Source organism: Lolium perenne, chromosome 6 (assembly GCF_019359855.2).
Source record: "Lolium perenne isolate Kyuss_39 chromosome 6, Kyuss_2.0, whole genome shotgun sequence".
In the NCBI taxonomy this organism is placed as follows: Eukaryota; Viridiplantae; Streptophyta; class Magnoliopsida; order Poales; family Poaceae; genus Lolium; species Lolium perenne.
The window spans coordinates 121,569,049-121,634,075 of record NC_067249.2 but is presented as its reverse complement, the minus strand read 5'-3'; the positions used below and the strand labels follow the sequence as shown (position 1 = coordinate 121,634,075).

At 47.9% G+C, this 65,027-nt stretch overlaps 1 protein-coding gene across 1 annotated transcript; it reads left to right on the top strand.

Moving 5' to 3' along the window:
- The first annotated feature begins 5,546 nt into the window (after positions 1-5,546).
- Positions 5,547-18,066, top strand: LOC139832485 (uncharacterized). Its single transcript, XM_071822261.1, has 3 exons — positions 5,547-6,666; positions 7,265-7,966; positions 17,486-18,066. Exons 1-3 carry the CDS (start codon positions 5,547-5,549, stop codon positions 18,064-18,066), a joined length of 2,403 nt encoding a protein of 800 aa, XP_071678362.1.
- Positions 18,067-65,027: the final 46,961 nt, after the last annotated feature.

Genomic DNA, 65,027 nt, shown 5'->3' with positions numbered 1-65,027 from the left:
CCCTAACCCTGGGGTGGTAAGCATCACCCTTGGATGGGAGGACCATCCACACCACCACCAATTCACCTAGGGTTGCACCATCCACACCATCATCACCTTTTTATTGTCATTTTGTGTTTTCACAATTGTGCACTTGATTCCTTGTCTCTCTTGGGCACATGCACTTGGCATGGTCTCTCTCTTTTTCACCCCTGCCCCTTTCTCTCTTTCTTTTTCTCTCTAGGGTTTTGGCCGAGAGATAAGAGGGGAAGCCTCCCCCTCTCTTTTTTTCCTCCCCTCTCTTTTCTTCTCAGGATTGGGCTGTGGCCAACGCCACCACTCCCTCTCTCTCTACCCTGGCCCAACCCTGGCCCTCTCTCTTTCTCCCTTCTCTGGCCCAAGGCCACCAGCACCCCCTCTCCCGCGCCCAACCCTACCCCTAATACGCACGCGTGCGACGCGACGGGTCAGAGGGCATGATGGCGCCCCTCGATCGAAACGCCATCAGCCTCGCCTGCCGCGCGCCTCCTCGTTTCCCTCCCCTCGCTGACGGCTCAGGGCGACGTCACACTGGGCCCAACCAGTGACGCCAGCCCTCGCGCGCCCGTTGGCCGACGCCACCGCCCACGCCTCTACCGCTCCCTCCCCTGCCTATAAAACCCCCGTCCGCCACTCCTCTCACTTCAGCTCCCCCTCACACTACGCCGTTAGGCTGCCCCGCTACTCCTTCGGCTGCTCGAGCGGCAGCCGAGCCCCTGCTGAGACGCGCCGAGGCGCGCACCACGGTCACCGCGTGGGTGACGTGCAGGTGGTCACCGCCACGACGCCGTCGACGCCTCCCTCTTCTCTCCCTCGACATCAGCACCACCTCTCGCCTCTCCTAACCCCTCTCCGTTGCCCCTGCCTCGCAGATCCGCAGCGGAGCAACGGCACCGACGACGCACCGGCGACGCTCGTGACGCCAAAGCCGCCAAGCCAGGCGACGTCGACGCGTCCGAGCTTCGCCAGGACGTCCCCGAGCCGCACACCCACGCCGCCAACCCGCCTGCGTCAAGCCTCGCCATCGCCAGCCTCTGGTAAGCTGTCGCGCCGCCCCTTTCTCCCTCTGCGCCGGCGAGCGCCCGGACGTCGATCGCCTGCGCCAGATCTGGGCCGTCGGATCCAGATCTGACGGGCGCATGGCGCATGCACGGCCACGTCGGCGTGCATGGCCACGTCGGCCTGCCTGGCCCGCCATGGGCCCCGGCCTTTTTCTCTTTTTATTTTTTTTCTAGCCACCGGAGAGCCCCACTGGGCCGGCCCATCTGCGCAGCACTGCACGGCCCAGGGCGTTCCCGCCCTTTTCTTTAATTTGAAAATATGTTAATTAGAAATTAAAATTTGCAAACTGACCAGTGTACTGTTTTGCTTATCAAATAAAATTGTAACTCGGATTGAGTTGATTCCAATTGCTTTAGAACCGGCATGAAATTACCTTTCAGATGCCACTGGCCTTGTATTTTTAGGATTTTTGTGCGATTTTTAATAAATGAAACAAGATCTCTGTTTCTGGTTAGTATTTTGGACTTTAAAAATTATAAAATTAATATTTTTGAATGATTCCAATTGGGTTAGTCTTGTTTTGTTACTATGCATGCAGGAAAAATACCATTAGTCTCTGTTAGTGATTTTTCATCTCTGGTTATAAGTGCATGTGTGTTGCATGAAATGCTAGGGTTATTGTTTGATGTTTATAATTAAACCTTGTTGCTTCTTGTTTATAAAAATGGCCTAATCATGTTTTGTTACTGTCAAACAACTCCCCTGCATATTTTCCTTTTTCATTTATTTGTTCTTGTTTCTTGAACTATGTGTTGATTGTATGCATCGTTTACTTTTGCGACGCTAGATACAAATGAAGGAGAAGTGGAAGGGGAGGACTTTGGTGAAGAACTTGAGGAGGACCAGGGACAAGCCAACCAAGGCAAGCCATCTTTGAACTCTGAATGATGTGGGTTGGATGTCATATGTTGATGTCCCTAAGCATCTTATCTATTCTATGTGATGATCTCTCTATGTTGGTCTATGTATGGTTGTAATAGGAATAGTTCCTTGTGGTGGTTCTTCATCTTGGTTCACACGTTGGAGAGATGCACGGTGTCACTGCCGTGCTTCTCCCTTGGGTCTTATGTATGCTCAACCGGAGCATGTATCGTTCCAAATTGGAGTTTTACACCACACCCCCACTTTGTCGAGTATAGAGTTATCAAAGTATCAATGCTTGGTGTAATTCTCACATTGAGAGAGCTATGCCGTGTGCCCTCTTGACTTGATGTTTGGGTAACACACCTACACCACCCAAGTTGTAGAGTAGCACCACCAATCTGAAAGTTTGATCCACCCTAGGTTTTATTCTTACATGCTTACCCTAAGCAAGTAGGATTTTTCTTTATGCCACTCACATATGCTCTCATGGCATGATGATCTTCATCTCGGCCATGGTGTCATAGTAGTTCCTTCTCATGAAACTATAGGTTGGGAACCCCTCAAGGTTTACCTTGTTGTAAATGTTTACGAAAACCTTGGGTGAGTTAGCCCAAGCGTATGATTTATAAAGGCAAATGATCTTGATAAAAATGTTTGGGATAGATGTGCATGAAGGTGGGTTGAGCAACCGTGGTGTTGTGGGAAGCTGGAAAAGGGTTTGTAAAAAAAAGGAGCACTGCGTATAAGTGTTCGCCGTCCCAACTTTTAATCGCGCAACCACATTATCCAAAGTGGGCACGGGCTTAGTCCGTAGTTTGTTGAAGTTGGCATGAGCACCCTTCACAACTTTCTAGGGAGGGTCACGATGACCTCCGACGCCGGGTTGCGCTCTGAAGGAGGCAATACACTGTAGTTGTCTATAGCCGGACGATTACTGAGGGTCTTCTGTCGTGGCGCCGGAGATACGCTCAAAAGGAGGTATGCTGCCGGGGTGCCGGGAAGGGGTAAGCCCGCAAGGAAGGACTTGTGCCAATGGAGACGGGCGAAAGACTATGACTGGTTATCCGAGTCTCGCATACTTTTGTATGACGATCCGGGGATGATCCCGGCGGATTTATCAGTTCTTGTGGGGAAAGTGCGCAAACTCTGCAGAGTCAAATCTATTCGAATAGCCGCGTCCGCGGTCATGGACAAGTTGAAATGGCCATACTTAACCGGGGCTTGCATTTTGTTTTGACAAATGTTTTGCAAAGGAAATGTGTGTTTTTGTGGACCGGAAAGGTACGGAAAAAGGGCGTGTGTTAACCATATGGAGATGGTCGAGGAAATAATGAGGCTATGTGTGGAACTCTTTCCTAAATGTTTCTTGAAGAGGAACTCTTCTTTAACAAAGATATAGAGATGTCATAGGATTTTCCCTCGCATATTCATCACTTGAGATGAAAGAATGCAACTCTTCTTTAACAAAGATATAGAGATGTCATAGGATTTTCCCTCGCATATTCATCACTTGAGATGAAAGAATGCAACTCTTCTCTAACAAAGATATAGAGATGTCATAGAACAATCCTAGTGTTCCCTTCACTTGAGGAGTCGGGATGCTATGTAAACATTTGTTGTTGGTACATTCTATATCCACGAGAAAAACTATTTCTCTTTCACATACTATATCCACAAGAGAAACTAGTCGTACTCTCTTGTCTCCTTTAGTTAGATTGTGTTGCATCCCTCTTATGATGGTTTGCAAGTACAATTCCAAATGTACTTGCGGCTTTGTCCCTGGCTATTAACTTGGCCAGACTATGAGGAGGACTATGAAGACGATGGAGGATATCACGACGACTATGCGACCTAGGACGCTCTCCAAGTCAGTCGCCTGTAGGTCTAAGGCATGACTTGGGCCCGACGATGTTGATGTGTATCCGCTGCTGTGCTTTGTGAACTTGCCCGTCGAGGCATTTATGTAAGCTCGGGTCATGTGACACCGCTTTGTAAGACTTATTTATTCGGTACTATAATGGATGATGTAATTCTGGATATTCAGTTCGGTTATGTGCTCACGGTGCAATGATCATGGGATCGTGAGTTGAATGCATAACAGGGTATTTCAGACAGCTAGTCCGGGGTCCCCACAGAGCTGGTATCAGAGCCATCCTGACCTTAGGAAGCCCTAGTTAGCATGGACGCGAAGTTAGAACCAAACTATTTTCTATATCTAAAACGAGATGACTATTTGCTGAAATAATGCCTAGTCTCTCCCCTATTTTCTTTTAGATTAAGTTTTACTTGCATTAATCTTTAATGTTTACATTACGCACGTAAAATTTTGCACACCTTGATCATGATGCTAATTGAACTTAAAAATTTTGTGTAGATGGATCCACCGATGTTCACTGAGAGTATCCAGCTTGGCTTCAAGAAGCCCCCCTACCTGTTTGAGACCGCCCTCGTCGAGGTGTCACAGGCCGTTGGACGCCTGGCACCCGAAGTGAAGGGTGGACAGATGGAGAGCACCAAGGACGGCGAGATGTCCTGGATGGTGGTATGCGCACTTCGCGGCTCTCACGTGAAGCAACTTGAGGAGATTGAGGTCCAGGTCTTTGACCGCACGTGGGAGGATGGACTTGTGAGGGTGCTTTAAGCAGCCCTCTCCCGCCTTGTCTTCCACCACCGTGTCGAGTTGGAGGCCATGGGACTTCCTCACGCCTTCTTGGGACGCCGCAATGAGGAAGGGGTTCCCACTATGATCCCCTACTATTGTCCCCTTGGGCGCCAAGTGTGCCAGTTGGAGAACTTGTTGTTCAAGACTCAGCTCAGCCTTGACTCCAACAGGATGGAGAACGAGGTGTTGAAGCATGAGATGGAGGGGCTCAAGATGGATTTGAAGTTGGCCAAGCTCAAGCATCGCCGCCAACAGAAGAAGACCCTTCGTACCCGCGAGTCCAACTACATGCTTAAGGTCAAGGTTATGCACCTCAAGGCTGCCCTCCGCGAAGCCGAGGAGAAGCTCGAGGAAACTCAGGACGACGGCGAAGATATCCGCAAGGAGCACACCGCTCTTATTAGCGACGATGAGGATTACATGGAGGAGGAAGGACTTGATGGGCTTGACGACGAGGATGAAGATGACCGCGCCTTCATCAATGACGCAGCCGAAGAACCCGCACCTCTTCGCACCGTGGAGGCTACTACTGAGGATGAGGATGATCCCGAGGAGCCTCCGTTTGATGGCCCTTCCGCACCACTTGATGACTTCTAGGCGTGCACTCGCGACTTGTTTATGATAGGATGCCCCTTATGTATGGCGTACTTTGAATTGGTCCATATGTGACCTTTATGGATGTGAACTTGATGCTTTTGGGTAGAACCAACGATGGTGTTTGATGTTGCTATTCGTGTTGTTATGTTTTGTTACTCTTTTTCTAAATTTCTTTTTTTATGCATGCATGATCCTTCCCCTTGGCAAAGTACTTGAACTTCGAACATCCCTCTTTCCCGTCGTCTCATGACCATGGCTATCCTTTGTACCTCCTCAGATGGTTGAAACTCGCCATGGAGGTTCCACTTCCGGAAACACACCACCACCACCGCCGGATCCCAACATGGCTCAGATCCTACGCCTCTTGATGGAGGATCGCCAGCGTGCCCGCCAGGAGAGTGAAGCTAACATTGCCGCACTTCGGCAAATCGCTCAAGCCGCCGCGGGAAACCGCAACAATGAAGAAGGAGAAGGACACGGCGAAGAAGCGCCAAGATCACGCCTTCGGGATTTTCAGAACACCAACCCACCCGTGTTCTCCAAGTGTGCCGCTCCCCTCGACGCAGACGATTGGCTCCGCACCATTGAAAACAATTTGGAAGTCGCTGCTGTAGGAGACAATGAGAAAGTTCTCCTCGCCACTCACTTCCTCGCTGGACCGGCACGAGCATGGTGGGAGAACGTCAAGGCCATGCAAGCTCCTGATCATGTCATTAACTGGGAAGAGTTCACTGCCAAGTTCCGCAAGGCTCACATTCCAACTGGGTTAATCAAGATGAAGAGGGATGAATTCTTCAACCTGAAGCAGAACAACTCCAATGTGGTGGACTACCTTGACAAGTTTAACACCTTAGCAAGGTACGCCCCTCAAGACACAGACACCGATGAGAAGAAGCGTGACCGTTTCATGAACGGCCTGCATGAGGAGATCCAGAGTATTCTTGTGGCTGTACCATACCCTGATCTGGAGGCGCTAGTGGATGCAGCCATTATGGTGGAATCTAAGCGCAAAGCTGCCATTGAGACCAGAAAGCGCAAGATGCTACAGCAACAGGGTGGACCCAGCAACCCCAAGTACCGCAATCCGCCCCCATCAAGACCCACCAACCCACCCCAGAGGAACACTTCGCCAGCACCAGCTTATCGCTCCAACAACTATGCCCCAAATCGTTCAGCTCCGCAGCCCCGTTCTGGAGGATTCAACACCAACCCCCGCCCCAATCCGCCAGCTCGCCCTCAAGGCAATGGGTGTTTTGCTTGTGGGAAGCCTGGACACTTCTCTCGTGAGTGTCCCACCAAGATGAGGACACCTCAACGCGCCAATGCCCCAAGGCCCCCTCAAGCTCAAGCTAGGACTGCGTCAGGAAAGAAGCCCGTGGTCAAGAAGCAGGCCAATGCCGCCCATGGACATCTGAACCATGCCAGCGCTGAAGAGGCGGAGGAAGCTCCGGATATCGTGATGGGTACGTTTCTAGTCAACTCCACTCCTGCCCGAGTCCTTTTTGATTCCGGCGCATCTCATTCTTTCGTTACCGAACCTTCGTTAAGAAAAGTGGGATGAAACCAACCGCCATGAGACGCCTCATGTTAGTTCAAATTCCGGGATCCACCGCTAAAGCCCGGATGTCTTGTCTAAACGTTCCCATAGTCATACAAGGAGTACCCTTCCTATCTGATCTTATTGTTTTAGGAGCTCAAGGGTTAGAAGTAATCCTTGGAATGAACTGGATGACCAAGTATAAGGGACACATTGACTGCGTCCAAAAATCTATTACCTTAACCAATGATCAAGGCCTACCAGTAAAATACACCGCTACTATACACTCATCCAAAGCCTTCTACAAGAAAAGTATCTCTGGACCCAACCTCGAACAAGTTCCTGTTGTCTGCGAATACCCCGATGTTTTCCCAGAAGAATTGCCCGGTATGCCCCCTGACCGAGACATTGAGTTCATCATAGAACTACTCCCAGGAACTGCCCCATAGCCCAGAGACCTTATCGTATGAACCCCCAAGAATTGATTGAGTTGAAGCGACAGTTGGATGATCTCTTGGCCAAAGGTCTGATCAGGCCAAGTGCATCACCATGGGGATCGCCTGTGATCTTCGTGGACAAGAGAGATGGAACCATTCGCTTGTGTGTGGACTATCGGAGACTTAATGAAGTAACCATGAAAAATAAGTACCCTCTGCCTAAGATCGATGATTTATTCGATCAGATGAACGGAGCAAAGGTTTTCTCCAAAATTGACCTTCGCACCGGGTACCAACAACTCAAAGTACGAGAATCCGACATTCCCAAGACTGCTTTCACCACCCGTTACGGATTGTATGAGTACACCGTAATGTCGTTTGGACTCACCAATGCCCCTGCCTACTTCATGAACCCCATGAACAAGGTCTTCATGGAATACCTAGACAAATTTGTGGTAGTGTTCATCGATGACATCTTGGTCTACTCAAAAACTGAGGAAGAACATGAGGAGCACCTGCGACTAGTCTTGGGTACCCTTCGGCAACACCAACTTTATGCAAAGTTTAGTAAATGTCAGTTTTGGCTCAAGGAAGTTGGATTTCTTGGACACGTCTTGTCTGCTGGAGGACTCTCTGTTGATCCCTCTCTGATCAAGTCTATTGTGGACCGACAACCACCTAAAAATGTTACGGAAGTGAGGTCTTTCCTCGGATTGGCGGGGTACTACCGCAAGTTCGTTGAAGGATTCTCAAGCATTGCCAAGCCAATGACCCTTCTGCTTAAAAAGGGTAAGAAGTTTGAATGGACGGAGAAATGTGAAGAAAGTTTTCAAGAACTAAAAAGGCGACTTGTATCATCCCCCATCTTGACCATGCCCGACGTCACCAAGGATTTTGTGATCTATTGTGATGCTTCCAAAATTGGTCTTGGAAGTGTCTTAATGCAAGAAGGAAAAGTAATCTCTTATCTCTCTCGACAGCTGAAACCACACGAAGCCAATTACCCCACCCATGACTTGGAATTAGCAGCCGTGGTTCACGCTCTCAAGACTTGGCGCCACTATCTCATAGGAAATAGGTGTGATATTTACACCGATCACAAAAGCCTTCAGTATATCTTCACCCAGAGAGAGTTGAACATGCGACAGAGGAGATGGATAGAGCTCATCAAGGATTATGACCTTAGTATCCATTACCACCCCGGAAAAGCTAATGTTGTTGCCGACGCCCTCAGCCGAGAACCATGTTCCCTTAACTCCCGTTTAAAAGTCGAGCAACCTATGCTGTATCAAGAATTCGAGGAATTCGGATTAGAATTGGTTAGCCATGGATTCCTTGCTGCCATGGAAGCCAAACCCACCCTTCGAGATCAGATCAAGGAAGCCCAAGTTGGGCATAAGAGTATCGAAGGGATCAAACGCCGCATGAGCAGGAAAAAGCTAGAAGGATTTTCGACAGACCCCAACGGGGTACTGTGGTACAATGGACGCCTTTGCGTACCCAATATCCCTGAATTGAAGAACCTTATAATGGAGGAGGCCCATAATACTCCTTACTCTATTCACCCTGGAGGATCTAAGATGTACCAAGATCTAAAAGACACTTTTTGGTGGCATGGGATGAAGCGGGATATTTCCTTCTTTATTGCTCGATGTGACGTCTGCCAGAAAGTTAAAGCTGAGCACCAACGCCCGGCTGGATTATTGCAACCCTTGAAGATACCCGTGTGGAAATGGGAAGAAGTGGGTATGGACTTTATCACCGGACTTCCCAGATCTAACCGAGGACATGATTCTATCTGGGTGATAGTGGATCGTCTCACCAAAGTTGCTCACTTCCTGCCTGTCAAGACCACCGATCACGGGAGAGCGTTAGCCGATCTCTACATCTCCCGTATAGTTAGCCTTCACGGTGTTCCCAAGGTTATCGTGTCAGATCGAGGCACCCAGTTCACATCTCGTTTCTGGCACAAGCTTCACGAGGCTTTGGGCACCAAATTATCGTTCAGTACCGCCTATCATCCCCAAACCGGAGGACAGACCGAGAGGGTAAATCAAATCCTCGAGGACATGCTCCGAGCCTGCGTTCTCGCTTACGGAACTGTTGCGGTCAGAAACCCACCGGCGAGCAGCGACGGGCAACACAGTAGAGCCGGGAGGCTCCCAGGACTGCGGCTGGCCCTGGTCCCTCCGAGCGACGGCCCGCAAAGACTCGGCACGCACGTCCGATGCTGGTGCAAGGGCGTGCCACCTGACCTATACCTGGTCAGGAAGGTGATGGAGATGCCTTGCTTAGTTTCCTGCATGGCATACACGTAAACATTAAATACGAGCCTCGATCGGCTCTCAGGTTGTCCTGTGAATCGGCTCAAAGAGCCGATCCACCCATGATTCGCACGAGGTGTACGAATATATGGTGGTCCTCTTGATCAAAATAAAGCTAAAACGATCTACTACGATTTAGGGTTTTCACCACATAATCGGAACATCCTACTCGTGATTGAGCCTCGCGGCCACGCACGGTGTTCGTAAACCGACCCTAGGCAAGGCCTAAAAACCAACACGAGGTTGATCCCCGGAACATCCTGTCTAGGGCTAGCAAACTACACCCTACGCGCCACTGGATCCTTCAACCCGTTTGTAAGGCCTAACTATGCAGATATTAAACTAATCCTTGAAGAACAAGGAGCAACCATAACGGATCGGATCTACTAAATAATGATCAAGCGGGGTGCCGCCCTTACACCTAAGATAGGCATAAGAGCGGCTAGATGTCTAAGGGTTGCACGACGATAGCATATGATACGATGAACAATGCTAACCCTAACACATCTAAGATAACTACGTTGCTCGCCATCAAAAAGGCTTCAGTACGAGCAACGCATGAACAGTGAATAAACTTGGACTGCCTAGATCGATGCGATCTAGGCAGCATGATGCTTACCCGGAAGAAACCCTCGAGACAAGGGAGTTGGAGATGCGCCTAGATTGGTTTGTGGTGAACGTGATTGTTGTTTATTTCATAAACCCTAGATACATATTTATAGTCCGTAGACTTTCTAACGTGGGAATAATCCCCACCGTGCACGAGCCAAACTCTAACTAACCGACACGTATCCTACTATATTACAGATACACGGGCAAACTAGCCCAAACTTTGCATATAAGGCCGATTCACGTATATTCTTCCATGTATATTCTTCAAGCCCATCTTGATCGCGGCCCACCTCTAACTCGGTCAAATTCTGGTGATAACACATGCCCCCCTGGTTTTGGAATTGATAATTCCAAAATCACTCTACTTTTTCTTCGTCGGGTCATGTCGTGGCAGAACCGTCGCAGCATCCTTCATCATGATGCCCTGCCTTCTCAACTTCTCCGCGTGACCTGGCAGTTTTTTTTTCTTGGGCACCACCTCCTCGGAAACTGCTGTGGCATTGAATCTCCACTATATCTCCTTTATTTAACTGCGCCGCATGGTTCGCCACTTCATCCCCTTGCTCTGTTCCGGCTATCGGCACCTAAAAAACCCTCTTCCCCTGCAGCAATGTCATCCTCTTCCTCCACCTCCTCAGGCCTCTCCCTCCAGTCTTCCTCCTCGAGCGAGCAGGAGTGGAACTTTGATCATGTGCCAGATGGCCCACCTGAAGCACTCGTCGGGTCAGATGGTGATTTACCTCTGACCGATGGGGAAGACGACCTCAAGTTCCTCATTGAAGGGGAGCTGAAGAGCGAAAGCGAAGACGACCTCCACCCCTGGGCGAAACCCACCTCCTCCGACGGGGAGGAGGAAGAAGAAGAAGTAGAGGAAGAAAAGAAAAAGGAGGAGGATAATTCCTCCTCCTCCGCTGGGTATCCGCCGGCAAAGCGATTCCGCGCTTGGGCGGACAGCGAGGACGATGATGATGACGAGGAAGAAGAGGAAAAGGAGGAGGATGATTCCTCCTCCTCCGCTGGGTATCCACCGGCAAAGCGCTTCCGCGCTTGGGCGGACAGCGAGGATGATGATGATGACGAGGAAGAAGAGGCTCCGGCCGAGGGCTGGGGTAGCAGCGACGAGGAACTCTCCAGAAGCAGCGCCGACGGCAGCAATGCCGACGACGAGGCCAGCGAGGACTAGTAAAGTAGGACTAGTAGCCCCTGAGCAATCGGCTCTTCTTTTGTTTTCCCTTTCTTGAGCAATCGGCTCTTCTTTTGTAAAAAACCCCTCTTATTATGAAGAAGAACTTCTCAGCTGATTCTGTCCTTTCACCAAATTTACCAATTGCTAAAATAAGTCAACAAATTATGAGCCGATGGCAGCGCACCGGTCCTTGCCATGAAAACGCGAGCAGAGCCAACTCTATTGTTTACCCAAATGGTAATCTGTGGTCTGTCCGCAAGGGCAAAACCCAATTCTCCAAAGCGCCACTTGAACAGATCCAACCCACGGCCATACGAACCTCAGATGTCGATCGCGCAGGTTCGCAACTGCAATGAATCCATGGGCAGCACCATCCAATGCCCACGCTATGGTTTCCAGCCTGAAGGTGATCCTTAACTATCCCTTACTGTCCGGACATAGTGCCTTGCTCTATCTTTTCGCAGAAACAGAAATGGTTCTGACCCTGTAGATGATGACGGCTTCTCTTTCAGCAGCTCCAGTAGTCATCTACTGCACTCACCGCTTTCGAAGAAGGTTATGATGCAGGATCAGCCGATGACACTCCAATCGGCTTCTAAAAACAGAGCATCTACCAGGCCAGCTGCCCCCCGAGCCTTAGTCAAGGCGAGAATAACGGTGAGGATGCACAGATCTGAACTCGGGTAATTCCGAGACAGCCACCATGCAGAGTCAGCCAAACTTGCCCCCATCGATCGTCTTTTCTTCCGTTGCAAGCCGATATTGTAGACGAAACACCAATGGCTTAAAGAACAGAAGGCTGCCTTGTATGCCAAAACTGACGCTTCTGACAGTACTGCTGAACTGGCGCAAAGGGTTGGAAGTCCTCGACGAGAAAGTTCAGGCACCAAAATCGGCTTATTACGGCTGAGGAAGCTCTCATTGTTCACTCCCTCGAGGAAGCAGAAGGCCTCACAGCTGAACTGGATTTGGTGAAAATCCGCGTCTTGAACACGCAGCAGGTAGATCCTGTGTAATTGTACTAGAGTCGATGGCTGTGCATCGGCTTTGTTTCTTAGCTCTAAAGTCGATGTCCTTGCATCGGCTGTATACCATGAGAATTTTTTTTTACTGGCCGATTTTCTATCGGCCCCCAATATTTCATTGCACATGTATCGCACATGTTCATCTGCACATGTTCATCTGATTAGGTGCCCCCCGAGCCGAATCTGCCAGGTAACTGCGGATATCGGCTCTGTAGTTAGCCAAGGCACTGTATTTGAACGTCGGCTCCGTTAGGACTAATGTTGACTCTCATCAGCCGACGTAAAACCGCTGCCCATTAGATCGACGTTGAACACAGGCAGAATGTGTGGTGAGGATAATTTTGGCCGATTGCTGGAATCGGCCTCCACGTTGATCGAATCGCTCAATGAAGGTTTTGCAATGTTCCTCCATAGATCTTTGGGGCCGATCCCAAGGATCGGCCTCGCCACGTTTGCCCATCGGTTCGTTCTTGCTACACGATCAGGCCGGTGGATAAGACCAGCCTAACCCCATCCTTTGTCACGTCGATGCGCTCGCAGTCGTCCAAATTGATGCCTGAGAGTGGCTCTTGGCCTGCTGTTTCCCAAGCGTTCATGCCAGCCGTTGAAATCTCGGCTGAGTCATCTGCATGGACGACCTCTACCTCATCTCCATCCCACTGTATTACGCATTGGTGCATCGTGGATGGAATGCAACAGTTGGCGTGGATCCAATCTCTTCCTAGCAGGACAGCATAGGTGCTCTTGCTGTCGACGATAAAGAACGTCGTAGGGATGGTTTTCCTTCCTACGGTCAGATCCACGTTCAGAACACCTTGTGCGTCAGACGCTTGGCCGTTGAAATCGCTCAGTGTCACGTTGGTCTTGATCAGATCCGAGCTAGAGCGTCCCAACCGACGTAGCATGGAGTATGGCATAATGTTGACTGCCGCTCCGGTGTCCACCAGCATCTTGTTGTCAGGCTGCCCATTGATATAACCTCGCAAGTACAGGGCCGTCAGATGTCTGTAGCTTCTTTCTCGTGGCTTCTCAAAGATAACCGGCCGTGGGCCGCAGTCAAGTTGTGCCACAGGTGCTTCGTCTAATCCTGGAGCACTAAACTCCGTCGGAAGGATGAACACCATGTTTGTGCCAGCCGATGTTTCATCATCGGCTTTCCTTTGCTTGGGGCGCCACTCCATTTTTTGTGGTCGACCCTCTTCATCCAGGGTTCGCTGAATTTTCGCAGCCAGATCAGGCCGCGCCTTCCTTAGCGTGTGCAGGTATAACCTTTCGGCTTCCTCCAAGCCACGCAGTCGCTGAACCCTACGCTTTTGGGAACGGCTGAGTCCATCAGGGCACCACCTTGGCCGGTGGTACTTGTCTTCTTCTTCTTCATCATCGTCTTCCAAATCCTCGAGATCTTCCACCCGAGGGGACTCAGCGTGCTTGTTCCGAGGTGGGAGAGGCCCTAGACGTTTGAACACGGACACGTTAGCTGCATCCTTCCTCTTCTGTCTACATTCTGGGCAGTTGCCGATTGTAGGCAATCGGCTCATTCCTGAATCCCAGCAGTGTCTGAAGAAGGGACAGTCCCAGTGCCTATCCTCATCGTCTTGCTCCCTTAACCTTTCCTTGGCGTGGCGCTCATATCTCTCCTCGTCGCGATCATGCCGACGACGTCTCCTGGCGTCCCTAGCCAGACGATCCCTTTCATCATCGTCGTTGGGTCGTCGGCGTTGGTCATATTGACTCACATACTTGTTGAGGAGGTGATCAGAGAGAGGTCGCTGATATCTCACGTTCCTCACTTCTCCCTCTGTGATGTAGCGCTTTCCATCGTGACGGAGCCGATCGCGTGGAACGGCTTCCTCTGTGTCCTTGCTACGAGAGCAGCTGCCCTCGTCTCCGTCCTTACCAGAGTGGTGTCCAAGTCCTACCATGTTGATGTTGAACGAGAAACTTGGCTGGCACCCTCCAGGGTAAGTGCACTCCACCATGTTAACGGCGGGGAAGGGGTGAGTGTCGACTTTCATGGCGTACTGGTTGAAAATTAGACGTCCTTGTTCTATCGCCATTTGGATCTGCTGACGCCACACCCTGCAGTCGTTGGTGGTATGGGAGAACGAGTTATGCCATTTGCAGTATGGCTTTCCGTTCAGCTCCTGTACCGTGGGGATTTTGAGGCCTTCGAGTATCTTCACCGCTTCTCCTTGAGTAAGAGGTCGAAGATTTGCTCGATTTTAGTCACGTCAAAATCAAACCCTCCGGGCGGACCTGGTGGCTTAACCCATTTGCGAGACACGGGGTTGCCTCCCGAGTCCATTCAGCCACTGTACGTCTTGCTCTCCCGCTGAGCCTGCGTCTTTCATCTGCCTCAACAGGTCTACCCGCAGCTGGAATTTGTCCTGGGTACAAGTCCGGGTGGCGCTGTTCATATAACGACGCTTCTGAACCATGTGCGCCGTTGAAGGGTAGTCTGCTTGGGAGGCCATATCCTTGATTGGTGATGCAAGGCCCACCACTGCCAACTCGACTGCTTCTTTTTCAGTCACACGAGCCGAATAACATCGGTTCCTAACAAGTCTGAAGCACTGGACGTATTCTGCCATAGTTTCTCCACGCTTCTGACGTACTTGCGCTAGATCGGCAATGCCGGCCTCGGAAGCCTCTGAGTGATACTGCATGTGGAACTGCTCTTCCAACTGCTTCCACGTCCGGATTGAGTCTGGTGGCAGCGATGTGTACCACCCGAAAGCCGATCCTGTGAGGGACTGTGCAAAGAACCTCACCCGCAGCTCATCCGCCGAGATCGTGCCCACTGTGCCAAATATCGGCTCACATGCTCGATGGAGCTGGAACCATCTGATCCATTAAACTTGGAGAAATCAGGGAGCCGATATTTGGGTGGTAGCGGGATCAACTCGTACTCGTTGGGGTACGGCTTGGAATAGCCGATTGTCCTCCTCTTCGGCACCATGCCGAACTGGTCTCTCAGGATGGTACTGATTTGATCCGCGGTGCTGGCTGCAGGAGTCGAACTCTGAAGATTCGCCGGAGTGGCATACTTAGCCAGCCATGCTTGCCTTTCCAGCTCTGAGCCAACTGCAGGAGCTGAGCTCTGGAGGTTTGTCGGAGTGGCATACTTAGCTAGCCACGTCTGCTTCTCAAGATCCGTTCCCGAAGTTCCTCATGTTGTTCCAGTGGTCCCTCATTGCGATCTGGTTTGTGAGTGCCCGATTCGCAGCCTGGCACGTATGTGCACGTGTACCCGTGAGGGATCTCCTTCGGCGCCTCATGCAAGAACTGGTAGTCACTAGGGTCACCACCGATCTTGTAGACGACGTATGCCGGTGAACTCGGCACTTCTGGTGCTGCCAACGCGAATGGCAGCGGTGGACGGGACTGGAGTGGCATCTCTCCTTGGTAAGTCCCGAGAGCTTGTCCTGACGGAGAGTACTGATGCCTCATGATTTCCTGGATCACCCGAAGAGCGACACGCTCCAAAGTGTTCACCAGGCTCTCAGAATGGTGGTGCAGCGAGTGAGCTACCATGTAGTTAATCTCCTGACGCAGGGACCTGGTGCGTTCTTCTGACGGGGCGGACAGGTCCACTCCATCGAGCGCGCCTTCAGGTGAGAACCCTTTCCACCTGATGCCATGTGAGCGGGTTCTGTGAAAAGAGCCGATGAGGTCGGCTTCGAGGATCGCTTTGACCTCGTCATACTTCTTCTTGAGCTCCTCGGTCAGATCCTTGTACGTGACTGGGGTGCCGTCCGCCATCTCAGATGTAGATGGCGATGCGGTTGATGTCGAAGACGGTCCCATCGGGCGTGCCAGAATGTGTTGCGGTCAGAAACCCACCGGCGAGCAGCGACGGGCAACACAGTAGAGCCGGGAGGCTCCCAGGACTGCGGCTGGCCCTGGTCCCTCCGAGCGACGGCCCGCAAAGACTCGGCACGCACGTCCGATGCTGGTGCAAGGGCTTGCCACCTGACCTATACCTGGTCAGGAAGGTGATGGAGATGCCTTGCTTAGTTTCCTGCATGGCATACACGTAAACATTAAATACGAGCCTCGATCGGCTCTCAGGTTGTCCTGTGAATCGGCTCAAAGAGCCGATCCACCCATGATTCGCACGAGGTGTACGAATATATGGTGGTCCTGCTTGATCAAAATAAAGCTAAAACGATCTACTACGATTTAGGGTTTTCACCACATAATCGGAACATCCTACTCGTGATTGAGCCTCGCGGCCTCGCACGGTGTTCGTAAACCGACCCTAGGCAAGGCCTAAAAACCAACACGAGGTTGATCTCCGGAACATCCTGTCTAGGGCTAGCAAACTACACCCTACGCGCCACTGGATCCTTCAACCCGTTTGTAAGGCCTAACTATGCAGATATTAAACTAATCCTTGAAGAACAAGGAGCAACCATAACGGATCGGATCTACTAAATAATGATCAAGCGGGGTGCCGCCCTTACACCTAAGATAGGCGTAAGAGCGGCTAGATGTCTAAGGGTTGCACGACGATAGCATATGATACGATGAACAATGCTAACCCTAACACATCTAAGATAACTACGTTGCTCGCCATAAAAAAGGCTTCAGTACGAGCAACGCATGAACAGCGAATAAACTTGTACTGCCTAGATCGCAAGATGCGATCTAGGCAGCATGATGCTTACCCGGAAGAAACCCTCGAGACAAGGGAGTTGGCGATGCGCCTAGATTGGTTTGTGGTGAACGTGATTGTTGTTTATTTCATAAACCCTAGATACATATTTATAGTCCGTAGACTTTCTAACGTGGGAATAATCCCCACCGTGCACGAGCCAAACTCTAACTAACCGACACGTATCCTACTATATTACAGATACACGAGCAAACTAGCCCAAACTTTGCATATAAGGCCGATTCACGTATATTCTTCCATGTATATTCTTCAAGCCCATCTTGATCGCGGCCCACCTCTAACTCGGTCAAATTCTGGTGATAACAAGAACTAAATGGGAAGATTGCCTGCCCTTCGTAGAGTTTTCCTATAACAACAGTTATCAAGCCAGCCTTCGGATGGCCCCTTTTGAAGCCCTCTATGGGAGAAGATGCAGAACCCCTCTCAATTGGACCGAGACCGGAGAAAGTCAAGTATTTGGACCTGACATACTTCGGGAAGCAGAGGAGAAAGTTCAGTTCATTCGTGACCGGCTGAAAGCTGCACAATCCCGCCAGAAGAGCTACGCTGACTCGAAGCGTCGAGAGTTAACTTTCTGCGCCGGAGATTTTGCCTATCTCCAAGTAACTCCTCTCAAGGGAATGAAATGTTTCCATGTTAAGGGCAAGCTTGCGCCTAGGTACATTGGTCCTTTCAAGGTGCTAGGACGAAGAGGAGAAGTATCTTACCAGCTTGAATTACCTCCGGACTTGTCTGAGTTCCATGACGTCTTTCATGTCTCCCAACTTCGAAGATGCCTCCAAGCACCAAACAAGGCTGAAGTTTATAAGGATATTGATTACCATGCCATCGACCTCAATCACGACTTAACCTACCGAGAGAACCCTATCCGTATTCTGGATGAAACCGTTAGGGTCACCCGCCGAAGGAAGATTAAATTCTTCAAGGTCCAGTGGAGCAACCACTCCGAAGATGAAGCCACATGGGAACGGGAGGATTATCTGAGACAAGAATTCCCACACCTGTTCAAGCTCTTAGCCGTGGAATCTCGGGACGAGATTCTTTTAAGGGGGGAAGGTCTGTAACACTCCATTCTTTCAAAACCTGCTTATTTCTCCAAGTTAAAATTTTTTGAGCCAACAAATTTTTTATTTAACACTTATGATTGAGTGTAGGCTAGAATTCTTGCTTGGGTTAACTCAAATACTTTTCTTGGTATGTTATGAGTGTCACCTCACCTTTAGGTTAATTTTTACACCCTCTTTAAAATTTTAGGGTTTGATCTTCCTAATTGGATGACACCACCTCTAATGCACTATGCCCCTCAAAAACCCTAACCCTGGGGTGGTAAGCATCACCCTTGGATGGGAGGACCATCCACACCACCACCAATTCACCTAGGGTTGCACCATCCACACCATCATCACCTTTTTATTGTCATTTTGTGTTTTCACAATTGTGCACTTGATTCCTTGTCTCTCTTGGGCACATGCACTTGGCATGGTCTCTCTCTTTTTCACCCCTGCCCCTTTCTCTCTTTCTTTTTCTCTCTAGGGTTTTGGCCGAGAGATAAGAGGGGAAGCCTCCCCCTCTCTTTTTTTCCTCCCCTCTCTTTTCTTCTCAGGATTGGGCCGTGGCCAACGCCACCACTCCTTATCTCTCTACCCTGGCCCAACCCTGGCCCTCTCTCTTTCTCCCTTCTCTGGCCCAAGGCCACCAGCACCCCCTCTCCCGCGCCCAACCCTACCCCTAATACGCACGCGCGCGACGCGACGGGTCAGAGGGCATGATGGCGCCCCTCGATCGAAACGCCATCAGCCTCGCCTGCCGCGCGCCTCCTCGTTTCCCTCCCCTCGCTGACGGCTCAGGGCGACGTCACACTGGGCCCGGACAGTGAAGCCAGCCCTCGCGCGCCCGTTGGCCGACGCCACCACCCACGCCTCTACCGCTCCCTCCCCTGCCTATAAAACCCCCCGTCCGCCAGTCCTCTCACTTCAGCTCCCCCTCACACTACGCCGTTAGGCTGCCCCGCTACTCCTTCGGCTGCTCGAGCGGCAGCCGAGCCCCTGCTGAGACGCGCCGAGGCGCGCACCACGGTCACCACGTGGGTGACGTGCAGGTGGTCACCGCCACGACGCCGTCGACGCCTCCCTCTTCTCTCCCTCGACATCAGCACCACCTCTCGCCTCTCCTAACCCCTCTCCGTTGCCCCTGCCTCGTAGATCCGCAGCGGAGCGATGGCACCGACGACGCACCGGCGACGCCCGTGACGCCAAAGCCGCCAAGCCAGGCGACGTCGACGCGTCCGAGCTTCGCCAGGACGTCCCCGAGCCGCACACCCACGCCGCAAACCCGCCTGCGTCAAGCCTCGCCATCGCCAGCCTCTGGTAAGCCGTCGCGCCGCCCCTTTCTCCCTCTGCGCCGGCGAGCGCCCGGACGTCGATCGCCTGCGCCAGATCTGGGCCGTCGGATCCAGATCTGACGGGCGCATGGCGCATGCACGGCCACGTCGGCGTGCATGGCCACGTCGGCCTGCCTGGCCCGCCACGGGCCCCGGCCTTTTTCTCTTTTTCTTTTTTTTCTAGCCACCGGAGAGCCCCACTGGGCCGGCCCATCTGCGCAGCACTGCACGGCCCAGGGCGTTCCCGCCCTTTTCTTTAATTTGAAAATATGTTAATTAGAAATTAAAATTTGCAAACTGACCAGTGTACTGTTTTGCTTATCAAATAAAATTGGTAACTCGGATTGAGTTGATTCCAATTTCTTTAGAACCGTCATGAAATTACCTTTCAGATGCCACTGGCCTTGTATTTTTAGGATTTTTGTGCGATTTTTAATAAATGAAACAAGATCTCTGTTTCTGGTTAGTATTTTGGACTTTAAAAATTATAAAATTAATATTTTTGAATGATTCCAATTGGGTTAGTCTTGTTTTGTTACTATGCATCCAGGAAAAATACCATTAGTCTCTGTTAGTGATTTTTCATCTCTGGTTATAAGTGCATGTGTGTTGCATGAAATGCTAGGGTTATTGTTTGATGTTTATAATTAAACCTTGTTGCTTCTTGTTTATAAAAATGGCCTAATCATGTTTTGTTACTGTCAAACAACTCCCCTGCATATTTTCCTTTTTCATTTATTTGTTCTTGTTTCTTGAACTATGTGTTGATTGTATGCATCATTTACTTTTGCGACGCTAGATACAAACGAAGGAGAAGTGGAAGGGGAGGACTTTGGTGAAGAACTTGAGGAGGACCAGGGACAAGCCAACCAAGGCAAGCCATCTTTGAACTCTGAATGATGTGGGTTGGATGTCATATGTTGATGTCCCTAAGCATCTTATCTATTCTATGTGATGATCTCTCTATGTTGGTCTATGTATGGTTGTAATAGGAATAGTTCCTTGTGGTGGTTCTTCATCTTGGTTCAGACGTTGGAGAGATGCATGGTGTCACTGCCGTGCTTCTCCCTTGGGTCTTATGTATGCTCAACCGGAGCATGTATCGTTCCAAATTGGAGTTTTACACCACACTGATGTCTACGTTCCCCCTCCTTTCCTGTAGACAGTGTTGGGCCTCCAAGAGCAGAGGTTTGTAGAACAGCAGCAAGTTTTCCCTTAAGTGGATCACCCAAGGTTTATCGAACTCAGGGAGGAACAGGTCAAAGATATCCCTCTCATGCAACCCTGCAACCACAAAGCAAGAAGTCTCTTGTGTCCCCAACACACCTAATAGGTGCACTAGTTCGGCGAAGAGATAGTGAAATACAGGTGGTATGAATAAGTATGAGCAGTAGCAACGGTGCCAGAAAATAGCTTGCGGGCGTGTAGTTGATGGTGGTGGTATTGCAGCAGTAGTAACACAGTGAAACAGTAAATAAGCAGTAGTAACGCAGCAGTATTTAGGAACAAGGCCTAGGGATTAGACTTTCACTAGTGGACACTCTCAACATTGATCACATAACAGAATAGATAAATGCATACTCTACACTTTTGTTGGATGATGAACGCATTGCGTAGGATTACACGAACCCTTAATGCCGGAGTTAACAAGCTCCACAATTTGTTCATATTTAAGTAACCTTATAGTGTAAGATAGATCAAAAGACTAAACCAAGTACTAACATAGCATGCACACTGTCACCTTCATGCATATGTAGGAGGAATAGATCACATCAATATTATCATAGCAATAGTTAACTTCGCAATCTACAAGAGATCATGATCATAGCATAAACCAAGTACTAACACGGTGCACACACTGTCACCTTTACACACGTGCAGGAGGAATAGGACTACTTTAATAACATTGCTAGAGTAGCACATAGATGAATAGTGATACAAAACTCATATGAATCTCAATCATGTAAAGCAGCTCATGAGATTATTGTATTGAGGTACATGGAAGAGAGATGAACCACATAGCTACCGGTACAGCCCCGAGCCTCGATGGAGAACTACTCCTCCTCATGGGAGCAAAGAATGGTGATGAAGATGGCGATGGAGATGGCAGCGGTGTCGATGGAGAAGCCTTCCGGGGGCACTTCCCCGTCCGGCAGCGTGCCGAACAGAGACTCCTGTCCCCGTATCTTGGCCTCGCGATGGCGGCGGCTCTGGAAGGTTTCTGTGGTTTTCGTCGAACGCATCAGGGTTTCTGATCCAGGGGCTTTATATAGGCGAAGAGGCGGCGCAGGAGGGCTGACAGGGGGGCCAAACTATAGGGCGGCGCGGCCCCCCCTCTGGCCACTCTCGGGTGTTCTGGATGGTTCCGGGAAAAATAGGAACCTGGGCGTTGATTTCGTCCGATTCCGAGAATATTTCGTTACTAGGATTTCTGAAACCAAAAACAGCAGAAAACAGGAACTGGCACTTCGGCATCTTGTTAATAGGTTAGTTCCAGAAAATGCACGAATATGACATAAAGTGTGCATAAAACATGTAGATAACATCAATAATGTGGCATGGAACATAAGAAATTATCGATACGTCGGAGACGTCTCAGCATCCCTGCTTAGTTCTCGTCGTCCCGAAAGGTAAAACGATAACACAGATAATTTCTGGAGTGACATGCCATCATAAACTTGATCATACTATTTGTAAAGCATATGTAGTGAATGCAGCGATCAAAACAATGGTAATGACATGAGTAAACAACTGAATCATAAAGCAAAGACTTTTCATGAATAGTACTTTGAGACAAGCATCAATAAGTCTTGCATAAAAGTTAACTCATAAAGCAATAATTCATAGTAAAGACATTGAAGCAACACAAAAGAAGATTAAGTTTCAGCGGTTGCTTTCAACTTGTAACATGTATATCTCATGGATATTGTCAACATAGAGTAATATAATAAGTGCAATAAGCAAATATGTAGGAATCAATGCACAGTTCACACAAGTGTTTGCTTCTTGAGGTGGAGAGAGATAGGTGAAATGACTCAACAATAAAAGTAAAAGAATGGTCCTTCATAGAGGAAAAGCATCGATTGCTGTATTTGTGCTAGAGCTTTGATTTTGAAAACATGAAACAATTTTGTCAACGGTAGTAATAAAGCATATGTATCATGTAAATTATATCTTACAAGTTGCAAGCCTCATGCATAGTGTACTAATAGTGTCCGCACCTTGTCCTAATTAGCTTGGACTACCGGATCATCACAATGCACATGTTTTAACCAAGTGTCACAAAGGGGTACCTCTATGCCGCCTGTACAAAGGTCTAAGGAGAAAGCTCGCATTGGATTTCTCGCTATTGATTATTCTTCAACTTAGACATCCATACCGGGACAACATAGACAACAGATAATGGACTCCTCTTTTATGCATAAGCATGTAACAACAATTAATAATTTTCTCATTTGAGATTGAGGATATATGTCCAAAACTGAAACTTCCACCATGGATCATGGCTTTAGTTAGCGGCCCAATGTTCTTCTCTAACATATGCATGCTTAACCATATGGTGGTAGATCTCTCTTACTTCAGACAAGACGGACATGCATAGCAACTCACATGAAATTCAATAATGAATAGTTGATGGCGTCCCCAGTGAACATGGTTATCGCACGACAAGCAACTTAATAAGAGATAAAGTGCATAATTACATATTCAATACCACAATAGTTTTTAAGCTATTTGTCCCATGAGCTATATATTGCAAAGGTGAATGATGGAATTTTAAAGGTAGCACTCAAGCAATTTACTTTGGAATGGCGGAAAATACCATGTAGTAGGTAGGTATGGTGGACACAAATGGCATAGTGGTTGGCTCAAGGATTTGGATGCATGAAAAGTATTCCCTCTCGATACAAGGTTTAGGCTAGCAAGGTTGTTTGAAGCAAACACAAGCATGAACTAGTACAGCAAAACTCACATAGAAGACATATTACAAGCATTATAAAACTATACATCGTCTTCCTTGTTGTTCAAACATCTTACTAGAAAATATCTAGACTCTAGAGAAACCACTCATGCAAACCAAATTTTAACAAGCTCTATGTATTTCCTCACTAATGGGTGCAAGGTATATGATGCAAGAGCTTAAACAAGAGCACAACAATTGCCAAGTATCACATTATTCAAGACATAACACCAATTTCTACATGTAGCATTTTCCAATTCCAACCATATAATAATTTAACGAAGCAGTTTCAACCTTCGCCATGAATATTATGAGCTAAGAACACATGTGTTCATACGAACCAGCGGAGCGTGTCTCTCTCCCACACAAGCATTTATTCAAATACAAACAAAAACAAAAGCATACAGACGCTCCAAGTAAAGCACATAAGATGTGACCGAATAAAAATATAGTTTCAAGAGAAGGAACCTGATAATTTGTCGATGAAGAAGGGGATGCCTTGGGCATCCCCAAGCTTAGACGCTTGAGTCTTCTTGAAATATGCAGGGATGAACCACCGGGGCATCCCCAAGCTTAGAGCTTTCACTCTTCTTGATCATAGTATATCATCCTCCTTTCTTGACCCTTGAAAACTTCCTCCACACCAAACTCGAAACAACTCATTAGAGGGTTAGTGCACAATAAAAATTAACATATTCAGAGGTGACACAATCATTCTTAACACTTCTGAATATTGCATAATGCTACTGGACATTAGTGGATCAAAGAAATTCATCCAACATAGCAAAAGAGGCAATGCGAAATAAAAGGCAGAATCTATCAAAACAGAACAGTTCATATTGACGAATTTTAAAATGGCACCAGACTTGCTCAAATGAAAATGCTCAAATTGAATGAAAGTTGCGTACATATCTGAGGATCATGCACGTAAATTGGCTTAATTTTCTGAGCTACCTACAGGGAGGTGGACCCAGATTCGTGACAGCAAAGAAATCTGGAACTGCGCAGTAATCCAAATCTAGTACTTACTTTTCTATCAACGGCTTTACTTGGCACAACAAAACACAAAACTAAGATAAGGAGAGGTTGCTACAGTAGTAAACAACTTCCAAGACACAAATATAAAACAAAGTACTGTAGCAAAATAACACATGGGTTATCTCCCAAGAAGTTCTTTCTTTATAGCCATTAAGATGGGCTCAGTAGTTTTAATAATCCATTCGCGGGAAATAGTATTTGAAGCAAAAGAGAGCTTCAAGAGGCAAATTCAAAACAAATTTAAGTCTAACATGCTTTCTATGCAAAGGAATCTTGTACACAAACAAGTTCATGAAGAGCAAAGTAACAAGCATAGGAAGATAAAACAAGTGTAGCTTGAAAAATTTCAGCACATAGAGAGGTATTTTAGTAACATGAAAATTTCTACAACCATATTTTCCTCTCTCATAATAACTTTCAGTAGCATCATGAGCAAACTCAATAATATAACTATCACATAAAGCATTCTTATCATGAGTCTCATGCATAAAATTATTACTCTCCACATAAGCATAATCAATTTTATTAGTTGTAGTGGGAGCAAATTCAACAAAGTAGCTATCATTATTATTCTCATCATCAAATATAGGAGGCATATTGTAATCATAATCAAATTCACTCTCCATAGTAGGTGGCACCAAAAGACCACTATCATTATAATCATCATAAATAGGAGGCAAAGTATCATCAAAGAAAATTTTCTCCTCAATGCTTGGGGGACTAAAAATATCATGCTCATCAAAGCCAGCTTCCCCAAGCTTAGAATTTTCCATATCATTAGCAACAATGGTGTTCAAAGTATTCATGCTAACATGTTCCATGGGTTTTTTAATTTTCGCATTAAACCATTCATGTCTTGACTCAGGAAATAGTACAAAGAGCTCACAGATGTTTTCCATTATGCCTAACTAGTGTAAACAAGAAACAAAAAGTTGCAATTGCAGGATCTAAAGGAAATAGCTTCGAGCACAAACACAATGGCGCCAGAAAAGTACTTTACCTGGAACCGAAGTATGAGTGCCTTTTACCTTTCCTCCCCGGCAACGGCGCCAGAAAAGTGCTTGATGTCTACGTTCCCCCTCCTTTCCTGTAGACAGTGTTGGGCCTCCAAGAGCAGAGGTTTGTAGAACAGCAGCAAGTTTTCCCTTAAGTGGATCACCCAAGGTTTATCGAACTCAGGGGAGGAAGAGGTCAAAGATATCCCTCTCATGCAACCCTGCAACCACAAAGCAAGAAGTCTCTTGTGTCCCCAACACACCTAATAGGTGCACTAGTTCGGCGAAGAGATAGTGAAATACAGGTGGTATGAATAAGTATGAGCAGTAGCAATCGGTGCCGCGTAAAAATAGCTTGCGGGCGTGTAGTTGATGGTGGTGGTATTGCAGAAGCAGTAGTAACACGATGAAACAAAGAAACAAGCAGTAGTAACGCAGCAGTATTTAGGAACAAGGCCTAGGGATTAGACTTTCACTAGTGGACACTCTCAACATTGATCACATAACAGAATAGATAAATGCATACTCTACACTTTTGTTGGATGATGAACGCATTGCGTAGGATTACACGAACCCTTAATGCCGGAGTTAACAAGCTCCACAATTTGTTCATATTTAAGTAACCTTATAGTGTAAGATAGATCAAAAGACTAAACCAAGTACTAACATAGCATGCACACTGTCACCTTCATGCATATGTAGGAGGAATAGATCACATCAATATTATCATAGCAATAGTTAACTTCGCAATCTACAAGAGATCATGATCATAGCATAAACCAAGTACTAACACGGTGCACACACTGTCACCTTTACACACGTGCAGGAGGAATAGGACTACTTTAATAACATTGCTAGAGTAGCACATAGATGAATAGTGATACAAAACTCATATGAATCTCAATCATGTAAAGCAGCTCTTGAGATTATTGTATTGAGGTACATGGAAGAGAGATGAACCACATAGCTACCGGTACAGCCCCGAGCCTCGATGGAGAACTACTCCCTCCTCATGGGAGCAGCAGCGGTGATGAAGATGGCGATGGAGATGGCAGCGGTGTCGATGGAGAAGCCTTCCGGGGGCACTTCCCCGCTCCGGCAGCGTGCCGGAACAGAGACTCCTGTCCCCCAGATCTTGGCCTCGCGATGGCGGCGGCTCTGGAAGGTTTCTGTGGTTTTCGTCGAACGCATCAGGGTTTCTGATCCAGGGGCTTTATATAGGCGAAGAGGCGGCGCAGGAGGGCAGACAGGGGGGCCAAACTATAGGGCGGCGCGGCCCCCCCTCTGGCCGCTCTCGGGTGTTCTGGATGGTTCCGGGAAAAATAGGAACCTGGGCGTTGATTTCGTCCGATTCCGAGAATATTTCGTTACTAGGATTTCTGAAACCAAAAACAGCAGAAAACAGGAACTGGCACTTCGGCATCTTGTTAATAGGTTAGTTCCAGAAAATGCACGAATATGACATAAAGTGTGCATAAAACATGTAGATAACATCAATAATGTGGCATGGAACATAAGAAATTATCGATACGTCGGAGACGTATCACACACCCCCACTTTGTCGAGTATAGAGTTATCAAAGTCTCAATGCTTGGTGTAATTCTCACATTGAGAGAACTATGCCGTGTGCCCTCTTGACTTGATGTTTGGGTAACACACCTACACCACCCAAGTTGTAGAGTAGAACCACCAATCTGAAAGTTTGATCCACCCTAGGTTTTATTCTTACATGCTTACCCTAAGCAAGTAGGATTTTTCTTTATGCCACTCACATATGCTCTCATGGCATGATGATCTTCATCTCGGCCATGGTGTCATAGTAGTTCCTTCTCATGAAACTATAGGTTGGGAACCCCTCAAGGTTTACCTTGTTGTAAATGTTTACGAAAACCTTGGGTGAGTTAGCCCAAGCGTATGATTTATAAAGGCAAAGGATCTTGATAAAAATGTTTGGGATAGATGTGCATGAAGGTGGGTTGAGCAACCGTGGTGTTGTGGGAAGCTGGAAAAGGGTTTGTAAAAAAAAGGAGCACTGCGTATAAGTGTTCGCCGTCCCAACTTTTAATCGCGCAACCACATTATCCAAAGTGGGCACGGGCTTAGTCCGTAGTTTGTTGAAGTTGGCATGAGCACCCTTCACAACTTTCTAGGGAGGGTCACGATGACCTCCGACTCCGGGTTGCGCTCTGAAGGAGGCAATACACTGTAGTTGTCTATAGCCGGACGACATCGAGGGTCTTCTGTCGTGGCGCCGGAGATACGCTCAAAAGGAGGTATGCTGCCGGGGTGCCGGGAAGGGGTAAGCCCGCAGGGAAGGACTTGTGCCAATGGAGACGGGTGAAAGACTATGACTGGTTATCCGAGTCTCGCATACTTTTGAATGACGATCCGGGGATGATCCCGGCGGATTTATCAGTTCTTGTTGGGAAAGTGCGCAAACTCTGCAGAGTCAAATCTATTCGAATAGCCGCGTCCGCGGTCATGGACAAGTTGAAATGGCCATACTTAACCGGGGCTTGCATTTTGTTTTGACAAATGTTTTGCAAAGGAAATGTGTGTTTGTGTGTACCGGAAAGGTACGGAAAAAGGGCGTGTGTTGACCATATGGAGATGGTCGAGGAAATAATGAGGCTATGTGGGGAACTCTTTCCAAAATGTTTCTTGAAGAGGAACTCTTCTTTAACAAAGATATAGAGATGTCATAGGATTTTCCCTCGCATATTCATCACTTGAGATGAAAGAATGCAACTCTTCTTTAACAAAGATATAGAGATGTCATAGGATTTTCCCTCGCATATTCATCACTTGAGATGAAAGAATGCAACTCTTCTTTAACAAAGATATAGAGATGTCATAGGATTTTCCCTCGCATATTCATCACTTGAGATGAAAGAATGCAACTCTTCTCTAACAAAGATATAGAGATGTCATAGAACAATCCTAGTGTTCCCTTCACTTGAGGAGTCGGGATGCTATGTAAACATTTGTTGTTGGTACATGCTATATCCACGAGAGAAACTATTTCTCTTTCACATACTATATCCACAAGAGAAACTAGTCGTACTCTCTTGTCTCCTTTAGTTAGATTGTGTTGCACCCCTCTTATGATGTTTTGCAAGTACAATTCCAAATGTACTTACGGCTTTGTCCCTGGCTATTAACTTGGCCAGACTATGAGGAGGACTATGAAGACGATGGAGGATATCACGACGACTATGCGACCTAGGACGCTCTCCAAGTCAGTCGCCTGTAGGTCTAAGGCATGACTTGGGCCTGACGACGTTGATGTGTATCCACTGCTGTGCTTTGTGAACTTGCCCGTCGAGGCATTTATGTAAGCTCGGGTCATGTGACCCCGCTTTGTAAGACTTATTTATTTGGTACTGTAATGGATGATGTAATTCTGGATATTCAGTTCGGTTATGTGCTCACGGTGCAATGATCATGGGATCGTGAGTTGAATGCATAACAGGGTATTTCGGACAGCTAGTCCGGGGTCCCCACAGGTATCCAGTTCTAAGGTCGATCTTGGAGAAAACTTTGGATCCGGTGAGTTGATCAAACAAGTCTTCTATCTTGGGTAGGGGGTATTTGTTTTTGATGGTGACATCGTTAAGCTTACGATAGTCCGTACATAAACGATTTGCACCATCCTTCTTGTCCATAAACAAGACGGGGGATCTGCAGGGGGATGCACTCGGTCTAATCAGACCTTTGGCCAACATATCATCTATCTGTTTCTTCAGCTCCACAAGCTCGGTTGCGTTCATGATGTAAGCTCTCTGGGCTATGGGTCCAGTTCCAGGGATTAACTCGATGATAAACTCGATATCCCGATCCGGGGGCATACCGGGTAGATCATCCGGAAACACATCAGGGTAGCGACAAACGACCCTAATTTGATCCAGAGTTGGCTTGGATACACTTTGGTTGCAGGTGAATTTTCTGGGTAGTTTTTCAGAGACGTGCTCCACTACTATACCGGTGCTGCTAGTCATGGTTATGGCTTTCTTGGCACAGTCTATCAATCCATTGTGTTTGGACATCCAGTCCATCCCTAGCACGACTTCCAAACCTTTGGTTCCGAGAATGATTAGATTGGCATAGAAATCTATATCATGGATTTTGATTGGTACATTTTTGCAAAATTTTCTGGCTTTGGTGGTTGATCCGGGGATTTGAACTATCATAACATGCTTCAAACTGAGGGGTTGAATTTTACTTGTTGATGCAAAGTCTTCGGTGACAAAAGAATGAGATGCTCCGAAATCAAACAACACTCTGGCAGGGATGTGGTTGACAGAAAATATACCCACTACAACATCTGGTGCTTCCTGGGCTTCTTCGGCATTCATGTGGTAGAGGCGGCCGTTGCGGTTATTGGGGTTGTTGGGGGCGAACTTCTTGCCGGTGGAGACACGGCGTTGCTGCTGAGCAGGTGCAGCGGTGTTGCCGGCGAGCTTGGCGAGACGCTTGGGACACTCGTTGGAGTAGTGCCCAACTACACCACACTCATAACAAGTGATGGTGGTCTTGTCCTGCTTGTTCGCAACGGGAACGACATTGCTTCCGGTTCTGGGAGCGGTGTTGGTGTTGTTGTTGTTGTTGTTGTTATTGGGGGCCCGGGGCGGAGCGCGGTTGTAGTAGTTGTTGTTGTTGTAGTTGTTGTTGTTGTAGCCTCCTGGCTTGGAGTTTCCTCCACTCCGGTTCTGATAACCGGGGCGCGAGTTCTGCATCTGGGGCTTGTTGTTTCTCGGAGTGAAACCTCCGCTTGAGCTAGGGCGATACTTTTGGGGGTGGCTTGATCCACTTTGATTCGCCATGCGGCGCTTGCGGTTCTCATTGGCTTGGTTCAGCTTGCCCTCCATCTGGATGGCGGAGTCAACAAGGGCTTCGAGGTCGGCGAAGGGAATGTTGACGAGGATAGTCTGCATCTCATCATGCAGTCCGTTCAGGAATCTCTCCTTCCTCTTCTCAACGGTGTCGGTCTCGTCAGGGGCATACCTCGACAGTGTGAGAAACTTGTCGCGGTATTCAACCACCGTCATGCGACCTTGTTTCAATTCACGGAACTCATCCCTCATCTTCTTGATAAGACCCGGGGGTACATGGTACTTGCTGAACTTGAGCTTGAAATCCTCCCAAGTCATGAACCGACCTCCGTTCATGGCACGGGTACTTGTCCACCAAGCGCGGGCTGGTCCAGCGAGATAGTGGGTGGCGAACAAGACTTTCTCGTTGGCTTCCACTCCGGCTACCTCCAGATTGTTCTACAAAGTCTGGAGCCAATCGTCGGCGTCGAGGGGTTCCTCGGTCTTGCTAAACACCGGGGGATTTATGTTCTGGAAGTTCTTGAGCTTGGATCCAGGGTGATCATGATTTCCATGGCCTTGGTTGGCAATGTTCTGCAAGGCGATGAGGTTGGCTTGGCGTTCGGCTCTTTCGGTTTCCCTGTCGGCAAGCATGGTTTGCAGCAGTTGCAGCATCGCGTCGTTGGTGCGATTGGGAGGGGCCATCTGAAGATATAGAAGATCATGAGATAAGAGGGAACATTCTATGGTTCATTTTGGTTAAATTTGAAAACATTTGAAAACTTGAAATCTTTTCATGACAAACATAACATTCATTCATTCATTCAACACATAGTACAAACTAACACACATACTCCAATGGTTTTAAGAACCGTTCTCATGCTACGATACAAAGGACGGGATACAACTCACACCTACATAAGTGAGACTAGTGCAACTACTCCTCATCCTCGACATCGATCGGGACGTAGTCGTCGGGTCCTGCCTCCAGGAACTCGTAGTCCTCCTCCTCGGTGTTCTCGTCCTCCTCAAAGTCGTTGTCGTCGCTGAGGAAGGCGTCTCCTCCCTGAATGTCGATGCCTCCATCATCATCCTCCAGCTGACGAATCTGATCCTCCTGGGCCTTGACAGTGGCCTCAAGTGACGCAATCCTGGCGCGAAGGCGCCGAATCGTAGCGTCCTTCTTGGCACGCTGCTGGCGAAGGCTCTTGCGGTCATTGTTGAGTAGCTTGATCGCCTCGCCCTGCTCGGTGATGTGAGCATGGGTCTGGTTCGCGTAAGCGCGAGTGGCGTCGAGGTCCCTCTGAGTCTGGTAGAGCATGAAGTCCAGGTGCTCAGCATGGTGCCTCAACTCCGGGTGCGGCTGCAGCTCCATGGGCACTCCCGCAGCATCACGCCTCACAAGGTGTGCGTAGCGCGACGCAAGGATGCGCACCACATTCTGTCCACAGAGGTGCGCAAGTGCCTCCTGAAGGCCACGTGCGAGTCTGTCGAGCCAGTTGCTCTCGCAGAAGGAGAAGAGGATCCTCTCCGAGGTGGGAGGCTCCATCTTGCCCCTCAAGTCGGCAGTGATCACCCACTGCAACTCTCCTCCGGGCGTGTCGTCCAGCTGAACCCCGTGGAACTCGGGGTGTGGGCGCCCAAGGAAGTCAGAGACGGCGTTGAGGTCGTGCTCGAAGATCAAGCTCCCTCCATTCCCAAGCTGGTAAAACTTGGTGTTGATGGGTTCATTCGGCTCCATCTGAAAGAGAATTGGATGAGTAAGTTAGAGAGTGTAAAGTGTGGCAAACTTTTAAGTTGATTCAAATAAGATATAACATGATTCATCAAATTTTGGCAAAGTCTCAAAGACAAGAGTGTAAGTAAATTTTCGCAAATATTTTCTTTCATTTGATTTCAAAGTTAGGTTTTTCAGAACACCCATTCTAACTAAGGTCTTCTAAGGTCAAACAATGGCTCTGATACCAACTTGTCAACACCCGGATTTTTAAGTCTGGATGCCTATTATGTCATACATCGCAATCCCAGGAATATTGTTGTTGCGAGGCATAATAGTTAAGTATCACAGTCATCATTCATTACAAACCATAAGTCTTACAAATTTGGAATCATATGATCCATATTACACGAATAGTTGATCTATCGATCAACGAACAAACACAAGTTCATAGTTCATAGCGGAAGCGTAAGATACAAGGACTCTCTAGTCCACAGGCCAACGCTTGACGTCGGAAGGCGCTTAGTTGTCGTAGGCGTCCTGCTGGTCATCTCCTTGCTCATGTTCATACTCTGGCCATTTGAATAGCCAGGGAAAAAGCCGTGAGTACTTCAAGTACTCGCGAACTAATACTAATGTAAGTGCTAGACATTCTAGTATGGTTTGCTAAGCTCTAGTTTATTTGCACAAAGCCAATTTTAGTTCACAAGTATTTGAGAAAAGCTTTATTCAAGTGCTATCTAACTCAAGTGGGAACATTAGTGTCATTCCCACCATTCAAGTGGTTATTTCAATTCAATTCACCACAAGTCATTTCACCATCATCTTTCAACATCATTTTCAAAGATATGACATCGGAAACTGTATGGCCTTTCCAACCGTCCGTAACCGTGGACGCGGCTATTCGAATAGATTTACACTCTGCAGAGGTTGCACACTTGTGCCACAACATTTGATTTCATCCGTCGGGATTACCCCGAATCATCGCAACACAGTACGCGGATCATCAACCATAACCTTTCACTTACGAATCCTAGTATGAGCACCTCTCCCCATGAGCTTGGCCTCCCAGTGAAGACCAACTGTCAACCTGGGAACTGCACAGGGCTTGGCCGTACAATTCACCTCAATTTCACATCATTTCTCAACAACGGAGGCAGCCTCAAGCGTAACCCCTATGACGTGTGTTCAGAGGGAACCCATACTAAGATGCATAAACTTCCAGTTAAGCCCTACCCATAATCAGGTATTGTGGGGGTACTTACTAATTGGAAAGGTATCGCATTCAAACCAACATCATGTTTTATCAAAAATCACCATCTTCTCTTTGTCATATTCACCTTCAAAATTCATTCAATGGAATGCTTCATCATTCCAAGGTTTCAAATTCAATTCAATTCACATTGTTCCCATCTAGAGTAGTCAAGTTTTATTTCATTAGCACTAGCTCTAATTCATGAGGGGTGCTATCTTGCTTTGCTTGATTGAAACTACTTCACTACTCTAGTAACCGTCCTTTACTTTGACCAAGTTAACTATAAAAGTAACTCTTGGAAAACAACAAGTAAAACTTGTAAAGTAAAAACTTGGGATAGGCTTATTTAAGAAAAGATAAGATTCATGGTGCCTTGCCCCAAGGGGCTTTGCACTTTGCAAGAATATTAGCTTGCCTTGGTAGTTCTCAAACTGTTCCTCCTCCTCCTCTTGGTAGCAACCTTCTTCTTCAATGTACTCTCCGGTGCTAGCGTCTAAATTTGAATACGAGTATAATTACTCACTAATTCAATGGCTATTCCATACCTCACATATAAACACACAAACTATTCTATGCACACAAATAATCTACTTAGGGTGCATGGGTTGTGTTATTTGAATAGAATTCACTTCTTTGTATTTAATATGTAAATGATAGTTTCCATAGGGTTCTTGAGAAATAATTTCCTCCCCTTGAGATCTTCTTAAGATTTAATTTCTCAAACCATCATAGATGAACTTATATTGACCTAAGTCAAATGTTCATCATCATCATTTGAGAAGATGATTTAAAGGAGGTAGATCACCTCATATCATTTAATAACACTACATATGATTTAAATCTCTAAGTAATTCATATAAGAGAGGTGGGACCAGGGGTCCAAACATCCCATGAATTCATGTGAGACAAGATTTAAATGAAGTTTAAGACCTCATATGAATTACTTAATAGTTTTGGACAATATCAACTAGTGAACTAGCCATACTATCCATTAATTAAACTAGGGCATGATCATGCAAAGTGACCACACTATTTTATTGCATAAACAATTAGTGTAAGTCCAATGTGAGCTATTAGAGTTGGAATTAACTTAATATCTATTTTGGTTGATTTTTAATAATTATTTGAATAGGGAAAAGTCTCTGCCTTGTTATTTTTATCAAATTAATTCTACAAGGAATCTGGTCATGGGACCAGTGGCATGTTGTAGATAATTTCACTAGCTTTCCAACAATATAAAGTTCATTAAATTTGGTTGAGCCAATTTGAATCTATTGAATTTCAAAGTGGAGGCAGTATTGAAATTATTTAAGATTGTTTAAATCCAGTTTGAATTAAAAGGCCGGCGGGAAAACTAAACGGGCCAGATTCAAATTAAACGGCCCAAGGCCAGCCCAGCCACGGTCCAGTGACGCGCGGGCTGCCTGACAGCGGGGGCCACCCGTCAGCGAGTGTTTAAACCCGAAACGGTATGGAGCAGCGTGGGGCGTAGGATTAGAAATAGATCGGACGGCCGTGGTTCATCGTCGTCTCCGACGAGAACCCGACGCTCTGGCGGCGGCGGTAGGGGGTCGGAGGGCTTACGGCGGCTCCAGCAAGTGATGGCAGTGTGCTCGGGGTAGATGTGGACGACGGCGAAGCTCCAGGTACAGGTGGCGTCGCCTGAGGTGGTCTGGTTCGCCGGCGATTGCTGCAGAGCTTCCGCGGCGGCGAGCTCTCGATTGGCCTTGCTCCGGCGTGAATCAGGTGAGTGGTGAGGTGGTTGAGAAGCTGTGAGAGGTGGGGAGTGCGGTGGTGTGCTTGGATCATCAAGGGGAGGTCTCCTTTTATAGCAGCGCATGGGTGCTGCGGGGCAGGGTGGTGGTCGGCCGTGGCACGGCGATTCCGGCGAGTGGTCGAGCTAGGCGAGGTCGTGGCAGTGATCTGCGTGTCCAGGCGAGGCTAATGGCAGCGACAGCTTGGTCGGGGGAGGCTTGGTTGGGTCGCGTTTCTTCCAGGCAGGTCGCGGCAATGGCGGGATCTTCTTCTCCGTCCACGGCGGCGGCGGTCCAGGGTCTGGTCGAGGTGATGTCTGGCGGCGTCCAGGTGGCGAGGTGATGCTCAACGGCTCTCGAGCGGGGCCAAGGTGAGTGCAGGGTGGTGGCGCGGCGCGTGGCCAGTGCGCGTCCATGCACGTGCTGGCACGACGCGAGCGGCGTCCAGGGCCGATCTTGGCGCGCGATCTCCGGCCAGTGTCGTCATCCTCCTCGACCATGGCGGTGCTAGGCGTTGCTAGGCGATGCGGTGGCGAGCTGTGGCGCGGTGGCCAGGGCAGAGAAGCAATGGGGGAGAGGGGAGCTCGTCGGGTTGGGCGACATGGCCGGCATGGCCATGTCTAGCCTTGCTCTCTCTCTCCCTAGGTTTCTATTGGGCATTGAAATGGCTTAAGGGGACCAGGGGACAATGTAGAATAGATTTGGAGTAGATTAGGTGGAGTAGATCACTATTTGCAATAGTGGCAAATAGTGCCCGATTTTGGAATTTGCAAATTTGTCCAAATTTGGTTTAATTCAAATGGTTGAACAATTTGAAATGTGTGTTTTTAGATAAGTTGTATTTGACCAGAGATGATTAGAGGTGGTGGTGGAATTGTAGAATTCAAGAATTTGCAAAAATGGCTAAGTTAGAGATTGTTGAGTATGTTAAAAAGTTGAATCTTTGGATGAGCATAGCTCTTGATCAAGAATGATTTTGGCATGGTGATCTTTACAGAAGTTGTTCACCTTGATATTGACTTTGAAATGGTGCAAAGAGTTAGCAAGATTTGGTTTGAGAAAATTGAATGGCAATGGCTCAAAGTAGTGATCAGGCTATAAATTTCAGTTTTGACCATTATCATATGTGAGCTAGTTTTGCATTTGAAAATTATTTGAATTGTGATTCTTTGATTCCAAAAGTTGTAATAAGTGTTTAGTAACATTATTCAACTAATGGTGAAGACCAAATTGGTCTAGGGTCAAAATTTATAAAAATGCCATAGAGCATATGTTAGGGTTTTTAGGGTTTTTCATTTATTGGATTTTCTTCCTTTTTGATTTATTTGGTTGGTGATCTTCATATGATCACATTAGGGTTTTAGGGTTTAACATATACAAGTAATAACAATCATCATGGCATATCACTCAAATGCACAAGTCCTATGCATGGCACTATATGCAATTTAAAAAGTTTTTGTTTGTTTGAAATTTTGCTCTCTGGAATTCTCTAACTTTTTTTTATTGAAATTTGGGGTGTTACAACATATCTCTAGCAAATCTGAAACCAACTGACACACGTTTCCATGGCATCACGCCAGAGAAGCCGAGTTATCTGTTGGGAAAGATCAATCTTGACGTCCGGTTTGGGACTCGAGAGAATTACAGAATAGAAAGGCTGGAGTTTGAAGTCGTGGATTTCCCGTCGCAGTATCATGCTTTGTTGGGACGACCAGCATATGCCAGGTTTATGGCGGTACCACATTACACATACTTGTTATGGAGGATGCCTGGATGATGCAGCCCGACCTTCGGTCTTCACCACATCACGTGCTTCATCGCCAAGACGGCACGCTAAGGTGAATCTTCTCCTTTACGCGTGCCTCGAATCGCCTACTTGGGACGATATACTACTTCATACTCCGTCATACCTTGATGATAGGAACTCGACGACAAGTACGGAGGGAAGAGAGGATGCCATGGAGACCCGAGGACGCAAGGCCGATGTCATGGAAACATGGAAGAGAAGGAGAAAGAGGAGCTGGACGCTCCAGGCCGGAACTTCCGCCCGACACAGCCGGAACTTCCGCCCAGATTCCATCCAAGACTGAAGATGCTCATGCTGAAGAGCTGCGGCCGGAACTTCCGCCCCTGATGGCCGGAACTTCCGCCCAGGATGGCCGGAACTTCCGCCTCAGAGGACCGGAACTTCCGCCCGCCGGAACTTCCGCCCAAGTTCCGAAAGTCCGTCAAAACCATACTGGATGTTACTGCGAGGAAATGGCCGAATTCTGGAACAAGGCCGGAACTTGACCGGAACTTCCGGCCCGACCGGAACTTCCGGCCTCCAGGACCAGAACTTCCGCCCAGATGCTTCGAAGATGCTGTCTAAAAGGAATCCAGCCGGAACTTCCACCCAGGACGACCGGAACTTCCGCCCGACCGGAACTTCCGCCCCTCAGGACCGGAACTTCCGCCCATACGCGTTTCAGCACCAAAACTGGCAGATTCAGCTTGTAACTTATCCCTTCGCCCCACCTACTATAAATAGCTTAGTTGGCTCAGATCTGAGATTAGACTTGATGTGAAATTAAACCTGAGCTTAGCTCACCCTTGTGGGAACCCTACCTAGATCTTTGATCTTGTACCCACCCGGGCTCCTTATCGACTCGTGAAGATCTCTTTGGTGACTTCTACCGTTTGTTTGATCTTTTGCTTGCACTTCTACCTATTTGGTCTTTTGCTTGCACTTCTATCAACCTTCCCGGTCTTTTCACCCTTCTAGATCTTGCAAGCTTCAATTTGTCGATCTCTTTGCGGGACTTCTATCGGAAGGTCTTTTCTCGCAACCTCTATCGAGTTGGTAGTTCGGGCCAACGAGGGAAAACCGATTTGTGTGCATGTGTGTGTTGTATCCCCACGATTCCCCTAAGTGTTCTTCGTGTTCATCGCGTTCATCCACCTCCCCCACGAATTCCACCCAAATCCGTGAAGATCGGGCACATCCTTGGGCTTAGCCCATATCATATGGTATCAGCAGCTCTTTGGTTGCCACGGATTTGACCCCAACCACCCCCAATTCCACCAATTTCGCCCAAAAAATTTCCAAAATTTTTTCCCAAAAAATAGCCCCAAATTGGCCTTGGATCGATCTCGCGATTGGTTGAGTTGTTTGTGGTTTTGCTCCAATAGAAACTTGTCCTTGGTGTTGATCTGCAATTCCCCCACCTTTCCACAGCTTTTAGTGCCAAATTTTCTTCGAATTCGAAGGATTTCGGCCCGGATTTCCGCCCAAATCGACGAACAGCCCGCAGATCTGATTGCGACCGGAAGTTCCGCCCGGGACCGGAAGTTCCGCCTGGCCGAAATTTTGACAGCAACCTTCATTTTTCATTTTGGTACTAACCCCCTTGTGTTTGGACTTTGGTTTGAGTGCCATTTCAGCTACCACAAAGCTTCCGCAACATCGACAACGACGACGGCACCCCGAGGATCCAAGCGGTTCATTTGACACCTCCACCATAGCAAGTTCAAGATCGTCGGCCACCATCATCAAGTGGTATAACTTGCTCCTAACTTGTAGCCCTAGCCTCTTTTGCGTATCTTTCCTATCGAGAGTGGCTTTCTAGTGTTGCGAAGCATTGCGCAAGCGTCCCGACCGTGAGGGTGTGCGTGTGTTGAGCAAAGCTTCGAAGCAAGCTCGTGTGAAAAGATAAGCAAAAGAAGTGTGACATACTTACATAGATAGTAGTATCCTTACATAGTGAGAAAAAGAAAGAAAAATACAAAAAGAAAAAGAAAAGAGTGTGTGAGTGACACCTATACACAAAAGAGTCCAAAGCTTTTAAGTAAAAGAGAGAAAAGAGAAGAGAGGCGTCTTGCGCAAATCTTGTTGCTTCTCAATTTTGCAACCAAGCCACGGTCTCTCTTGCGTTAGCGTGACACCGAGCTAGTAGTCTTCGTTAGGACCATTTTGTTCTTGCTCATTTTCCAAGTCGCGCTAACCCCATTTTGTCCCACGCGTGTGTTCCTCCTTGTGTATGCCTTTTGTGATCACCGCCTTTGACTTGTGACTTTTGGATCTTACCCACTTTTGACAATAGACTTTTCATTTGGTTCTTCCATTTGGCTTTCCACGTCCATACCTAACACCATATAGAGTTTTTGTTTTTTTTGTGTGTGTGCATACATATCGGTTGCCCTCCGCCTTGAAACACCTCTTCGATTTTGGTTTGTAAGTTTTGACCCTTTTGGTAGTTTTCCTTCCACCATATATACACCAATCCTATAGACTAATATGGATAGTGAGGATGAACCTACGGGGGACGACATGGAGTCCGATGAGGGTGATAGCTCCGCAAGCACCGCGGATATGGAGGACCATGGGGAGCCCGACACTGACTATGGCTCCACATGCATTGGCGACGTGACCGACATCGAGCATCTCTACACCGACCATGACTCGCCAAGCATGGACAACATGGTGGACCACCACTCCGAGCTCGACTACAACATGGACGACATGGTGGAGCACTACCTCGACCACGACTACGACCACACCGACATGGTGGAGCACTACCTCGACCACGACTACGACCACACCGACATGGTGGAGCACTACCTCAACTACGACAACAACACCATGATGGAGCACCGCACCGAGCACTACCTCGACTACGACTACGACACCATGATGGAGCATAGCACCGAGCACTACCTCGAGCACGACATCGACACCATGGTGGAACCTAGCTTCGACTCCACCTTGAACAAGACCGGTGCCTACAAGGTCCCCATCTTGGCAAATGGAACTACATATGAAGATAGAGGACCTTCAAGACGGCGCAACCATGAGAGTGCTTATGCACATGATCATCTACACCGAGCTCGTCCTATGGAACATCAAGAGAGCCACCACCATGATCGCCATCGACACTCTCCTCCGAGCTCAAGAAGGCGCCACAAGCAAAGTGCCAAGCCTCATGAACCATCATCTAGGCATGCCGAGGATCGTCATCAACACACGTCGCCTCATGATCATCATCGACCATCACCACCTCATGACCACCATCGACATACATCACCACATGACCGACGCCGACACAAGTCACCTCATGATCATCGTCGACCATCACCACCTCATGACCACGATCGACATGCATCACCACATGACCATCGCCGACACAAGTCACCTCATGATCGTCGTCGACCATCACCACCTCATGACCACCATCGACATACATCACCACATGACCGTCACCGACACAAGTCACCTCATGTTCACCATCAACCAACACCTACCAAGGATCTTCGACGACACCCCCCAAGACATGGTGATGATGCAAGAAGACGAGATCCTCGACATGAAGCGGCCAAGGCTACAAATAACAACAACACCAACCATATGGTGTCCACAAAGCCTAGCACCACCACCAAAATGGCATCTCCAAGACCGCCTACACATGAGAAGATCTCCAATGGTGCGAGACAAGATACTACATCAACAAGGAAGATGGCGGCAAGTGCAAAGAAAGAGGAACCACATCTTATGGTGCTTCCCTCTCCTACCACCACCACATTGAAATCTCCAAGACAACCTACACATGAGAAGATCTCCAATGGTGCAAGACAAGGCGCTACACCAACAAGCAAGATGGTGCCAAGTGCAAAGAAAGAGGGACCACATATCATGGTGCTTCTCCCTCCTACCACGATAATGGCGCCTACAAGAAGCTCAAGCCCCAAGATGAAAACCATGGAGTATACACTTCAAGATGAAGGACGATCTACCCATCCTTATGCCAACATGACAATGCGTTGTCCACCAAGATCAAGTAGCTCCCAATGCTTTCATTGCAACCAAGACGGTCATCTTTGGGAATGCCCCAATATCTATTGTGATGTGTGCACATCCAACAAGCACATGACATGGGAGTGCAACACACCACAAGCCCACAAGCTCTACTTCGGCCAATTGGATGCCGAAATTGCCAACAAGACACTTCAAGATACCATTGTCTTCAAAGAATGGTGCAAGGAAATGGCCAAGAGGACGACTATGAAGTCCACACTTCAAGATGAAGCACAAGAAGGCCAAGTCAAGGGTGACGTTGATTCGAGCCTAGCTCTGAACTACACCATAGCACCATCAAACAGTGTCAACATGGGAGGCTGTCAACACCCGGATTTTTAAGTCCGGATGCCTATTATGTCATACGTCGCAATCCCATGAATATTGTTGTTGCGAGGCATAATAGTTCAGTATCACAGTCATCATTCATTACAAACCATAAGTCTTACAAATTGGAATCACATGATCCATATTACACGAATAGTTGATCTAGTGATCAACGAACAAACACAACTTCATAGCGGAAGCGTAAGATACAAGGACTCTCCAGTCCACAGGCCAACGCTTGACGTCGGAAGACTCCTAGTTATCGTAGGCGTCCTGCTGGTCATCTCCTTGTTCATCTTCATACTCTGGCCATTTGAATAGCTAGGGACAAAGCCGTGAGTACTTCAAGTACTCGCAAACTAATACTAATGTAAGTGCTAGACATTTCTAGTATGGTTTGCTAAGCTCTAGTTTATTTGCATAAAGCCAATTTTAGTTCACAAGTATTTGAGAAAAGCTTATTCAAGTGCTAACTAACTCAAGTGGGAACATTAGTGTCATTCCCACCATTCAAGTGGTGATTTCAATTCAATTCACCACAAGTCATTTCACCATCTCAATTCAACATCATTTTCAAAGATATGACATCGGAAACTGTATGGCCTTTCCAACCGTCTGTAACCGTGGACGTGGCTATTCGAATAGATTGACACTCTGCAGAGGTTGCACACTTGTGCCACAACATTTGATTTCATCCGTCGGGATTACCCCGAATCATCGTAACACAGTACGCGGATCATCAACCATAACCTTTCACTTACAAATCCTAGTATGAGCACCTCTCCCCATGAGCTTGGCCTCCCAGTGAAGACCAACTGTCAACCTGGGAACTGCACAGGGCTTGGCCGTACAATTCACCTCAATTTCACATCATTTCTCAACAACGGAGGCAGCCTCAAGCGTAACCCCTATGACGTTTGTTCAGAGGGAACCCATACTAAGATGCATAAACTTCCAGTTAAGCCCTACCCATAATCAGGTATTGTGGTTGTACTTACTAATTGGAAAGGTATCGCATTCAAACCAACATCATGTTTATCAAAAATCACCATCTTCTCTTGGTCATATTCACCTTCAAAAATCATTCAATGGAATGCTTCATCATTCCAAGGTTTCAAATTCATTTCAATTCACATTGTTCCCATCTAGAGTAGTCAAGTTTTATTCATTAGCACTAGCTCTAAATCATGAGGGGTGCTATCTTGCTTTGCTTGATTGGGACTACTTCACTACTCCAGTAAACTTATTTACTTTGACCAAAGTTAACTATAAAAGCAACTTCTTGAGAAAACAAGTAGAAAACTTGTAATGTATAAACTTGGGATAGGCTTATGTAAGAAAAGGTAAGATTCATGGTGCCTTGCCCCAAGGGGCTTTGCACTTTGCAAGAATATTAGCTTGTTTTGGTAGTTCTCGAAATTCTCCTCCTCCTCCTCTTGGTAGCAACCTTCTTCTTCAGTGTACTCTCCGGTGCTAGCGTCTAAATTTGAATACGAGTATAATTACTCACTAATTCAATGGCTATTCCATGTATCACATATAAACACACAAACTATTCTATGCACACAAATAATCTAATTAGAGTGCATGGGTTGTGTTGCTTGAGGAGAATTTACTTCTTTTTATATAATATGTAAATGATAGTTTCCATAGGGTTCTTGAGAAATAATTTCCTCTCATTGAAATCTTCTTAAGATTTAATTTCTCAAACAATCATATATGAACTTACCTTGACATAAGTCAAACATTCATCATTATCATTTGAGAAAATGATTTAAATGAGGTAGACCACCTCATAATATTTAATAGTGCTACATATGATTTAAATCTCCAAGTAATTCATATAAGTGAGTTTGGCCAGGGGTCCAAACATCACATGAATTCATGTGAGACAAAGTTTAAATGAAGTATAAGACTTCATATCATTTACTTAATAGTTTTGGACAATATCAACTACATAAACTAGCCATATTGTCCATTAATTAAACTAGGGCATGATCATGCAAAGTGACCACACCATTTTATTGCATAATCAATTAGTGTAAGTCAAATGTGAGCTATTAGAGTTGGAATTAACTTAATATCTATTTTGGTTGATTTTTAATAATTATTTGAATATGGAAAAGTCCCTGCCTTCTTCTTTTTATCAAATTAATTATACAACTAATCTGGTCATGGGACTAGTGGCATTGTGAAGATATTTTCATTATCTTTCCAACAACATAAAATTCATTGAATTTGGTTAAGCCAATTTGAATCTATTTAATTTCAAAGTTTGGGCAGTATTGAAATTATTTGGAATTGTTTAAATGGAATTTGAATTAAAAGGGCCGGCGGGAAAGCTAAGTGGGCTGAAACGATTTAAAACGGCCCAAGGCCAGCCCACCACGCGTCTGTGCCCGCGTGGGCTGCCTGACAAGGGGGCTCCACCCGTCAGCGGCGTTTAAACGCCGAAGCGGTATGGATTAACCAGAGGCGTAGGATTAGAACAAGATCGGACGGTGCCAGTGCATCGTCTTCTCCGGCGAGAGGGGGTTGCTGGCGCGGCGAGCCTAGGGGGTCGGAGAGCTCACCGTGGCTCCAGCTAGGGTGGGCAGTGTGCTCGGTGAAGTTGTGGATGACGGCGAGTCTCCTGGTAGCAGTGGCGTCGCCTGAGGTGGTCGGGATCGTCGGCGATTGCGGCAGGCCTTCCGCGGCGGTGATCTTCCGATTGGCCTTGCTCCGGTGACGATTCGATGGGTGGAGTGGTGGTGGAGAGTCAAGGATGGGAGGAGAGGGTGATGGTGTGCCTGGATTGCTTAGGGGAGCTCGGTATTTATAGGCGCGAGAGGGTGCTGCGGGGCAGTGGGGTGGTCGACATGCTCGCGGCGTCTCCGGCGAGCTAGCGAGCTAGGCAAGGGCGTGGCGCTGTTCTGCGGTTCCTGGCGAAGCGTTTGGCGGCGACAGCGGGGTCGGGCGGTGGCTAGGATGGTCGTGTTGCTTCCACGACTGCCGCGGTGTTCACGGGAACATGTCGTCGTCTCCGGCGCTGGCGGTCACGGGTCTGGGCTGCGCGCGTGTCTGGCGGCGTCGCGGTGTCACGCAGGTGCTCAACTCGCTCACAGGGGGTCCAGGGCGTGCTCGAGGTGGTGGCGCGGCGCGTGGCAAGTGGGCATCTGTGGCGCGCCACGCGCGACGCGAGGGGCATGCTGGGTGATTTTGGGCGCGCGATCTCCGGCGTCTACCTCGACAATGGCGGTTGCTAGGTGGTGTAGGGGGGCACGGTGGTGAGCTTGGGCACCAGGGCCAGTAAGGGAGAGGAAGGAGAGAAGAGGGAGAAGAACATGGCCGGCATGGGCCGGCATGGCCATGTCTTTGCCTCCCTAGGGTTCCTCCTAGGGTTCCTATGCAGTGGTGAGAGAGAGAGGGAACCAGTAGAGTGCAATTGGGATGGTTAGGGTTAGATTAGATCACTATTTGCAATAGTGTCAAATAGTGCCATATTGATTATGTGTGAATTTATCCAAATTTTATTTAATTCAAATGATTGCAAGTTTTGAATTGTAAGTATTTCAATGAGTTAGAAATGACCAGAGGTGATGGAGTGTGGTGGTGGCATTGTTGAATTCAAGTTTTTGCCAAATTGGCCAAGTGTAAGATTGTTACATATGTTAAAAAGTTGCAACTTTGATTGAGCATAGCTAATGATCAAGAAAGAATTTGGCATGGTGATCTTTACAAAAAGTGTTCACCTAGATGTTGAATTGGATGTGGTGCAAAGAGTTAGCAAGGTTTGGTTTGAGAAAATTGAATTGCAATGGCTCAAAGTAGTGATCAGACTATAATTGGCAGTTTTGACCATTATCATATGTGAGCAAGTTTTGTATTTGAAATCCATTTGATTTGTGATTCTTTGATTCCAAAAGTTGTAATAAGTGTTTTGTAACATTATTCAACTAATGGTGAAGACCAAATTGGTCTAGGGTCAAAATTTATAAAAAATGCCATAGAGCATATGTGAGGGTTTTTAGGGTTTTGCATTTATTTGATTTTCTTCCTCTTTGTGATTTAATTGGTTTGTGATCTTCTCATGATCACTTTAGGGTTTTAGGGTTTATCATATATACAAAATAACAATCATCATGGCATATCAATCAAATGCACAAGTCCTATGCATGGTACTATATGCAATTTAAAAAGTTTTTGTTGGTTTGAAATTTTGCTCTCTGGAAATTCTTCTAACTTTCTTTTATTGAAATTTGGGATGTTACAAACCATTCCCCCTTACAAAAGATCTCGTCCCGAGATCGAAAAGAAAGTTAGGTACTAAAGAGATCTGGGTACTCCTTCTTCATGAAGTCTTCGCGTTCCCATGTGGCTTCATCCTCGGCATGATTGCTCCATTGTATCTTCAGAAACTTGATGCTTCGGGTGCGGGTGGTTCGGTAAGCTTCCTCCAGGATGCGAATTGGCACTTCGCGGTAAGTCAAGTCCTGGTTGATATCCACCGATCGGTGATCGATGTTCTTGAACACTTCGGTCTTCTCAGGGACTTCAAGGCACTTCCGGAGGAGTGAGATATGAAACACGTCGTGCACAGCCGACATTTCTTCGGGCAACTCCAGTTGATAAGATACTTCGCCTCGGCGACTCAGAACTTTGAAAGGTCCGACATATCAGGGTGCGAGCTTTCCTTTCAGCTGGAATCTCTGCATTCCTTTCAAGGGGGATACCTTGAGATAGACGAAGTCTCCGATCTCGAAGGTCATCTCCCGACGTCTCTTATCGGCGTAGCTCTTCTGTCTTGATTGCGCCGTCTTGAGGTACTCTCGGATCTTGTGTACTTTCTCTTCGGCTTCACGAAGAACATCTGGGCCAAAACTTGGCTTTCTCCGACTTCCGACCAGTTCAGGGTGGTACGGCATTTCCTTCCGTACAAGGCTTCAAAGGGGGCCATCTGTAGGCTAGCTTGGTAGCTGTTGTTGTAAGAGAATTCTGCGTAAGGTAGGCAGTCTTCCCACTTGGATCCGTACTCCAGTACACATGCTCTCAGCATGTCCTCCAGTATCTGGTTGACTCTCTCAGTCTGTCCGTCGGTCTGAGGGTGATAGGCGGTGCTGAAATTCAGACGGGTTCCTAGTCCTTCATGCACTTTCTGCCAGAATCTTGAGGTGAACTGTGATCCTCTATCTGACACTATCGATTTCGGGGTTCCGTGCAGGGCAACTATTCTGGAGATGTATAGTTCAGCTAACTTTGGGCCTTGGTAGGTGGTTTTGACGGCGATGAAATGGGCAACTTTGGTCAATCTATCGACGACTACCCATATTGAGTCATTGCCTTTGCTGGATTTGGGCAGTCCGGTGATAAAGTCCATTCCTACGGAGTCCCATTTCCATTCTGGAATCTGGAGTGGCTGTAACAGTCCGGCGGGTCGTTGATGCTCTGCCTTGACTCTTTGACAGATGTCACACTTGGTGATGTAGCTGCCGATTTCTCTCTTCATTCCGTGCCACCAGAATTGCTCCTTCAGGTCTTGGTACATCTTGGTACCTCCGGGGTGGATTGAATAAAGGGTGTCATGGGCTTCTTGCAGGATGACTTGCTTCAAGTCTGAGTCCGATGGTACGCAGAGACGTTCTTTGTACCAAAGAAATCCGGCTTCGTCTACGGTGAATCCGGGGGCTTTTCCTGCGGCTATCTGTTTCTTGATTCCATCGATGCTAGCGTTGTCCTTCTGGGCTTCCTTGATCTGACTAACCAAGGTGGGTTGCAGTTCTATGCTGGCTAGGAATCCTTCACTAACAAGTTCAAGTCGAAACTGTTCAAACTCTTGATGCAAGCTGGGCTGTTCGGTTGCGAGCATAGAGTTCAACTGGCACGGCAGTCGACTCAAAGCATCCGCTACCACATTGGCCTTGCCGGGGTGGTAGTGAATATCCATGTCGTAATCCTTGATCAATTCGATCCATCGGCGTTGTCTCATGTTCAGCTCCTTCTGGGTGAATATGTATTTGAGGCTCTTGTGGTCGGAGTAGATCTCGCATCGATTACCCATGAGGTAATGACGCCAAACTTTCAAGGCTAAGACCACGGCGGCAAGCTCGAGGTCATGGGTTGGGTAGTTCTGTTCATGCTGCTTTAGCTGTCTTGAAAGGTAGGATACAACCTTGCCTTCTTGCATAAGTACACATCCAAGACCAGTCTTGGAGGCGTCGCAATATACGTCCAAGGGCTTTGCGATATCTGGCATGATCAGGATTGGGGCTGTGGTCAGTCTACTCTTGAGCTGTTGGAAGCTCTCTTCACATTTGTCGGTCCACTCAAACTTCCGATCCTTCTTCAGCAGTTGGGTCATTGGTCGAGCGATGCTCGAAAAGCCTTCTACAAATCTGCGGTAATATCCGGCTAATCCAAGAAAAGTGCGGACCTCGGTTTGGGTGGTTGGGGCTTGCCATTCCATAATGGTTTTGATCTTGGTGGGATCTACGGCAATTCCTCCTGCAGACAAGATGTGTCCCAGGAATCCAACTTCTTCCAACCAAAACTCACACTTGCTGAACTTGGCATACAACTTGTGATGTCTAAGGGTTTCTAGGACAGTCTCCAAATGTTGTTCATGTTCCTCTTCGGACTTGGAGTAGACGAGAATGTCGTCGATGAAGACAACGACAAACTTGTCCAAAAAGTTCATGAAGATCTTATTCATGAGATTCATGAAATAAGCGGGGGCATTGGTCAGTCCAAACGACATGACGTTGTACTCATACAACCCATATCTGGTGGTAAAGGCAGTTTTTGGAATGTCGGTGGCTCGGATCTTCAGTTGATGGTATCCCGTTCTAAGGTCGATCTTGGAGAAAACTTTGGCTCCGGTGAGTTGATCAAACAAGTCTTCTATCTTGGGTAGGGGGTATTTGTTTTTGATGGTGACATCGTTAAGCTTACGATAGTCCGTACATAAACGATTTGCACCATCCTTCTTGTCCACAAACAAGACGGGGGATCTCCAGGGGGATGCACTTGGTCTAATCAGACCTTTGGCCAACATATCATCTATGTGCTTGTTCAGCTCCACAAGCTCGGTTGCGTTCATGCTGTAGGCTCTCTGGGCTATGGGTCCAGTTCCGGGGATTAACTCGATGATGAACTCGATATCCCTATCCGGGGGCATACCGGGTAGATCATCCGGAAACACATCGGGGTAGCGACAAACGACCCTGATTTGATCCAGAGTTGGCTTGGATACACTTTGGTTGCAGGTTAATTTTCTGGGTAGTTTTTCAGAGACGTGCTCTACTACGATACCGGTGCTGCTAGTCATGGTTATGGCTTTCTTGGCACAGTCTATCAATCCATTGTGTTTTGACATCGAGTCCATTCCTAGGACGACTTCCAAACCTTTGGTTCCCAGAATGATTAGATTGGCATAGAAATCTACATCATGGATTTTGATTGGTACATTTTTGCAAAATTTTCTGGCTTTGGTGGTTGATCCGGGGATTTGAACTATCATAACATGCTTCAAACTGAGGGGTTGAATTTTACTTGTTGATGCAAAGTCTTCTGTGACAAAAGAATGAGATGCTCCGGAATCAAACAACACTCTGGCAGGGATGTGGTTGACAGAAAACATACCCAGTACAACATCTGGTGCTTCCTGGGCTTCTTCGGCGTTCATGTGGTAGAGGCGGCCGTTGCGGTTATTGGGGTTGTTGGGGGCGAACTTCTTGCCGGTGGAGACACGGCGTTGCTGCTGAGCAGGTGCAGCGGTGTTGCCGGCGAGCTTGGCGAGACGCTTGGGACACTCGTTGGAGTAGTGCCCCACTACGCCACACTCATAGCAAGTGATGGTGGTCTTGTCCTGCTTGTTCGCAACGGGGACGGCGTTGCTTCTGGTTCTGGGAGCGGTGTTGGTGTTGTTGTTGTTGTTGTTGTTGGGGGCTCTGGGCGGAGCGTGATTGTAGTTGTTGTTGTTGTAGTTATTGTTGTTGTAGCCTCCTGGCTTGGAGTTTCCTCCACTCCGGTTCTGATAACCGGGGCGCGAGTTCTGCATCGGTGGCTTGTTGTTTCTCGGAGTGAAACCTTCGCTTGAGCTAGGGCGATACTTCTGGGGGTGGCTTGATCCACTTTGATTCGCCATGCGGCGCTTGCGGTTCTCATTGGCTTGGTTCAGCTTGCCCTCCATCTGGATGGCGGAGTCAACAAGGGCTTCAAGGTCGGCGAAGGGGATGTTGACGAGGACAGTCTGCATCTCATCATGCAGTCCGTTCAGGAATCTCTCCTTCCTCTTCTCAATGGTGTCGGTCTCATCAGGGGCGTACCTCGACAGTGTAAGAAACTTGTCGCGGTATTCAACCACCGTCATGCGACCTTGTTTCAGTTCACGGAACTCATCCCTCATCTTTTTGATAAGACCCGGGGGTACATGGTACTTGCTAAACTTTAGCTTGAAATCCTCCCAAGTCATGAACTGACCTCCGTTCATGGCACGGGTGCTTGTCCACCAAGCGCGGGCTCGTCCAGCGAGATAGTGGGTTGCAAACAAGACCTTCTCGTTGGCTTCCACTCCGGCTACTTCCAGGTTGTTCTCCACCGTCTGGAGCCAGTCGTCGGCGTCGAGGGGTTCCTCGGTCTTGCTAAACACCGGGGGATTGGTGTTCTGGAAGTTCTTGAGCTTGGATCCTGGGTGATCATGATTTCCATGGCCTTGATTGGCAATGTTCTGCAAGGCAATGAGGTTGGCTTGGCGTTCGGCTCTTTCTGTTTCCCTGTCGGCAAGCATGGTTTGCAGCAGTTGCAGCATCGCGTCGTTGGTGCGATTGGGAGGGGCCATCTGAAGATATAGAAGATCATGAGATAAGAGGGAACATTCTATGGTTTATTTTGGTTAAGTTTGAAAACATTGAAAAACTTGTAATCTTTTCATGACAAACATAACATTCATTAATTCATTCCACACATAGTACAAACTAACACACACATACTCCAATGGTTTTAAGAACCATTCTCATGCTACGATACAAAGGACGGGATACAACTCACACCTACATAAGTGAAACTAGTGCAACTACTCCTCATCCTCGACATCGATCGGGACGTAGTCATCGGGTCCTGCCTCCAGGAACTCGTAGTCCTCCTCCTCGGTGAACTCGTCCTCCTCAAAGTCGTCGTCGTCGCTCAGGAAGGCTCCTCCTCCCTGAAGGTCGATGCCTCCGCCGTCATCCTCCAGCTCTCTGATCTGATCCTCCTGGGCCTTGAGAGTGGCCTCGAGTGACGCGATCTTGGCGCGAAGGCGCACAATCGTAGCGTCCTTCTTGGCACGCTGCTGGCGAAGACTCTTGCGGTCATTGTTGAGTAGCTTGATCACCTCACCCTGCTCGATGATGTGAGCATGGGTCTTGTTCGCGTAAGCGCGAGTGGCGTCGAGGTCCTTCTGAGTCTGGTAGAGCATGAAGTCCAGGTGCTCAGCGTGGTGCCTCAACTCCGGGTGCGGCTGCAGCTCCATGGGCACTCCCATGGCATCACGCCTCACGAGATGCGCGAAGCGAGAGGCGAGGATGCGCACCACGTTCTGTCCACAGAGGCGCGCAAGTGCCTCCTGAAGGCCACGTGTGAGTCCGTCGAGCCAGGTGCTCTCGCGGAAGGAGAAGAGGATCCTCTCCGAGGTGGGAGGCTCCATCTTGCCCCTCAAGTCGGCAGTGATCACCCACTGCAACTCTCCTCCGGGCGTGTCGTCCAACTGAACCCCGTGGAACTCGGGGTGTGGGCGCCCAAGGAAGTTAGAGACGGCGTTGAGGTCGTGCTCGAAGATCAAGCTCCCTCCGTTCCCAAGATGGTAAAACTTGGTGTTGATTGGTTCATTCGGCTCCATCTGAAAGAGAATTGGATGAGTAAGTTAGAGAGTGTAAGGTGTGGCAAACTTTTAAGTTGATTCAAATAAGATAGAACATGATTCATCAAATTTTGGCAAAGTCTCAAAGACAAGAGTGTAAGTAAATTTTCACAAATATTTTCTTTCATTTGATTTCAAAGTTAAGTTTTTCAGAACGCCCAATCTAACTAAGGTCTTCTAAGGTCAAACAATGGCTCTGATACCAACTTGTCAACACCCGGATTTTTAAGTCCGGATGCCTATTATGTCATACATCGAAATCCCAGGAATATTGTTGTTGCGAGGCATAATAGTTAAGTATCACAGTCATCATTCATTACAAACCATAAGTCTTACAAATTGGAATCACATGATCCATATTACACGAATAGTTGATCTAGTGATCAACGAACAAACACAAGTTCATAGCGGAAGCGTAAGATACAAGGACTCTCTAGTCCACAGGCCAACGCTTGACGTCGGAAGACTCCTAGTTGTCGTAGGCGTCCTGCTGGTCATCTCCTTGTTCATCTTCATACTCTGGCCATTTGAATAGCCAGGGACAAAGCCGTGAGTACTTCAAGTACTCGCAAACTAATACTAATGTAAGTGCTAGACATTTCTAGTATGGTTTGCTAAGCTCTAGTTTATTTGCATAAAGCCAATTTTAGTTCACAAGTATTTGAGAAAAGCTTATTCAAGTGCTAACTAACTCAAGTGGGAACATTAGTGTCATTCCCACCATTCAAGTGGTGATTTCAATTCAATTCACCACAAGTCATTTCACCATCTCAATTCAACATCATTTTCAAAGATATGACATCGGAAACTGTATGGCCTTTCCAACCGTCCGTAACCGTGGACGCGACTATTCGAATAGATTGCCACTCTGCAGAGGTTGCACACTTGTGCCACAACATTTGATTTCATCCGTCGGGATTACCCCGAATCATCGTAACACAGTACGCGGATCATCAACCATAACCTTTCACTTACAAATCCTAGTATGAGCACCTCTCCCCATGAGCTTGGCCTCCCAGTGAAGACCAACTGTCAACCTGGGAACTGTACAGGGCTTGGCCGTACAATTCACCTCAATTTCACATCATTTCTCAACGACGGAGGCAGCCTCAAGCGTAACCCCTATGACGTTTGTTCAGAGGGAACCCATACTAAGATGCATAAACTTCGAGTTAAGCCCTACCCATAATCAGGTATTGTGGGGGTACTTACTAATTGGAATGGTATCGCATTCAAACCAACATCATGTTTATCAAAAATCACCATCTTCTCTTGGTCATATTCACCTTCAAAAATCATTCAATGGAATGCTTCATCATTCCAAGGTTTCAAATTCATTTCAATTCACATTGTTCCCATCTAGAGTAGTCAAGTTTTATTCATTAGCACTAGCTCCAAATCATGAGGGGTGCTATCTTGCTTTGCTTGATTGAGACTACTTCACTACTCCAGTAAACTTATTTACTTTGACCAAAGTTAACTATAAAAGCAACTTCTTGAGAAAACAAGTAGAAAACTTGTAATGTATAAACTTGGGATAGGCTTATGTAAGAAAAGGTAAGATTCATGGTGCCTTGCCCCAAGGGGCTTTGGACTTTGCAAGAATATTAGCTTGCCTTGGTAGTTCTCAAAATTCTCCTCCTCCTCCTCTTGGTAGCAACCTTCTTCTTCAGTGTACTCTCCGGTGCTAGCGTCTAAATTTGAATACGAGTATAATTACTCACTAATTCAATGGCTATTCCATGTATCACATATAAACACACAAACTATTCTATGCACACAAATAATCTAATTAGAGTGCATGGGTTGTGTTGCTTGAGGAGAATTTACTTCTTTTTATTTAATATGTAAATGATAGTTTCCATAGGGTTCTTGAGAAATAATTTCCTCTCATTGAAATCTTCTTAAGATTTAATTTCTCAAACAATCATATATGAACTTATGACGTGGGCATTACCCTTCGGGTAACCGACGTTGCCCTATCCTGTATTGACTAATTGGAGGCCCATGAAGACACCCGAAGGCTAGATGGGCCACCTGGACAGCGCACCGGAAGAAACCTTGGCGGGCAAGACAAAAAAGCAGTCAACAAGGAAAGATTAGATCTAAAAAGTACTGTAAACCTAGTCGTACTCGGTTAGGACTCTTGAGACCTGGCCTCCTATATAAAGGCCAGGAGAGGGGCTGCCGAGGACACGAACAATCTTAGCAATCTTAGCCAGGAAAAGCTTAGAGCTAGGTAACCCTAGCAACAGCAATCCCGCCTAGATCTCAGCCGAACTATTCGGCACCCCATTGTAACCCATTGTTTTCATAATCAAAGAACAGACAGGCAGGACGTAAGGGTTTTACCTCATCGAGGGCCCTGAACCTGGGTAAATTGCTCTCCCCGCTTGTCTGTGAACCGATGTCTCGTGTCAGCCTATAGGATTCCATCAACCCTAAGCCCCTATCGGAGGGCATTGGCGAGGAGTACCCTCGACAATTGGCGCCGTCTGTGGGAAGTCTGTCGGCACAAGGCAGGTCATCGGCAGCACCAGTTACGTCCGCGGCATTCTTACTCGAGTCACCGACGCCAGCAAAGTCAAGAGACCCGATCCGCTGCGGATCCTTCGAATTTGTGCCGCACCGCGAAGAGCTTCACCCGAACTTTATGGCATCATCTCGCAACACGGAAGCTGTTTTCGGTGGCGTCCACTTCGTCGTCGACTCCGGAGGTTTTCTCCGCCTCCCCGGGGCCGGCGCGTCCCACTCAAAGGCTGAGCCTCAGGAGGGTGTCCCTTCAGCAGCAACCCTAAAGGCTTCGCCCAGGAGCATACGAGAGAGCAACCGGGAAAATCTCGACGCCGCGGCTGGACAAAGAAAGAGACGAAGGAGTTCGCACCGTGAAGAGGAAGGCGTAGTAGTCCACTCTCGATGCTATGACATGTCATCAATCAGAGGACGCACCCGTTCTCCACACCTCTCAGCTACAGAGCAACTTGAAGCGCCGTGTTATCTCCACTCTTATTTCGATCCTAAGGATGGTCGGGAGAAGTCCAGCCATCTGTTAAGGAACTGCCGACACTTCTTAGAGATTCGACAGTTCTGCGACGATCTTAGAGCTGAAGCCACATCAAGAGTTCGCATAATGGAAGAGAAAGCAAGGTCCTATGGTCATCAGCCAGAGCCATATGTACCAGAACCATACAAGCCAATGGAAAAAGACGAATATGAACCAGTCGAGGCATTCCCAGCACTGCGTGGACAGATCAACATGATCCACAAAACCAGCTTTTCGAAAAGAGAAATCAAAAAGTTCTCCCGAGAAGTAAAATACGCGGAAGTTGCCATGGTTGATACGCCGGATTTTATCGATTGGTGAGATCAGAGCATCACCTTCAGCAGGGCGGACCACCCGAAGGCCGTCCCAAGGCCCGGTCACGCGGCCCTTGTTCTGGAAGCACAGATTGGAGGATACAATATGGGCAAAGTATTTATGGACGGTGGAAGCGGCTTGAACCTGTTATTCGCCAGCACAATGATGGCAATGGGTTTAACAGTCGACATGCTAAAATAATCCGACACAGGGTTCCACGGCATTATACCGACTCGACCCGCCTACTCGCTGGGTAAAACATCATTGGACGTAGTCTTCGGCACGCCCAGTAATTTCAGGAAAGAAAGGATTGAGTTCGAGGTAGTCGACTGGGAATCCCAGTACCACGCCATCCTCGGCAGACCTGCGTTTGCCAAATTCATGGCCGTGCCTCATTATGCATACCTAAAACTAAAGATGCCAGGCAACAACGGGACCCCAATAACCGTTCACGGCAGCTTCGCTCGGTCAGACAACTGCGACAGGGAATTTTAGAAGATCGCCTCGAAGTTTGGAGCCAAGGAAGAACTCAACGCGATCGACGCCATTACAGATCACACACAGCCAACAGCCGACAATCGAAACGCAAGATCCGATGAGTTCGACACTGCGAAGGAAACCAAGAAGCTGCAGGTGCACCCTACTGATCCGAAGAAAACGGTCAACACCTCGGCTGACCTAGATGTCGCATAGGAAAGCGCGCTCATCGAGTTCCTCCGTGAGCGCTGGGAGATATTTGCATGGGAGCCATCCGACATGCCAGGTATCCCCAGGGAACTCGCTGAGCACGCCCTAAATGTTGACCCGACGGCCAAGCCAGTACAGCAGTCGATGCGGCGATTCTCCGAACCTAAAAGAAGAGCAATCGGCGAAGAAGTTAATCGACTCCGCAAGGCGGGATTTATCCGAGAGCTTAAGGAATCCGAATGGGTGGCTAATCCAGTCATGGTGCCAAAGAAGGACACAACCGCCCTCCGCATGTGCATCGATTACACTAGCCTCAACACGCATTGCCCGAAAGATCATTTTCCACTGCCTCGAATAGATCAGATAGTCGACTCTACAGCCGGGTGCGATCGTCTCTCTTTCCTCGATGCGTACTCCGGGTACAACCAGATCAAACTGAAGAAGGAGGACCAGGAGCTAACCGCATTCATCACTCCACACGGCGTTTTTCACATAACGTCATGACCTTCGGGTTAAAAAATGCAGGAGCTACCTACCAACGCTGCATGCAAGCCTGCCTCGCGGAGCAGATTGGAAGGAACATTGAAGTCTACATCGACGATTTCGTGGTGAAAACAAAGCACGCAGCCACGCTCATCGATGACTTGCGGGAGACCTTTGACAATCTGGACAGATACAGAATTAAGTTGAATCCGAAGAAATGTTTCTTCGGGGTACCCGGAGGACAAGTACTCGGGTACTTCATATCAGCCAGAGGAATCGAGGCTAATCCCTTGAAGATCAAAGCTATTCTCGACATGGAGCCGCCAAAGAATCTGCACCAAGTGCAGCAAGCTAAGGTGCCGATTAGCAGCGCTTAGCAGGTTCATCGCAAAGCTAGGGGAGAAAGCTTTGCCCTTCTACAACTTGATGAAAAAGTCAGAAAAGTTTGAGTGGACAAAGGAAGCACAAGACTCCTTCGACAACTTGAAGAAAATCCTATCGACCTCCCCGGTGCTCGTGACTCCGCGCGAAAAGGAGACACTGCTGATGTACATAGCCGCTACAGCTCAAGTCTTCAGTAGCGTTTTGGTTGTCGAACGAGAAGAAGCAGGAAGAATTCATGGTGTGCAGAGGCTTGTTTACTACCTCAGTGAAGTACTTACCCCCGCAAGACAGAGGTATCCTCATCACCAGAAGTTGGCATATGCAGTATGGAGGTCGGCTCGCAAGCTGAGGCACTACTTCACGGAGCACCCGATCAAAGTTGTGAGCGAAGCACCCCTGAAGAGCATAATGACCAATCCAGAAGCCACAGGTCGAGTGTCTCAATGGGCCATCGAGTTAGCGCCACACGACATAACTTACGTCAACCGAACGGCGGTAAAATCCCAAATCCTCCCAGATTTTGTGGCAGATTGGATCCAATCACAGACACCAGCAACACCCGACATGTCGGGGTCGTGGGTAATGTACTTTGATGGGTCAAAACGAAGTACAGGAGCAGGGGCAGGAGTGGTACTGATATCACCACAGGGAGATAAGATGAAGTATATACTACGTATGAATTTCTCCCTGCCAACAAACAACGAAGCAGAATACGAAGCACTGCTGCACAGAATGAAAATGGCGAAGGCGTGTGGCGCAACGCGCCTAGAGATCTACGGAGATTCGAACCTGGTGGTCCAGCAGTCAATGAACCTGTGCGATGCAGTCAGTGACAACATGGTTGCTTATCGGCAGCTGTATCAGAACATGGAGGCTAAATTCGAAGGATGCGAGCTTAAGCACATCGGCAGAGCCAGTAACGAGGAAGCTGACACTTTGGCAAATATCGGGTCCACATGCTCCCCCATCCCTGATGGAGTTTTTTACGAAGTGATCGCCCAAAGATCAATCAAAGAAAAGCCATCTGCAAAACCATCGGCTGAAGATAAAAGCTCATTGCAAAAGCCTTTGACTGAAGAACCTCCAGGCCTCCCAACCGAACAAGTTCTCCTCCTCGAGCCATTATGGACCAAACCATTACTAGCGTACCTGTCAAAGCAAGAGCTGCCGGAAGACCCTGTGGAAGCTAAGCGAATCATCAGACGATCAAAGGCTTTCACGGTGATAAACGGCGAGCTTTACAAGCGTAGCATCTCAGGAATCTTCCAAAGGTGCATCGCCATCAATGATGGAAAGGCATTGTTGCGCGAGATACATGAAGGAACCTGTGGGCATCATGCAGGAAGCAGAGCCCTTGTGGCGAAGGCCTTTAGGGCAGGATTTTACTGGCCAACAGCAGCATCGGATGCCAGGGATCTAGTCATGAAGTGCGATGCATGCCAACGTTTCTCGTCGAAACCACACGCTCCCGCAACGGATTTAATGACAATACCCTTGGCATGGCCGTTCGCTCAATGGGGACTCGACCAAGTTGGACCGTTGCCAAGATCGTCACCCGGAGGACACACGTACTTACTGGTTGCAGTCGACAAATTCACTAAGTGGATCGAGGCAGTACCAGCAGTAACCAAAAAGCTGAAACGGCGGTTCAATTCTTCAAAGGAATAACCTGTCGATTCGGTATGCCCCACAGCATCGTCACAGACAACGGTTCCAATTTTGATTCCGAGGAGTTCAGGAAATTTTGTGATGATGGAGGAATAAAATTAAAGTTCGCATCAGTCTCTCACCCCCGGACCAATGGCCAGGTGGAAAGGATCAACGGTTTAATAGGGGACGGTTTAAAGAAACGCCTTAAAGTTGCAGCCGGAGCCTGGGTTGAAGAATTACCATCTGTGCTATGGAGTTTGCGTACCACCCCCAACAAGTCGACTCAATACACTCCATTCTTCTTGGTGTACGGAGCCGAAGCAGTTCTACCAGCCGACGTCCGATTTGAAGCGCCTCGAGTTACGGCGTATAAAGAGTCCTCCTCCAATATCGCGCTACAAGATGCTGTCGATCTCCTTGACGAAGCACGAGATATCGCCTTGGCAAGAACAACGGTCTACCAGCAAGCACTGAGAAATTATCACAGTCGGCGGATACGCAGTCGAAGTTTCAGTGTTGGAGATATGGTACTTCGGTTGAAGCAAAAAAGACCTTTGAAGCTAGAATCTCCATGGGAAGGACCATACATCATCACCGAAGTGATACCAGGAGGCGCTTATCGGCTCAAAAATCCAGCTTCAAGAAAAGATGTCGAGAATCCATGGAACATCGCGCAATTGCGACGGTTTTATACATAGGATACGATTGTTTTCATTTAACGGCCTACAAGGTTGCCTTACATTATGAATAAAGATCTAATCAGATTTTTGTTACCCTTTTTTCTTGCTTCAGGCTTTGGCACCCGAACGTAACGTTTGGAACCTTTTTCCATCGGCTCTAACTCCCATCGGGAGCGCTGGCCCACACGATGACATTAATCAAATACTCTCAGCGAGAGCTAAGATTAATGACACATAAAAACAACCAATCCAAGCCTCGAAAAATACGCGAGTGCTGCAGTCGATGGTTACATTAAGATAAGGCTCAAACCGGTGCACCGTGTGACGAAGAAGAACTTTTGCATAAATTACATATCGACTTTGCAATAACATTGCATAAAATACAACGAAGTCGTCGAGTAAGCAGGTTGAACTGATCACTCAGCCGCACTCGACAACAAAATATCAAATCAAAATAACATAAGCGTACAGCTTATGCAGTAAACAATCTTATGTGAATACAAGGTTATTCCATTTATAATCGGGATCCCCGGTCCCAATGGGCCTTCAGTTCCTTTTCGAGGCATGACTCCATCCGAGAAACAATGGTGTGAGCAGGACCTCGAGCAACGTCATAATATTGGCCTAAATCTCTTTCAGTGTTTGCCACAGCTCTTAAATCCAAAGATGGATGACATGCCAATATTGAAGCAAAGGCAAGCTCAGCACCAGCTAGAAGCTCTTTCCGCACCAGCAGCCGAATCCTCTCGGGAGACTTAAATCGGGTGAACAAACCAGACAAGGTTTCGGGTGCCTGATCCAGAGGAAACAAGGTGTGCCAAACCATCGTAAGAAGGGCATAGTATTTATCAAAATAGTAATGCGCCTTCATCACCCGGTACTTAAACTTCGCCATGATGACGGCCTTCGGACGATGCAGCCATAAGCCATGCGTTGGGTGCGCAACGTCGGTCATCGCCTCAACCTCTTCATGAATCTTCCTGTCCTCTTCAGCTGCATCCGAAGCTACGACTGGAAAAGGAACGAATGTTAGAACATTCAAGCTATAGCCGGAATTAGAAGATAGACTAAACACTCACAGCCTAGGCTTTCGGAAGCAACACGAAGACCATCGAGAGCGTATTGTTCGACAGCAGTCGCTATTTCTCCCTTCTTCTTCACCAAGGCAGCCATTGCACGAAGGGAAGTAATGTCTTTATTCAGACTAGACACCTGGTCACGTAACTGACGAACAAGGCCTGACTCGTCATTTCCCGAAGAATTTGAAAAAAGCTCGGCACGGGAAGAAGACGAAGGAATCTGCAGTACGTCCTCAGTTCAGACCAAGCATTAATATAAAAACTCCCATCGGGAGTATTGAGTGCACATCATACAGGCAAAAGGATGTTTGGCAACAGAGCCGAGTTTAAAAAGAGTTGCGGTAATCTTATGTACAACAAAGCAAATAATGGTTCAAGGATTCGCCGACGTTGAACCAGGGGCTGACTCAGGGATAGGCTCGGCTTGTGCTTCATCCACCAACTTCAGAAGCCGGTTGGCGCAAGTTATTGCTGGTCTCTTGTAAGGCTCAAGGTTGACTAGATGATTTTCATCATCAGTAGGCAGTGCCTTAGAGAACTCTTCCAATTCCGACCCCATCCCGTGGCCCATAAGCAACTGGAAAGTAAGAACTGCACCCATCAAGCGGCTGCGACGTTTCGAGACCTCTACTGTGCTCGGAATGGTCAACAAGGAAAGCTTCCGCCATTTCGTCGAGAGTATTGTACAGCTTCACCTTTGGGAAGATCATCGAGTATAACTTCGACAGAGCTCCCTTGGACTTGCAGAACTCCGAGAACTGGACGTTCGACTCAGCAGCAAGTGACAAAGCGTCGGCCGTGGAATCCTCCCGGCTGATGGCGTCGGGCCGACGCTTAAATTGGCGGCCTCTCGGAAAAGAGATGTATCAAGAATCAATGGAGAAAGCATCAAGAAAGGAGCGGAACACCATAAGAATTTTTACCCAAGAAATCCTTGATGGATTCGCGGAGGACACCTTCCTTCTCACAATTGCAGCCGCCGCTGCACGCCCGGCATCCACGATCATCCTTCATCTGACGCTTCAGCCTCTTTACCTCCTCCTTCAACAAGGCGTTTTCACTCTTGGCATCGGCAGCGATCCTGTTAGCTTCGACTGCTTGATCAGCCGAAGACTTGACGGCCTTCCGAAGTTGGGCGTTTTCGGCCTCTAGGCGAGTAAATTGTTCAGCAAAATCCGCCACAGCATCAACTGTAGCGTAAATTGGCTGCAGCCAGGGAAAATCAAGAGGAGTCAGGAGATGGAAATTCAGCAAAGCCAGACAGATTAAGTACTTACGTGATCGCGGCCAGCCGGCGGGGTGGGAGCATCATCAGGAGGAATAACTCTTGATAATGGGACCTTCTCTACACCCGTTTGGGATGGAGGTGTCGACTTGGCAGGAGAAGGGTTCGATTCCTTAGCCGATGCCGCTCTCTCAGAAGCTAGTTTAGCCCTCTTTGTGAGAGGAACATCGTCATCGTCATCGGCAGAGCTGTTTAAGTACAAAGGTAGCAGTTAGCATACAAGGTGACAAGAAATAAAAGTAACAAGAGTATAAATGCTCACAGGTCCAGATCATCTTCGTCCACAAAGAAACTCGTTGAACCCTTCTTAGCAGGAGGAGGCGAAGCAGCTTCGTCGGCATCATTATCTCCTCCTTTAGGACTTGATTCAGCCGAAGTGATAAGATCATCATGTACCTGCTTGCGACGTCTGCTCGTGAGAAAGGTGTCATCTTCAGCAGTTTCCTCCTCTTGGACATCGCTGTCCTCAAGGGCGTGCTGAGCATCCTCGGTTCCCTCAGAATCGTCATCGTCATCCTCTAGTACCACTCCGCTCTCGGGTGAGGGAGGATAACATTGGGCGACAGCAGGAACCTGCAGAAGGATAGAAAACGTGTAAGGCACAAACAGAAAGAAGAAGTAATTACAGTAAACGAAGAACAATAAGGTTACCTCGGACGGAGGATGCTTGGAATCATAAGGAGGGCGCGCCGATGTCAAGACAATGGTGTCCTTGGTGCTGAGGCATGTTAGGCGACGAACTTCGTTCTGGAGCTCATCTGCCGATAGGTCGGCAGAGTTGATCCTCGACTTGTCGTTCTTGCCAGTCAAAAGCCACAGCTGGTGAGGGCGAGACATCAGCGGCTGTGCTCGACGTTGCAGGAACACTGAAACTACTTCAGTACCGCGCATCGTCATGCCTCCTGAATTCTTCAAAGTGACAATTTGCTTGAATAGCTCATCGATTGTTGCCTTTTCTTCGGGAGAAAGGGCGTTGTTCCAAGACTTCTTCTTGTGAGCCACTAAGACATCGTCAAAAAGAGGGAGATTTGAATGCCGCCCAGGAACAACAGGGTCCCGAAGATAGAACCACTTGTTGCGCCAGCCCTGGACGGACTCCTTCATCGGATAGTCGAAGTAGTCGACCTCCTTCCTGACAACGAAGCCAACGCCGCCGACAACGGGGGGGCCGTTGCTATCATTATGACGCTTCACATAGAAGATCTTCCTCCAAAGGCCCCAGTGAGGCTCAATGCCGAGGAAGGCTTCGCAGACAGTGATAAAAATGGAAAGGTGGAGGATGGAATTTGGGGTCAGCTGCCAGAGCTGAATCCCGTAGAAGAAAAGGAGGGAGCGAAGGAACTCGTGCGCCGGAAGAGAGAGGCCACGAAACAGAAAAGCGACAAACATGACGGTGAAGCCCTTTGGGGGGCTTGGGCGAGAAACCTGACCTGGGAGACGAATGTCATCCTCAGATGCGGAGATGAAGCCGAGGGCGCGAAGTTTGTTGATGTCGCGGTTGGTAATGGCAGAGGCGCTCCAGTCGCGGCTAACTTTGGCCGCCTCCGATGTGCTGCCGCTCTTCCTTTTGCCCATAGCGAACGAAGCTTCTGATGAAGAGGCAGAGGAACAGGAGGCTTGAAGGAGAAGATGAGCAGTGAACGGGGTAAAAGGTAAAAAAGAAAGGAGGCTCCCTATTTATCCTGAAAGAATTTGAGCACAGACGTGGCCATAACTCCACAAAGCATCGTGGGGAGAGGAGCAGATCTGACTGTACACGTGGCGCTAGAAGAAGGAGTGGAACCGGTGGCCCATTATTCCCACATCGCGCAAAAAATGAGGAGACGCCTCGATCGCCGCACGTGCACTAATCAAGACCTAAAAACTGCCTGCGCAGAGCTAGGGTAGGCCCGTCAGGTCAAGTCCTATCAATTGGCCCACGGCAGTTACACGTCAAGTCAAATCCCGTCAATCGGCCCGCAACCATGACGTCATATATAAAAAAAAACTAACTCGAAGGAAATATGAAAAGTTGATGAGTCCACGCACGGATTGCAAGCATCCGAACCTGGACTCGGGGGCTACTCCCATCGGGAGCGCTGACGCGCACCCGATAAAAAGAGGACTCGACAGAATAAGCAGTCGAAGGAATAAGGTTTGAGTCTTTATCCAGACTCGACATTTACTCCCATCAGGAGGACGTGGTGCACACCCGTTGAAAGTTTTTTGCACTCCAGGATCATGCCCGGGGACTTGATTCTGTGTAGGGTAACGTTGTTTTGCCATCGGCAGTTAACGAACAAAAGTTGGGCACGTTGCTCATTATCCTTTGCATGAAGGAAATGTATCGGGTGACCTATGAAGACTTGCGAGAAAACTCGGCAGAGGAAAGTATTCAAGTAGTTCAACTTGAGTCTACGCACGGATTGCAAGCATCCGTACCTAGACTCGGGTGCTACTCCCATCGGGAGCGCTGACGCGCACCCGATAAAAAGAAGATGAAGCAGAATCAAGATGAACAAGAACAATGAAGGAGAAGAATATCATGAGAAGATATGCATTAGTCTCTACCCGAATTATCTTCGGCTAGACACTCGGGGGCTACTGACGTGGGCATTACCCTTCGGGTAACCGACGTTGCCCTATCCTGTATTGACCAATTGGAGGCCCATGAAGACACCCGAAGGCTAGATGGGCCACCTGGACAGCGCACCGGAAGAAACCTTGGCGGGCAAGACAAAAAAGCAGTCAATATGGAAAGATTAGATCTAAAAAGTACTGTAAACCTAGTCGTACTCGGTTAGGACTCTTGAGACCTGGCCTCCTATATAAAGGCCAGGAGAGGGGCTGCCGAGGACACGAACAATCTTAGCAATCTTAGCCAGGAAAAGCTTAGAGCTAGGTAACCCTAGCAACAGCGATCCCGCCTAGATCTCAGCCGAACTATTCGGCACCCCATTGTAACCAATTGTTTTCATAATCAAAGAACAGACAGGCAGGACGTAAGGGTTTTACCTCATCGAGGGCCCCGAACCTGGGTAAATTGCTCTCCCCGCTTGTCTGTGAACCGATGTCTCGTGTCAGCCTACAGGATTCCATCAACCCTAAGCCCCTATCGGAGGGCATTGGCGAGGAGTACCCTCGACAACTTACCTTGACATAAGTCAAACATTCATCATTATCATTTGAGAAAATGATTTAAATGAGGTAGACCACCTCATACTATTTAATAGTGCTACATATGATTTAAATCTCCAAGTAATTCATATAAGTGAGTTTGGCCAGGGGTCCAAACATCACATGAATTCATGTGAGACAAAGTTTAAATGAAGTATAAGACTTCATATCATTTACTTAATAGTTTTGGACAATATCAACTACATAAACTAGCCATATTGTCCATTAATTAAACTAGGGCATGATCATGCAAAGTGACCACACCATTTTATTGCATAATCAATTAGTGTAAGTCAAATGTGAGCTATTAGAGTTGGAATTAACTTAATATCTATTTTGGTTGATTTTTAATAATTATTTGATATGGAAAAGTCCCTGCCTTCTTCTTTTTATCAAATTAATTCTACAACTAATCTGGTCATGGGACCAGTGGCATTGTGTAGATATTTTCATTAGCTTTCCAAAAACATAAAATTCATTTAATTTGGTTAAGCCAATTTGAATCTATTTAATTTCAAAGTTTGGGCAGTATTGAAATTATTTGGAATTGTTTAAATGGAATTTGAATTAAAAGGGCCGGCGGGAAAGCTAAGTGGGCTGAAACGATTTAAAACGGCCCAAGGCCAGCCCACCACGCGTCTGTGCCCGCGTGGGCTGCCTGACAAGGGGGCTCCACCCGTCAGCGGCATTTAAACGCCGAAGCGGTATGGATTAACCAGAGGCGTAGGATTAGAACAGGATCGGACGGTGCCAGTGCATCGTCTTCTCCGGCGAGAGGGGGTTGCTGGCGCGGCGAGCCTAGGGGGTCGGAGAGCTCACCGTGGCTCCAGCTAGGGTGGGCAGTGTGCTCGGTGAAGTTGTGGACGACGGCGAGTCTCCTGGTAGCAGTGGCGTCGCCTGAGGTGGTCGGGATCGTCGGCGATTGCGGCAGGGCTTCCATGGCGGTGATCTTCCGATTGGCCTTGCTCCGGCGACGATTCGATGGGTGGAGTGGTGGTGGAGAGTCAAGGATGGGAGGAGAGGGTGATGGTGTGCCTGGATTGCTCAGGGGAGCTCGGTATTTATAGGCGCGAGAGGGTGCTACGGGGCAGTGGGGTGGTCGACATGCTCGCGGCGTCTTCGGCGAGCTAGCGAGCTAGGCGAGGGCGTGGCGCTGTTCTGCGGTTCCTGGCGAAGCGTTTGGCGGCGACAGCGGGGTCTGGCGGTGGCTAGGATGGTCGCGTTGCTTCCACGACTGCCGCGGCGTTCACGGGAACATGTCGTCGTCTCCGGCGGTCACGGGTCTGGGCTGCGTGCGTGTCTGGCGGCGTCGCGGTGTCACGCA

Coding starts and splice junctions, on each gene's coding strand:
- LOC139832485 (XM_071822261.1), top strand. CDS start 5,547: ATGGCTCAGATCCTACGCCTCTTGATGGAGGATCGCCAGCGTGCCCGC. Junction 6,667..7,264: donor AGCTCCGGATATCGTGATGG/GTACGTTTCTAG, acceptor TCTTGGCCAAAG/GTCTGATCAGGCCAAGTGCA. Junction 7,967..17,485: donor GACCCTTCTGCTTAAAAAGG/GTAAGAAGTTTG, acceptor TTCGGGAAGCAG/AGGAGAAAGTTCAGTTCATT.